Source organism: Pseudophryne corroboree, chromosome 9 (assembly GCF_028390025.1).
Source record: "Pseudophryne corroboree isolate aPseCor3 chromosome 9, aPseCor3.hap2, whole genome shotgun sequence".
In the NCBI taxonomy this organism is placed as follows: Eukaryota; Metazoa; Chordata; class Amphibia; order Anura; family Myobatrachidae; genus Pseudophryne; species Pseudophryne corroboree.
In genome coordinates, this window is record NC_086452.1 from 57,811,530 (window position 1) to 57,883,618 (window position 72,089).

The window sequence follows — 72,089 nt, forward strand, 5'->3', positions numbered from 1 at the left end:
CCACCAATCATTATGAGACACTTCTGCATGGGTAGGGGCAGGGCAGTAGAGAGCCTGGCTGGGCCCAGGTACTTTTTAGGGGGCATGGCCTAATCACAGGAGGCGTGACCATGCACAGAAATGTTTTATTTTTATGCGCATCCCTGGCCACACTGCAGGAGAACAGCTACAGCTGCTGCTGCCAGGTAAGGGGGAGGGGGAACCTGGGCCCCTCCATCAGACCTGTGCCCGCGTAATTAGTACCCTCCCCCCACTCTCAGAACATGGGGGTGGGGCTTTGCAGGTTTCAGGGGGTGGAGCTATGCCCTGTGTCCCAGCAACTTGTAAAAAAAAAACAAAAAAAACATTTGGTTATACTGTGCCATCAGTGGAGGGAAACCATCTGGTTCTCCCCCATCGATGGCAAAAGCATTCGGCATCGACCATAAGCCATCAATAATTATGAATCATTGATGGTCGATGGTCATTTCTACCGTAAGTACTACTAGTCTCCATGGCTGTCTGCCAGCTGCACCCGCGCCCCCTCTTTGCCTGGGCTCGGGACTGCAGTCCCGGCAGTACCCCCCTGATGGCAGCCCTGAGTGTCACGATCCTGATTGTAGTTCTCATATTTGGTGACTTACCTCTGCCATCTGTCCTGGATTCTGCGTCTTTTCTGCTCACTGGGATAAACAGCTTGCCAGTACCACGAGTTTCCTGAGTGCTGAGTTCTCTGCCTGGAAGGTGAAAGTTAACGAGCTGTTGATTAACCTTCTATGTGAATATGAATTCAGCAGATCTCTCTATGCTGTCCCTACTCAGCAATCATTGTAGTCATTATACTATATGCCTCTCTGACTCCAGTGGTCACCAGGTACATTCTCCACTGTGCTCAGCAATCTGGAGTTTAGGCTTAAAAGTCAGCATCCTCTGTTCATTTGTAGAAGTTCAGGCTTCAGTGTTTTTTTGGCCTGCTAGGCCTCATTCAACATCAGAGCCTAATCTGGAGTACTCACGTGACAGGGTCTGATCACCTAACCTGGAGCTATCCAATCCTGTGCCAGCCTGAGACTCTCTGAATCACCTGACTCTGCTCACCAATAACAAGGAAGTATAAGTCAGGAGACATGTGTTACAGAAACGGGCAGTTCCTTGTGTCACACAGCTCTGTGTGAGCTTCGTAGCTGAGCTCCCTAAAAGGTAACACTTTTACTTTTGTTCCTGTAAAACTCTGCTCTTTCGCTATCCAGTCTGGATTACAGTTGTGTTACCAGTTATATCCAGTATCAGTCTCGTCTTAAAGACACAGCTGCAGTATTCTTCAGTCTTGTCTTAAAGCCACAGCTGCAGTATTCCAGTCTTGTCTTAAAGCCACAGCTGCAGTATTCAGTCTCATCTTAAAGCCACAGCCGCAGTATTCATCAGTATCGTCTTAAAGACACAGTCGCAGTATTCATCAGTATCGTCTTAAAGACACAGTCGCAGTATTCTTCAGCCTCGTCCTAAAGACACAGCTGCAGTATTCCAGTCTTGTCTTAAGGCCACAGCTGCAGTATTCTTCAGTCTCATCTTAAAGCCACAGCCGCAGTATTCATCAGTATCGTCTTAAAGACACAGTTGCAGTATTCTTCAGCCTAATCCTAAAGACACAGCCGCAGTATTCTTCAGTCTCGTCTTAAAGACACAGCTGCAGTATTCTTCAGTCTCGTCTCAAAGACACAGCCGCAGTATTCTTTAGCCTCATCTTAAAGTCACAGCTACAGTCTTCAGTTCTTCTTCAGCCTTGTCTCAAAGTCACAACTACAGTCATTGTTCTACTTACGGTTGATTTTCCAGTTATATCCAGTACCAGCCCGGATTACAGGTGCGTTCCAGTATACCGGTACACAGCCCAGTTCACAGTGCGGCTCTCAGTCTCACCGGTAACCAGCCCGGTTCTCAGTCTCACCGGTAACCAGTCCGGTTCAACGTCTTCAGCTCTCCTTCCAGTTCTGCGCAACTCCAGAGAACCTACAGTATTTCATAGTAACCTTGAGTACACAAACACCTACTCCTGTGACAGTATATCCAGTTCATTCTCACTAATACATTCACCATCCTGCTATCAACACCAAGTCCCTGGTGATCCAGTGGTCAGGATAGGGCTCCCTCTGCCGAGGCTCAGGTTCGACCTCAGGTCAGGGATTGCTCTTTACTACTTCATCTCACTGATTCCTACAGACCAGCCAAATATACACATAGTCCTCCAGTTACCCGCACGGCCTTCACATACACGCTGGGTTCACTAAAAATACAGTCATGACAGTAGGTATTGGCCACATGGACCCGTCCGAGAGTTTGTCTGATGCGAGACCTACTAAGCGATATTGAAGGACGCTTGGAGGGTTTGGAGTTGACTCTGCATCAATTGGCACAGTGTCTGCAGCGGAACTCCTCCAGAGATTCTCGGACTCTCTGTACTAAGACTCCTGACCAACTGTGGATTATCTACCAGATGTTAATACAGAAGAACTTTTGACTAGTATTCTGTGATGCCTGAACTCCTTAGGGATACCACCAACATTGTTGATCCTGTTTTGCCCCATCCAGTTACTAAAGTCTCTTCCTCTGTGCAAGGAAAAGTTGTTCATCAGAGCTATCCACAGCCCAAGCTCTCTGAAGCTGAACGTCAGCGGCGTAGGGAGCTACACATCTGTCTTTACTGTGGCAATTCTGGTCATTTTGTTAAGGATTGTATTCTTTTCAAGCCAGGAAATGGTGACAAATCTCAGTATCAGCGCTCATGTCTACAAGTCATCTTTAGTAGCTGATCCTGCTACTGCTGACGGGGGTATCAAGAAGGCTTCTCAAAAAGAGATTCAAATTTATGACTGGGGTCCAGTGATTAAAAGACCCTATCCCAAGTTGGGTGTCCAGAAAAGAATGTTCAAGCCATTTAAAGTCACAGAGGCGTCTGTCTCTGCAGCCCAAGGAGGGGCATCTGAACTTTCAGCGTTAAAAAGGGAGTTAGACTCATCAGCCTCTGAGGAGGCATTTGCTTTGCTGACTCCAGGAGGGGTCTCCATTGTTCAAGCTCTAGTAGGGGCATATGAGTCATCTTCTCAAAAAGGGTTTCTGATCTGTCAACCCCAGGAGGGGTGCTGGAAATAACAACCCTGAGAGAGGCGTCTGATTCGTCAATCCCAGGGGGAGGGGGTCACCAGAATTTCAGCCCCAAGGGAAGTATCCAGAGCCAAGTTCCCAGATGGAAATCTTTGTGCTACAGATGCAGTTATGAACTTCTGTTCTGCCATCTTCTGAGAGCGTCACCATGTTGGCATCCAGCATGGTTCAGGTCCAGGATGGGTCATCTGAACACTTGGATTCTACTCACTCCTGTTCCAGCCAGAATCTGTCTCCTCCGGTTCCAGAGGGTTCAAGTTCGTCCGTACTCAATCTGGTCTCATCCATATGTCCAGTTCAGTCCGTCCCGGTTCCAGCCGGTCCAGCAGCAATACTCCAGGTCCAGCCTGGTTAGTCCGACCCAGTTCCAGCCGGTCCAGCAATACTCTAGGTCCAGCCTGGTCAGTCCGTCCCCTTTCCAGCCGGTCCAGCAATACTCCAGGTCCTGCCTGGTCAGTCTCTTTCGGTCCCAGCCGAATCCAAAACCTCAGGACCTAATCCGGTTCCGTCCATAGGTCTAAAACCTTCTCCAGTTCCAGCCACTTCAAGTTCATCCGGAGATGATCCAGTCCCATCAATTTTTTCAATGGATCCACTAGTTTCAGCCACTCCAAGTAAAATGATTAATTCAGTAACTGTTGAGCATTCTAGTGCTACAGAGCTGGACACCAATTTGTGTACAGCTTTCTCAGTTCTGTCCCTAAGCTTTTCTGAGCAACCTATTGTTCCATCTGCTGATTTGGATAAAGGACTTCAGGCAAATGTTGCTGAGAGGGATACTGATGTTGCTTCCTCAAGCCAGTCACCAGAGTTGCTTGCGTCAGTCGCATACGCGAGTGTCGCAGCTTTAGGGAGAATTACTGGCGTCTCCAACCAGAAGGACATTTCAAGTGATTTCTCAGTTGAGGATATTTTTTTATCAGTCTGATGTCCCTCAAACTAACTCCAATCCAGCTTCTGAGAGTGCATCATCAGTTTCAGCCTCTAAGCTTTCATTTGATGCTTTAGCACCTATTTACTTTGATGGAGATTTATTGCAATATGCCGCTCTAGTTGATCGATTTCTCTCTCTGATGGAGTGAGATCCTTCGGGTGCAGTAACTCCTTCCGTTACCCGATATCTCTTCCTGGCATTCAGAGGAAGAGCTTTGGAGTGGGCTAACATGCTTTTTGAGAGTAATGATCCTGCGCTCCATGATTTACAGACTTTTAGTAATGCAGTGGTTAAAGAATTTAGTCCTAAACCTTTGGAATCTGACTCAGTTAAAAAATCATGCTCCAAAAAGAATTCAAGTTCTTCTTCATTCAAACTACAACAGTCTGATACAAAAGGAAGTTTGTGCTGTCCTTCCAAGGATATTTCCAATTATCTCCTCCCGTAAGAATCTGGTCGTTAAAACTGGTCATCTAGCAGTCACTCCTAGCCTGATACTAAGTTCTCCACCAAAGAATTAAAACTTCAGTGCACTTCTCTGTCATCTCCAAACTGTGTATCTATGGGAGATTCGTATCTTCCATTAGACTTGGACTCAGACTCTGAAATTGTTCCAGTTTATGATGCTACTCCTTTCCTGGGAAGTCCTATGTATTTTACCGGAAATTCCACTCTTCCTAGTTAAATTCAGATGTTCCCGTAAGAAGAAAAGGCATTGACGAAGGTCCTAAGTTCTTCTGTATGAATTTTTTGAGTTCCTCTAAGATTCAAGATGGGTGTCCGGAGTCCACCCTTGAAGAGGGGGGTACTGTCACGATCCTGAATGTAGTTCTCATATTTGGTGACTTGCCTCTGCCATCTGTCCTGGATTCCGTGTCTTTTCTGCTCACTGGGATAAACAGCTTGCCAGTACCATGAGTTTCCTGGGTGCTGAGTTCTCTGCCTGGAAGGTGAGAGTTAACGAGCTGTTGATTAACCTTCTATGTGAATATGAATTCAGCAGATCTCTCTATGCTGTCCCTACACAGTAATCATTGTTGTCATTATACTATATGCCTCTCTGACTCCAGTGGTCACCAGATACATTCTCCAATGTGCTCAGCAATCTGGAGTTTAGGCCTAAAAGTCAGCATCCTCTGTTCATTTGTAGAAGTTCAGGCTTCAGTGTTTTTTTGGCCTGCTAGGCCTCATTCCACATCAGAGCCTAATCTGGAGTACTCACGTGACAGGGTCTGATCACCTGACCTGGAGCTATCCAATCCTGTGCCAGCCTGAAACTCTCTGAATCATCGGACCCTGCTGACTAATCACCAAGGACAAGGAAGTATAAGTCAGGAGACTTGTGTTACAGAAACGGCCAGTTCCTTGTGTCACACAGCTCTGTGTGAGCTTCATAGCTGAGCTCCCTAAAAGGTAACACTTTTACTTTGGTTCCTGTAAAACTCTGCTCTTTCGCTACCCAGTCTGGATTACAGTTGTGTAACCAGTTATATCCAGTATCAGTCTTGTCTTAAAGACACAGGTGCAGTATTTTTCAGTCTTGTCTTAAAGCCACAGCTGCAGTATTCCAGTCGTCTTAAACCCTCAGCTGCAGTATTCTTCAGTCTCATCTTAAAGCCACAGCCGCAGCATTCATCAGTATTGTCTTAAAGACACAGTCGCAGTATTCTTCAGCCTCGTCCGAAAGACACAGCCGCAGTATTCTTCAGTCTCGTTTTAAAGACACAGCCGCAGTATTCTTCAGCCTCGTCTTAAAGTCACAGCTACAGTCTTCAGCCTCGTCTTAAAGTCACAGCTACAGTCTTCAGTTCTTCAGCCTTGTCTTAAAGTCACAGATACAGTCATTGTTCTACTTACGGTTGCGTTTCCAGTTATATCCGGTACCAGCCCGGATTACAGTTGCGTTCCAGTATACCGGTACACAGCCCAGTTCACAGTGCGGTTCTCAGTCTCACCGGTAACCAGCCCGGTTCTCAGTCTCACCGGTAACCAGTCCGGTTCAACGTCTTCAGCTCTCCTTCCAGTTCTGCGCAACTCCAGAGAACCTACAGTATTTCATAGTAACCTTGAGTACACAAACACCTACTCCTGTGACAGTATATCCAGTTCATTCTCACTAATACATTCACCATCCTGCTATCAACACCAAGTCCCTGGTGATCCAGTGGTCAGGATACGGCTGCCTCTGCTGAGGCCCGGGTTCGACCCCCCGGTCAGGAATTGCTCTTTACTACTTCATCTCACGGATTCCCACAGACCAGCCAAATATACACATAGTCCTCCAGTTACCCGCACGGACTTCACATACACGCTGGGTTCACAAAAACCACAGTCATGGCACTGAGGACACAACATGCTTCTCAGACTATGCTGGTGAAGGGAGATATGCGAGCCTTTTAAAATGATCTCTTGTCTTATATTAATTTGAAGTAAAATACTTTATAATCTTCATCTACTACATGTCTGACTCCTAATAAAGCGCAACTTCACACAATGCTACCATGTTATATTATATATAGTACAAATCATTCTGCTATGTCATATTCAACACACATGATACTGCTATGTTACATACTGGCTACACCAGTGATTCCCAAACTGGGTGCAGTGGCAACCTGGGTTGCCTCGGGGCACTTGCAGGGGTGGCCTGGGTTGGTGGTCCAGTACCAATTCAAATGATATATTGTCAATTTAATAAGCAAAACCAGTGCCGGTGGCTTCCAATCATAGAATATCAGGACAAACAGACGCAAATCCTGTCCCTCACCAGGTGAGTACCCAGTGGCAGATATGGGGGGGCAGGTAAGAACCCATTGACAGGGAGGGTACTTCTGTGTCGGGGGGGGGGGGGGGGGGAGTTGCATGGGGGTAGGGTTCACGGTTTTCACGAATCTTCCTCCTGGCTATTGCTGTGACAGCGCTGGGATCACCTTATGGACGTCTCTATGGTAATGCTATGCATATTACACACTATACATTACATACTACACTTCTATTATATACAGTACATATTACATTGCTGTGTTATATATAGTACACCCTATAATGCTGTATATAGTGCATATTACACTCATGTTATATACAGTACATACTACACTTCTGTTATATATAGTACATATTATATTGCTGTGTTATATATAGTACACACTATAATGCTGTATATAGTGCATATTACACTCATGTTATATACAGTACATACTACACTTTTGTTATATACAGTACATACTTTTGTAATATACAGTACATATTACATTGCTATGTTATGTACAGTACATACTGTACTGCCAAGATGTATAAGTGCATATTACACTCATGTTATATACAGTACATATTACATTGCTATGTTATGTACAGTACATACTGTAGTGCTATGATGTATAAAGTGCATATTACACTCATGTTATATACAGTACATACTACACTTCTGTTATATACAGTACATATTACATTGCTGTGTTATATATAGTACACACTATAATGCTATGATGTATAAAGTGCATATTACACTCATGTTATATACAGTACATACTACACTTATGTTATACAAAAGTACATATTACATTGCTATGTTATGTACAGTACATACTGTACTGCCAAGATGTATAAGTGCATATTACACTCATGTTATATACAGTACATATTACATTGCTGTGTTATATATAGTACACACTATAATGCTATGATTTATAGTGCATATTACACTCATGTTATATACAGTACATAGTACACTTGTTATATACAGTACATATAACATTGCTGTGTTATATATTGTGCACACTATAATGCTATGATATATAGTGCATATTACACTCATGTTATATACAGTACATAGTACACTTTTGTTATATACAGTACATATAACATTGCTGTGTTATATATCTTACACACTATAATGCTATGATGTATACAGTGCATATTACACTCATGTTATATACAGTACATAGTATACTTTTGTTATATACAGTACATATTACATTGCTATGTTATATATAGTACACACTATAATGCTGTATATAGTGCATATTACACTCATGTTATATACAGTACATACTACACTTCTGTTATATATAGTACATATTACATTTCTGTGTTATATATAGTACACACTATAATGCTGTATATAGTGCATATTACACTCATGTTATATACAGTACACACTACACTTTTGTTATATACAGTACATACTTTAGTAATATACAGTACATATTACATTGCTATGTTATGTACAGTACATACTGTACTGACAAGATGTATAAGTGCATATTACACTCATGTTATATACAGTACATATTACATTGCTATGTTATGTACAGTACATACTGTAGTGCTATGATGTATAAAGTGCATATTACACTCATGTTATATACAGTACATATTACATTACTGTGTTATATATAGTACACACTATAATGCTATGATATATATAGTACACACTATAATGCTATGATGTATAAAGTGCATATTACACTCATGTTATATACAGTACATACTACACTTCTGTTATAAAAAAGTACATATTACATTGCTATGTTATGTACAGTACATACTGTACTGCCAAGATGTATAAGTGCATATTACACTCATGTTATATACAGTACATATTACATTGCTGTGTTATATAAAGTACACACTATAATGCTATGATTTATAGTGCATATTACACTCATGTTATATACAGTACATAGTACACTTTTGTTATATACAGTACATATAACATTGCTGTGTTATTTATTGTACACACTATAATGCTTTGATATATAGTGCATATTACACTCATGTTATATACAGTACATAGTACACTTTTGTTATTATACAGTACATATAACATTGCTGTGTTATATATATTACACACTATAATGCTATGATGTATACAGTGCATATTACACTCATGTTATATACAGTACATAGTATACTTTTGTTATATACAGTACATATTACATTGCTATGTTATGTACAGTACATATTGTAGTGCTATGATGTATAAAGTGCATATTACACTCCTGTGTTTTATACAATGCATACTAAAGTGCCTTGATTCCTAATGGAAAAACAGCGCTATATAAATAAAATTATTATTACACTTCCATGTTACAGTATATACAGTATTAATTACATTGCTATGTGTTATACAGTACACACTATAATACTATGATATATAACTTGCTATGCTATATACAGTACACACCATTGGGCTTAGTATCTGCCACCTGTATTACGTATACCACCTACACGGATGTCATGACCTTGAGCAAATGATCGTCACCTTATCACATAAATCCATGAGGTGTGAGGAATATGAGTCCGTTATGGAGGTCTACAAATACAAATCAATGCCAATCTCATTTCAGCTGTGACCTTTCTGTTCTGTATACACCGGGAAATGCCAGACTAGTTTAATTTGCTCTATGAAAGCCGGCAATCACCATTAATGCTGGTCATGTAGTCGGCTCCGTTGCGGCTCTGCTGTGTAGTACAGATGGGTATCCTGTAATAGCCTCCGCCGTACCAGTACACCCCCCTCAGCCTCTACACATTGCAGCAAATGTGAGCGTGAGCGGCAATAGTGACACGGATGGAAGCAGCGTTACCATTAGGTGATGTAATGTACACAGGTGGGCCTTGTTCTGCTGGGAGGGGCATGCACCTGTGTTCCAAGATGGCGGCATCAGTGCTCCTGAATGGTTTGCACAGGTGGCTCGGAGGTGGCAGGCGGGATGTTTCATACTGTGGAACAGGATTATCTCAGTAAAACCAGGGGGTACAGAAGGAAGCAACAAAACTACATTCCTAGAGTACACCCATAAATTTGATGTGCTTCATTTGTACATCTTTGCGCACCTGAGATTGAATATGTGTAACGGTGTGGGCCCACACAACAGGCGGAACCCTGTGTGGCACCTGTGTGGAGTCGGAGTGTAATTCCGCCTGCACCCTGCTCCTCCTGCTGTAGAAGGCCCCACATGTGTGGTGCAGAGAGAGTGACCCGGCTGGGTGTAGGGAGGTCTGATACAGAACACGGGCGGCATCACCATGGTATTCAAACATCTAATGGTACCCCTGGGAAGACGTTAAGAAATGTATAGACTCCAGAGAAGAATCCACGTACACAGACCCTGTGTGAGAAAGAAAAAACTCTCACAGCTACTCACACCCATCGGCTGCACCTGTGATCACTGAATGACATCATTGCAATTATTGTCCAACGCATAATACCACCCTGATGAGGGTGAGTATATACACTTACATTACAATTCCTACCCTTTCTACCACAGTGTACACTATATTTTTTTGTTTTATTTCTCTATGCATATATATGCAATCTCATTTCCATCTGACGATTAAGAAGCGCCGGAAACACCTCCTTGTCTCCCACCTTTTCCTGAGACTACAGAACAGGTTGGTATCACTCACATCACATACATATATAACATACACGAGTGGGTAGTCCATTCCTGTACACATTTTGGGCCTCATTCAAAGTTGATTGCAAAACAATATATTCCTCTAATGGGCAAAACCATGTGCAGTGCAGGGGGGGGGGGGGGGGGGCAGATATAACATGTGCAGAGAGAGTTAGATTTGGGTGGGGATGTGTTCAAACTGAAATCTAAATTGCAGTGTAAAAATAAAGCAGCCAGTATTTACCCTGCACAGAAACAATATAACCCACCCAAAATCTAACTCTCTTTGCACGTTATATCTGCCCCACCTGCACTGCACATAATTTTGTCCATTAGAGGAAAATTTTGTTTTGTAATCAACCTTGAATTAGGCCCTTTGTCTGTCTCCTAAATCAGATGCGGCTAGTTAGGTGACTGAGGACTTGCAACGATGTGTAGCCAACATGATTTCCGCCCTGCAAATTATACAAAGACTTTTTAAAGACATCAAACAATCTTTTATCTAGCTGACAGGTTAACAAAACAAAAATAAGAATTTAAACCTACCAGTAAATCTTTTTCTCCTAGTCCGTAGAGGATGCTGGGGACTCCGTAAGGACCATGGGGTAGAGACGGGCTCCGCAGGAGACATGGGCACTCTAAAGACTTTAGATGGGTGTGCACTGGCTCCTCCCTCTATGCCCCTCCTCCAGACCCCAGTTAAAGAACTGTGCCCAGAGGAGACGGACAGTACAAGGAAAGGATTTTTGTTAATCTAAGGGCAAGATACATACCAGCCCACACCATCCACACCGTACAACATGGAATATACAAACCAGTTAACAGTATGAAACAAAAACGGCATCAGCCAGAGACTGATCAAAACTGTAAACATAACCCTTATGTAAGCAATAACTATATACAAGCCTTGCAGAATATAGTCCGCACTGGGACGGGCGCCCAGCATCCTCTACGGACTAAGAGAAAAAGATTTACCGGTAGGTTTAAAATCTTATTTTCTCTTACGTCCTAGAGGATGCTGGGGACTCCGTAAGGACCATGGGGATTATACCAAAGCTCCAGACCGAGCGGGAGAGATCGGATGACTCTGCAGCACCGATTGAGCAAACATGAGGTCCTCATCAGCCAAGGTATCAAACTTGTAGAATTTAGCAAAAGTGTTTGAACCCGACCAAGTAGTAATGCCGAGACCCCTCGGGCAGCCGCCCAAGAAGAGCCCACCTTCCTAGTGAAATGGGCCTTTACCGAATTTGGGAACGGCAATCCAGCCGTAGAATGAGCCTGCTGAATCGTTGTACAGATCCAGCGGGCAATAGTCTGCTTAGAAGCAGGAGCGCCAACCTTGTTGGCTGCATACAGGACAAACAGTGCCTCTGTTTTCCTAACCCGAGCCGTCCTGGCTACATAAACTTTTAAGGCCCTGACTACTTTAACTCAACTGTTTGAAGAGGTTCAAACCAGTGTGACTTAAGGAACTGTAACACCACATTAAGGTCCCATGGCGCCACTGGGGGCACAAAAGGAGGCTAGATGTGCAGCACTCCCTTTACAAAAGTCTGGACTTCTGGGAGAGAAGCCAATTCCTTCTGAAAGAATATTGACAGGGCCGAAATCTGCACCTTAATGGAGCTTAACTTTAGTCCCATATCCACTCCTGTCTGCAGAAAGTGGAGAAAACGGCCCAGGTGGAAATCTTCCGTAGGAGCATTCTTGGCTTCACACCAAGATACATATTTCCTCCAGATACGGTGATAATGTTTCGCCGTCACCTCCTTCCTAGCTTTCATCAGAGTAGGGATGGCCTCCCCCGGAATACCTTTCCTAGCTAGGATTTGGCGTTCAACCGCCACGCCGTCAAACGTAACCACGATAAGTCTTGGAACACGCAGGGCCCCTGCTGCAACAGGTCCTCCCTGGGAGGAAGAGGCCACGGATCTTCTGTGAGCATTTCCTGAAGATCTGAATACCAGGCCCTTCGAGGCCAATCCGGAACAATGAGTATTGTCTGGACTCTTTTTCGTCTTATGATTCTCAGTATTTTTGAGATGAGTGGAAGAGGAGGGAAGACATAGACCGACGGAAACACCCATGGTGTCACCAGGGCGTCTACCGCTACAGCCTGAGGGTCCCTTGACCTGGAACAATACCTCCGAAGTTTCTTGTTGAGGCGTGATGCCATCATGTCTATTTGAGTAAGCCCCCAACGACTTATTATCTCTGCAAAAACTTCTTGATGAAGACCCCACTCTCCTGGATGGAGATCGTGTCTGCTGAGGAAGTCTGCTTCCCAGTTGTCCACTCCCGGAATGAAGACTGCTGACAGCGCGCTTACGTGATTTTCCGCCCAGCGAAGAATCCTGGTGGCTTCCGCCATTGCCACTCTGCTCCTTGTCCCGCCTTGGCGGTTTACATGAGACACTGCTGTGATGTTGTCTGATTGAACCAGAACAGGTAGGTCACGAAGAAGAGTCTCCGCTTGTCGTAGGCCGTTGTATATGGCCCTTAATTCCAGCACGTTGATGTGTAGACAAGCCTCCTGGCTCGACCACAGTCCCTGAAAATTTCTTCCTTGTGTGACTGCTCCCCATCCTCGGAGGCTCGCGTCCGTAGTTACCAGAACCCAGTCTTGAATGCCGAACCTGCGACCCTCTAGAACAGGGGTGTCAAACTCAAATTCATCGGGGGCCGCATCAGCAGTTTGGTCCCCATCAAAGGGCCGGTTGTATCTGTAGGTCTATCCAAAATTTACCGCTCCACCTGCCTTATATGTGCCCAGCCATCTGCCCCCTTTTAAAGTGCCCAGCCATATGCCCCCTTTTATAGTGCCCAGCCATGTGCCCCCTTTTATAGTGCACAGGTCCCCATTTTACACATTGCGGCAGGCACAGGTCCCCATTTTACACATTGCGGCAGGCACAGGTCCCCATTTTACACATAGCGGCAGGTACAGGTCCCCATTTTACACATTGTGGCAGGCACAGGTCCCCATTTTACACATAGCGGCAGGTACAGGTCCCCATTTTACACATTGTGGCAGGCACAGGTCCCCATTTTACACATTGTGGCAGGCACAGGTCCCCATTTTACACATAGCGGCAGGTACAGGTCCCCATTTTACACATTGTGGCAGGCACAGGTCCCCATTTTACACATTGTGGCAGGCACAGGTCCCCATTTTACACATAGCGGCAGGTACAGGTCCCCATTTTACACATTGTGGCAGGCACAGGTCCCCATTTTACACATTGTGGCAGGCACAGGTCCCCATTTTACACATTGTGGCAGGCACAGGTCCCCATTTTACACATTGTGGCAGGCACAGGTCCCCATTTTACACATTGTGGCAGGCACAGGTCCCCATTTTACACATTGTGGCAGGCACAGGTCCCCATTTTACACATTGTGGCAGGCACAGGTCCCCATTTTACACATTGCGGCAGGTGGTGGAAGGAGGGAGAGAGAGAGAAAGAGAGGAAGGGAGAGGGGCTGACTTACATTTGAAGCGGTTCTCGCCGCTCTTCAGCCGCCTCTCCCTCCTCGTCTGCGCGGCTCCCTTCTCCCTCCTCCGACGGGGTTTCGTTGAATGACGCGTTTGTGCCGTGACGTCACGACGCAATCGCGTCATTCCGCGAAACCCCGCCCCCCCCCGAGCTGGGCACTCGGGAGAAGGGGGTTTCATGGCGGCGGCACCGCGGGCCATCAGACGAGGTCTGGCGGGCCGGATTTGGCCCGCGGGCCTTGTCTTTGACACCCCTGCTCTAGAAGGTGAGCACTCTGCAGCCACCACAGGAGAGACACCCTGGCCCTGGGGGACAGGCTTATTTTCTGATGTATTTGTAGATGGGACCCCGACTACTTGTCCAGAAGGTCCCACTGAAATGTCCTCGCATGGAACCTGCCGAAGGGGATGGCCTCGTAGGCCGCCACCATCTTTCCCAGTACTCGAGTGCATTGATGACTGACACTCTTTTTGGCTTTAACAGGTCTCTGACCATGCTCTGGAGTTCCTGGGCTTTTTCCGTTGGGAGAAAAACCCTCTTCTTTTCCGTGTCCAGAATCATGCCTAAAAATGATAGCCGAGTCGTTGGAATCAACTGCAACTTTGGCAGATTTAGGATCCAGCCGTGTTGCTGCAGCACTCTCAGGGAGAGTGACACGCTTTTCAGCAACTGATCTCTCGATCTCGCTTTTATCAGGAGATCGTCCAAGTATGAGATAATTGTGACTCCTTGCCTGCGTAGGAGCACCATCATTTCCGCCATTACTTTGGTGAAAATCCTCGGGCCGTGGACAGCCCAAACGGCAACGTCTGAAACTGGTAATGACAGTCCTGTACAGCGAATCTCAGGTACGCCTGATGAGGAGGATAAATGGGGACATGAAGGTATGCACCCTTTATGTCTAGTGACACCATAAAATCCCCCCTTCCAGGCTGGGGATCACTGCCCGGAGAGATTCCATCTTGAATTTGAACTTTTTTAGATACAGGTTTAGGGATTTTAGATTCAGAATGGGTCTGACCGAGCCATCCGGTTTCGGGACCACAAATAGGGTTGAATAGTACCCTTTCCCCTGTTGCATTAGGGGAACCTTGATAATCACTTGCTGTTGACACAGCTTTTGTATTGCAGCTAAAACTATTTCCCTCTCTGGGGGAGAAGCTGGCAAAGCCGACTTGAAAAATTGGCGAGGAGGCACTTCTTCGAATTCCAGTTTGTAGCCTTGGGATACAATTTCTATCGCCCAAGGATCCAAATCTGACAGAACCCAGACCTGGCTGAAGAGTCGAAGACGTGCCCCCACCGGCGCGGACTCCCGCAGTGGAGCCCCAGCGTCAGGCGGTGGATTTTGTAGAAGCCGGGGAGGACTTCTGTTCCTGGGAACTAGCCGTAGCAGGCATTCTTTTCCCTCTACCCTTACCTCTGGCGAGGAAGGAAGAGCCCCGACAACTTCTGGACTTATGCGACCGAAAGGACTGCATCTGATATTGAGGTGTTTTCTTTTGCTGTGGGGAAACATAAGGCAAAAAAGAAGATTTACCCGCGGTAGCTGTAGAAACCAGGTCCGCGAGGCCCTCCCCAAATAAAACCTCACCCTTGTAAGGCAAAGTTTCCATATGTCTCTTTGAATCGGCATCACCCGTCCATTGGCGGGTCCACAGGGCTCGCCTAGCAGAAATTGCCATGGCATTGGCTCTTGAACCCAACAGCCCAACGTCTCTCGCAGCGTCTCTCATATATAACGCTGCGTCTTTAATATGACCCAAGGTCAATAAAATGCTATCCTTATCTAGGGTGTCAATATCAGATGACAAGTTATCTGCCCATGCTGCTATTGCGCTACATACCCATGCCGACGCTACTGCCGGTCTGAGCAAGGCACCCGTATGTGTATAAATTGATTTTAAGGTAGTCTCCTGTCTGCGATCAGCAGGATCCTTGAGGGCTGCCGTGTCTGGAGACGGTAGCGCCACCTTTTTGGACAAGTGCGTCAAAGCCTTGTCCACCCTGGGCGAGGATTCCCACCGTAACCTGTCCTGTGCGGGGAAAGGATACGCCATAAGAATTCTCTTGGGAATCTGCAGTTTCTTGTCTGGAGTTTCCCAAGCTTTTTCAAATAAAGCGTTCAGCTCATGAGATGGGGGAAAGGTTACCTCAGGTTTCTTCTCGTTAAACATGCATACCCTCGTGTCAGGCACCGAGGGGTCCTCTGTGATATGCAAAACATCTTTTATTGCAATAATCATATAATGAATACTTTTGGCCACCCTTGGGTGTAACCTCGCATCATCGTAGTCGACACTGGAGTCAGAATCCGTGTCGGTATCAGTGTCTGCTACCTGGGACAGGGGACGTTAATGAGAGCCCGAAGGGCCTTGTGACACAGTCAAAGCCATGGTTTGACTCCCTGCTTTTTCTCTGGACTCTGCTTTGTCCAATCTTTTATGTAATAAAGACACATTTGCATTTAAAACATTCCACATATCCAACCAATCAGGTGTCCAATCAGGTGTCGGCTGCGCCGACGGAGACACCACAATCATCTGCTCTACCTTCTCCTTAGACGAGCCATCTGCTTCAGACATGTCGACACACATATACTGACACCCCCCCACACACTGGGATATAAAATTATGGGGACAGCCCCCCAATAAGGCCCTTTGGAGAGACAGAGAGAGAGTATGCCAGCACACACCCAGCGCCACTGGACACTGGAATAAAATCCCAGACTGTACAGCGCTCTTTTATAGAATAAATAATATACTCACTGCGCCAATTAAATGTCCCCCCCCCCCCACTCTTTTTTGCCCTCTGTACTTGCTCAGCAGGGGAGAGTCCGGGGAGCAGCTTCTCTGCAGCTTGCTGTGGAGAAAAATGGCGCTGGTTAGTGCTGGAGGATCAAGCTCCGCCCCCTCAACGGCGGGCTTCGGTCCCGCTCAAATTCTTTATACTGGAGGGGGTTTTTCAATATACTGCCTCCGCAGTATCTAATATATTAGCCAGTGTCCCTTGAGGTTAATATTGCTGCCCAGGGTGCCCCCCCCCCCTGCGCCCTGCACCCTTACAGTGCCTTCTGTGTGTGTATGTGTGGGAGCAATGGCGCGCAGCATTACCGCCGCGCGGTACCTCAGTGAAGATCTGAAGTCTTCTGCCGCCTGTGAAGTCTTCTTTCTTCTTATACTCACCCAGCTTCTATCTTCCGGCTCTGTGAGAAGGACGGCGGCGCGGCTCCGGGACGAACAGCGAGGACGACACCTGTGTTCCGACCCTCTGGAGCTAATGGTGTCCAGTAGCCTAAGAAGCAGAGCCTATCAGTAAAGTAGGTCTGCGTCTCTCCCCTCAGTCCCACGAAGCAGGGAGCCTGTTGCCAGCAGTGCTCCCTGAAAATAAAAAAACTTAACAAAAAGTATTTTTAGAGAAACTCAGTAGAGCTCCCCTGCAGTGCATCCAGTCTCCTCTGGGCACAGGATCTAACTGGGTTCTGGAGGAGGGGCATAGAGGGAGGAGCCAGTGCACACCCATCTAAAGTCTTTAGAGTGCCCATGTCTCCTGCGGAGCCCGTCTATACCCCATGGTCCTTACGGAGTCCCCAGCATCCTCTAGGACGTAAGAGAAAATGCATTATACGTGTACAGAGATGGGCTATGCTTTTGTAAACTAGAGTAATGTGGGTGAGCCTGCCACCTCCTTCACTTGCATAGTATGTCACTAGTCTGTGTACCTGTCATTGGGGGTCATTCCGAGTTGATCGCTCGCTGTCGTTTTTCGCAGCGCATCGCTCAGGTCACTACTGCGCATGCGTATGCACCGCAATGCGCAGGTGCGTCATACGGGTACAAAGCAGATAGTTGCTGGGCGATAGATTTAACGAAGAATCCATTCGCACAGCCGATCGCAAGGAGATTGACAGGAAGAGGACGTTTGTGGGTGGCAACTGACCGTTTTCTGGGAGTGTTTGGAAAAACACAGGCGTGTCCAAGCGTTTGCAGGACGGGTGTCTGACGTCAATTCCGGGACCAAAAAGACTGAAGTGATCGCAGCGGCTGAGTAAGTCCAGAGCTACTCTGAAACTGCAAAAAACTTTTTCGTCCTGCTCGGCTGCACACGCGTTCGCACACTTGCAAAGCGAAAACACACTCCCCCGTGGGCGGCGACTATGCGTTTGCACGGCTGCTAAAAGTAGCTAGCGAGCGATCAACTTGGAATGACCCCCATTGTTATGTGACATTGATTCAGGGAGAATAAATAAAGATTATAATATACGACAGGACATGTCCTTTCACTGCATATCAGCCGGCCAGGATACTGTAGATGTTCGTCAGTGTAACATTTCCCTTTAATGAGCAGACCAGTATTAATACAAAATAGAGATTTATTACAGACAAGACACAAGACATTTTTCAGGTAGAAACCCACATTTGTATGGTAAAAATCCAGCTGAAATCGCCCAGAGAGGTTTGAACAATCATACAGTAGAGAAAGTGAATCACATTTCCTCAACAATAGGAAAATTACCTTAATGATACATTCAGGATGTCTGAATCCATAGTGCATTACCGCACTCAGGTCTATTATTTGTCATCACCATCTTGCCAAATCAGGTCATCTCCGCTTCTGACATCCATCCGATGGTAATAAATACCCCCCAGCTCCCACCAACCTTACTTCAACTCATTGTTTGTCGATTCCATGGCAACAAACTTCATTTCGTTATTGACGGTTCCAGACGTGATGCTCCCGTCCCTGATTTTATTCCGGAACATAAAAGGAAAAGCTTTCTTAAAGGACTTCCTGAAGCTGGCGCCCATGAACCCGTACACAATGGGGTTGATGGATGAATTGGCGTAGGACATGCAATTGGCCCAGGTCTTGATCTTGTACGTGGCGTAGTTGGCTTGGAATCCTGGGTAGAACCCCTGGAAGAGGCTGAAGAGCTGAATGGGCCCCCAGCAAATGGTAAATAGGAGGACAATCACAATCACCATTTTGGAGATTTTGCTTCTCATAGCGATGGTCCTCTCAGACAGTAGCTGGACCTGGTATAGAGCGGAATAATATTATTCAATCAATAAGTTCACGCTCATATTAGACCTGATTCAGAAATGTAGTCACATGCTTTCCCAGCTGCATAGCTATACGTAGCGGCTGTGCCAAAATATGCAAATGCTGCAGCCGCTGAGACTTACACGTCTGCGCAATCTGGTGATAATCAACTGCGAGAAAATCAGGTTTACGTCCATCTCTAAATCAGGCCCAATATTATACTTATCTATCGGTTATCAATTCCTTCTCCTACATGTATTTTATGCTTTAAATTCTTCTGTCACACATGTAAAAATAAAAACCAAGGGACGAATCATTTAATTAATTATACAAAACTTAAAACAGTCCATCATATTCAGAGTCTGAGAAATGGGTAATTCTGGCCAGTAAGTCCATATTTTTACAGCAACAATGAATTACCCGATCGGTTTTGCCTTTTAAACTATTGCCACTTTAGTACATTGGCTAACTTACTGGGATTGCGCCCAAACCTGCATCTGTAGGCTATTATATAATAAGGCCCTATCGATAAATCTACATAATAGGATGGATAGGGGAAGCCAGGAGTGGGAACAGTAAGAATAGTGATAAATAGACCTCAAAATTACGGATGGTGAATTATGTCTGTATTTGCGCTTTATGGGGTATATGCAATTCCGGGCGAATTGCGGCATTTTTTCGCCCGTTTTTAAATTCGACACAATTCGACCGTCGAATTCCGGCCGGCGGGTGCCGGAATTCGACATATTCAATAAAAAATGGATTCGACAGTCCCGCTGTCGAAAAACGGACCAATTGACGGATAAGTGCGTCCTGGATTCGACTTTTCCGACGGCACAAAAATCGTTAAAAAACCCGAAAACAAATTGCGTTGGGTCCCCCCTCCTAAGCATAACCAGCCTCGGGCTCTTTGAGCCGGTCCTGGTTGTAAAAATACGGGGGGAAAATTGACAGGGAATCCCCCGTATTTTTAGAACCAGCACCGGGCTCTGCATCCGGTCCTGGTGCAAAAAATACGGGGGACAGAAGACGTAGGGGTCCCCCGTATTTTTTACACCAGCACCGGGCTCCACTAGCTGGAAAGATAATGCCACAGCCGGGGGACACTTTTATATCGGTCCCTGCGGCCGTGGCATTAAATACCCAACTAGTCACCCCTGGCCGGGGTACCCTGGAGGAGTGGGGACCCCTTAAATCAAGGGGTCCCCCCCTCCAGCCACCCAAGGGCCAGGGGTGAAGCCCGAGGCTGTACCCCCCAATCCAAGGTCTGCAGATGGGGGGCTGATAACCATGTGTAAAAATAAAAGAATATTGTTTTTTGCAGCAGAACTTCAAGTCCCAGCAAGCCTCCCCCGCAAGCTGGTACTTGGAGAACCACAAGTACCAGCATGCGGGGGTAAAACGGGCTCGCTGGTACCTGTAGTTCTACTGCAAAAAAAATACCCAAATAAAAACAGGACACAGACACCGTGAAAGTAAAACTTTATTACATACATGCCGACACACACATACTTACCTATGTGGACACGCCGACTCTGGCCACGTCTCTGTCTGTCGACAGAATCCGGGGTACCTGAAAATAAAATTATACTCACCTAAATCCAGTGTCCTGTTATTATTTGTAATCCACGTACTTGGCAAAAAAACAAACCGCATTTACCCGATCCACACGGACTGAAAGGGGTCCCATGTTTACACATGGGACCCCTTTCCCTGAATGCTGACACCCCCTGTGACTCCTGTCACAGAGGGTCCCTTCAGGCAATCAGGGAGCGCCACGTTGTGGCACTCTCCTGATTGCCTATGCGCGTCTGAGCTGGCAGACAGCGCATCGCACAGCCCCTCCATTATATTCAATGGTGGGAACTTTGCGGTCAGCGGTGAGGTTACTCGCGGTCAGCCGCTGACCGCGGGTGACCTCACCGCTGACCGCAAAGTTCCCACCATTGAAGATAATGGAGCGGCTGTGCAATGCGCTGTCTGGCAGCTCAAACGCGCATAGCCAATCAGGAGAGTGCCACGACGTGGCGCTCCCTGATTGCCTGAAGGGACCCTCAGTGACAGGAGTCACAGGGGGTGTCAGCATTCGGGGAAAGGGGTCCCATGTGTAAACATGGGACCCCTTTCAGTCCGTGTGGATCGGGTAAATGCGGTTTGTTTTTTTGGCAAGTACGTGGATTACAAATAATAACAGGACAATGGATTTAGGGGAGTATAAATTTATTTTCAGGTACCCCAGATTCTGTCGACAGACGGAGACGTGGCCAGAGTCGGCGTGTCCACATAGGTAAGTATGTGTGTGTCGGCATGTATGTAATCAAGTTTTACTTTCAAGATGTGCGTGTCCTGTTTTTATTTGGGTATTTTTTTTGCAGAAGAACTACAGGTACCAGCGGGCCCGTTTTACCCCCGCATGCTGGTACTTGTGGTTCTCCAAGTACCAGCTTGCGGGGGAGGTTTGCTGGGACTTGTAGTTCTTCTGCAAAAAACAATATTCTTTGATTTTCCACAAGGCTTTCAGCCCCCCGTCAGCAGCCCATGGATGGGGGGGACAGCCTCGGGCTTCACCCCTGGCCCTTGGGTGGCTGGAGGGGCGGACCCCTTGATTTAAGGGGTCCCCACTCCTCCAGGGTACCCCGGCCAGGGGTGACTAGTTAGTGATTTTTTTTTAAATTCAATAATTTTTTATTGGTTTTTCACTTTGCAATTAAACAATACAACAAAACTACCAAACATACAATATTCCAGATAAGGGAATACGCAGATTCCCATCAAAAAAAATTCAATCACAGCATGTGAGATGTGCAGGCTCCACTCACGCATATACATTTATAAATCAGGAGAAGTGACAGATATGGAGACAAATTATTCAAATATAATAATCATGTATATCTCAAGAACTAACCAACCAACTATATTTGTACAACACATAACCTCAAACCCGGGCAAATGGGTGGCTGGCCGCGGCCCCATGGGCGATACACGAGAGGGAAAAACAACGCTATCAGTACAGACCCACCTACATACTTCAACACAATCCCCATGGTACATGGCCCATCCCTCCATCCCATCCTCATATTGGTCACACTATAGCAAGTAATCAGTCACTATGGTTCGTTGAATTAGGAGAGCTGAGCCATCTGCCCCATAGGTCGTGATACTTTTTCCTTGCTTTTCTGGCCATGTATACATATTTTTCGTGAGCAGCCGTTTCATTGACAAGCGAAACCCATGACTGTACTGTGGGAGCATCCTTAGCCAACCATAGTCTAGCGACACACACCTTGGCTAAAGCACACAGATTAATCAGATATCGTCTGCTAGGAGCATCCAGGGCCTCTTCCTCCAAAGCCGACAACACACATACCACCGGAGTACACACATCCAATGGAATACCAGTCGACACCATAATGTTAATAATACCAGACCAAAACACTGCCATCCTGGGGCAAAGCCAAATAATGTGCCAAAAATCAGCATCCAGACTGCCACATTTAGGACATCTGGTAGTATGAGTACCGCCCATGCGGGCCAATCTCACTGGTGTCATGTACACTCTGTGTATAATAAACAATTGGATTTGCTGATATCTAGTGGTGGTGGTAGATAACCGTGGGGAGCAAAGAGCATTCTCCCATACCTCGTCAGAAATTGTTTCCAGGTCCGATTCCCATTTATTTCTAAGAGAGGATAATGGGTCAGAGTAGTGAGAGCGGAGCATACTTGTATAAATACTGGATACCAAATGCCCGTTACCCAGATTCTGTAAAAGTGACTTGACTGGGGTGGCTAGAATCTTCGGAGGGGTATTAGAAAACTGTACATTAATCGCAACTAGTTAGTGATTTAATGCCAGGGCCGCAGGGACCGATATAAAAGTGTCCCCCCAGCTGTGGCATTATCTCTCTGACTAGTGGAGCCCGGTGCTGGTGTTCAAAATACGGGGGACCCCTACGTCTTTTGCCCCCTGTATTTTTTGCACCAGGACCGGACGCAGAGCCCGGTGCTGATTCTAAAAATACGGGGGATCCCCTGTCAATTTCCCCCCCGTATTTTTACAACCAGGACCGGCTCAAAGAGCCCGAGGCTGGTTATGCTTAGGAGGGGGGACCCCACGCATTTTTTTCCAGGATTTTAACACATTCCCACCCCTTCCCACTGAAAACCATGCGGTCTCTATTTTAGTCAGTTTTAAAAAAAAATATTATTTTAAAAAATATATAAATAATAGTTGTAAATCCTAATAGACAAACCAAGTACCTAATCCCTTCTAATATAAATAGATATGCTATTAGCAATAAAAAAAAACATGTTTTAAATTTTTTTTATTAGATTCCGCCAGCAAAGTGAGGCGGAATGAAATTGACGAATTTACTGTCGAAAACCACTGTTGTCGATTCGACATTTTTCAATTGAATATACTTTTGTCGAAAAGCCGCATTTTTACCATTGCAGAAATGTCGAATTTGTCAACTGTCGAATTTCCAAAGGTCGAATCTGAAAAGTCCGTTTTTTTGTCGAAAAGTACTGTATTGCATTGTCGAATTTTTTTTTTTGTCGAAAATGGCCCGTTTTTCGACATTTGCGGCAATTCGACCGCAATTGCAGATACCCCTATGAGTTTTGCTATATGGACTTCAGAAATAGATTGTACGTACCATGTTGACATAATAATTTATGACTGCGGTAATAACATGACAAAGGAACATAGCATTGGACACCGCAAATAGTGCAAGTTGTCTTTAGGGAAAGAGGGTAGAACTCAGGACTGCTATATATGATGTGATGGCTCTAGTGTACATTATACTGTGTGATGACTCTGGTCTGTAGAAATAATCGAGTCATTCCGTATGTAATCCCGCGCTGCAAGAGGAATGGACACGATTATGTGGGCATGAGCGGAACCTTCTAACAAAGATATGGACATTGACATCAGCAGAAGAATCGGAATACATACGATATATGGGATGCCGGCGCTCATATGACCCACACCGGCATCCCGAAGCAGAGAATCCCGACAGGGGTTGGGTAAGAATGTTCACCCTTACCCTCCTAACTCTACCCCTCCCTTCCCACAGCCTAACCCTAACCTTCCCCCGCACCTGCAGCCTAACCCTCCCTTCCCACAGCCTAACCCTCGCCGGAGGTTCCTAAACCTAACCCCCTCTCCCTGCAGCCTAAACCTAATGGTCCCTTCCCTACAGCCTAACCCTTCCCAGGGGGTGCCTAAACCTAATCCCCCCTTCCCGCAGCTTAACCCTAACCCTCCCTACCCTGCAACCTAACCATAACCCTCTCCCCGCAGCTTAAACCTAAACCCCCCCCCCCCCCCCGGGCAGAGGTCGTTCGGAATTCCGGAGTTCAGGGACAACGATGCCGGTATTTTGATCCATGTCAGAATGTCAGCATTCCAAGCAGTGTCAGGATTTCGGTATTCCAACTGCCGGGATGCCGAACACCGGTATCCTGAACGGATCCCAAAGAATAACAGCTTTGATTGTACATCAAACAGTTAAGGTGCCGTTAACAAGCTGCAATTTTGTCCTTTGTAGACCCAACTGAACACAGGTTACAGCTTGTATGTGCCTAATTGACTGCTGCATCTGCCCTGGATTTATGATGTCAATCACAAACGACTGTAAGTCTGGTCACTTCATAACTAGACCCAGCCATTTAATCATCCAATCATCATAATGTCCCATCAGACCCGGCCATTCAGGCTGAGCATGGAATGTTAGTGTCTACACGTGTATGACTAAGGGGTCTATACATGAAGTAGTGAAAACAGTGGAGAAGTGAGGCTGTGGAGAAGTTGCTCATGGCAACCAATCAACTGCTCTGTACACTTGTATAGTATGTATATTATAAATGTTACTTCAATGCTGATTGGTTGCCATGGGCAACTTCTCCACTGGCTCACTTCTCCACACTTTTCACTGCTTAATGAATAGACCCCTAAATATGAAGCCTCCCAGTTACTTGCTCTGCTCGGGATACAGTGTGGCATAAGAAAACAGTGCATAGAACATATATAGGGGGTTATTCAATTGTTTGAAAAGTCAGTTGGGAGTCTGTTTCTTCCTATCTAACAGACAGGGGGAAAAAAACACCCAACCGACTTTTCAAACAATTGAATTCCATCCATAGAAATTAGTACATCTTTTTTGGGATCATAAACCTTGATGGATTTATCATTTTACCTGGTAGTTGTTGTCCATTGGCTCCACTACTGGTTGTCCTACCCTCTTCAGCATTAATGAATAGCACAAGCAAATGGTCAGCAGCGGCAGTAGGTAGACCGCCAGAAACTGATACAGAATACAGGCTTTCTTTAGCGCGTCTGAAGGAAACTGCTCTATGCAGTATGTCCGTGGGCCATACCAGTAACCCTTCTGTATCTTCTGATACGGGATGATCGGCGTGGATAGCAGGAGAGAGCCTGTTGATAAAAAGAAGAGACCACCATGGATTCTGATATATGAAAACCAGTTTGGGCAAGGACGGGCTGATACAGGAGGCAGGGTGACATCTTCCCGGGGTCAGTATCAACTGCCTCGTACTGCTTCACTTGTTGGTGCGGGTGTAGTATGTTATGCCGGCGATCGGGATCCCGGCGCCCAGCATACCGGCGCCGGGATCCCGATCGCCAGCATGCCAGCAGCTGGGCAAGCGCAAATGGGCCCCTTGCAGGATCGTTGCGCTCACCACGCTACAGGCACGGTGGCGCAGTGGGGTCATGGACCCCAAGAGGGAGAATAGTTGTCGGTATGCAGTGTGTCGGGATTCCTGCGTCGGTATACTGAGCGCCGGGATCCCAACAGCCGGCATACTGAATACCACCCGTTGGTGCACATCTCCTGCCAGGCAGTAAAGATGTTCCATGACCATTGTGCCTTGTTTGAAATGGGCAAGGAACATCTTCTGCGTCCTTCCCAACCAGGTATGGTGTCTGGGTAGTATAATACCCAGACACTGGAGGTGTATATAGTAAAGTCACCATAGGCCTGGGGTTTGTATAGTAAAGATCTGCGATGTGGACTGTATAACAATGACACATTAGATGTGGAGTGCATTATACAGCCACCTGAGATTTTAGGGGTCTGCCTTGTAGCATCAGCAGAGATTTAGGGGGGCTGTGTTGTAAAGTTACAGGAGATTTTAGTGGCGTGCATAATAGTAGAATAACCAGAAATCTGTGTGGCCCCCGGAATTGAGCTATTATAGAATAGTGGTCACTAAGGATACATTGCATTGTGTGGCTACAAGTTTTTGGGCTAGTCTTTCCTTGAACCCCTATATTCCATCAATACCTTCAAAACCTGTCACTTCTGTACTGTACCCCAGACAAAGGCCCTCATTCCGAGTTGATCTCTAGCTGGCGTTGTTCGCTGCGTAGCGATCATTTAAAAAACTGGCAAAACTGCGCATGCATATCACCGCAATGCGCACGTTCGGCGTACGGGTACAAAGAGCATCGTGGTTTTGCACAGGTTCTAGCGACGCTTTCAGTCGCACTGGCGAACGCAGGGAGATTGACAGGAAATGGGAGTTTCTGGGTGGCAACTGGCCGTTTTCTGGGAGTGTTTGGAAAAACGCAGGCGTGGCTGGGCGGGTGTCTGACGTCATTACCGTGTCACTCATCGCAGCAATCATCACACAGAATAAATAACTACAGGGCTGGTCTTGTTCTGCACAAAATAAGAATTTACTCACCGGTAATTCTATTTCTCGTAGTCCGTAGTGGATGCTGGGGACTCCGTAAGGACCATGGGGAATAGACGGCTCCGCAGGAGACTGGGCACACTAAAAGAAAGATTTGGTACTACCTGGTGTGCACTGGCTCCTCCCTCTATGCCCCTCCTCCAGACCTCAGTTAGGATACTGTGCCCGGAAGAGCTGACACAATAAGGAAGGATTTTGAATCCCGGGTAAGACTCAAACCAGCCACACCAATCACACCGTATAACTCGTGATACTATACCCAGTTAACAGTATGAATAACAACTGAGCCTCTCAACAGATGGCTCAACAATAACCCTTTAGTTAGGCAATAACTATATACAAGTATTGCAGACAATCCGCACTTGGGATGGGCGCCCAGCATCCACTACGGACTACGAGAAATAGAATTACCGATGAGTAAATTCTTATTTTCTCTGACGTCCTAGTGGATGCTGGGGACTCCGTAAGGACCATGGGGATTATACCAGAGCTCCCAAACGGGCGGGAGAGTGCGGATGACTCTGCAGCACCGAATGAGAGAACTCAAGGTCCTCCTCAGCCAGGGTATCAAATTTGTAGAATTTAGCAAACGTGTTTGCCCCTGACCAAGTAGCAGCTCGGCAAAGTTGTAAAGCCGAGACCCCTCGGGCAGCCGCCCAAGATGAGCCCACCTTCCTCGTGGAATGGGCTTTAACTGATTTAGGATGCGGCAAACCAGCCGCAGAATGCGCCAGCTGAATTGTGCTACAAATCCAGCGAGCAACAGTCTGCTTAGAAGCAGGAGCACCTATTTTGTTGGGTGCATACAGGATAAAAAGCGAGTCAGTTTTCCTGACTCCAGCCGTCCTGGAAACATAAATTTTCAAGGCCCTGACTACGTCCAGTAACTTGGAATCCTCCAAGTCCTTAGTAGCCGCAGGCACTACAATAGGTTGGTTCAAGTGAAAAGCTGATACCACCTTAGGGAGAAACTGGGGACGAGTCCTCAATTCTGCCCTATCCATATGGAAAATCAGATAAGGGCTTTTACACGACAAAGCCGCCAATTCTGACACACGCCTGGCCGAAGCCAAGGCCAATAACATGACCACTTTCCACGTGAGATATTTGAGATCCACGGTTTTAAGTGGTTCAAACCAATGTGATTTTAGGAAACTCAACACCACATTGAGATCCCAAGGTGCCACAGGAGGCACAAAAGGGGGCTGAATATGAAGCACTCCCTTTACAAAAGTCTGAACTTCAGGCAGTGAAGCCAGTTCTTTCTGGAAGAAAATCGACAGAGCCGAAATCTGGACCTTAATGGAACCCAATTTTAGGCCCATAGTCACTCCTGACTGTAGGAAGTGCAGAAAACGACCCAGCTGAAATTCCTCTGTGGGGGCCTTCCTGGCCTCACACCACGCAACATATTTTCGCCAAATGCGGTGATAATGGTTTGCGGTTACTTCTTTCCTGGCTTTTATCAGCGTAGGAATGACTTCCTCCGGAATGCCCTTTTCCTTTAGGATCCGGAATTCAACCGCCATGCCATCAAACGCAGCCGCGGTAAGTCTTGGAACAGACAGGGCCCCTGCTGTAGCAGATCCTGTCTAAGCGGTAGAGGCCATGGGTCCTCTGATAACATTTCTTGAAGTTCCGGGTACCAAGCTCTTCTTGGCCAATCCGAAACCACGAGTATCGTTCTTACTCCTCGCCTTCTTATTATTCTCAGTACCTTTGGTATGAGGGGCAGAGGAGGGAACACATAGACCGACTGGTACACCCACGGTGTCACTAGCGCGTCCACAGCTATCGCCTGAGGGTCCCTTGACCTGGCGCAATATCTCTTTAGCTTTTTGTTGAGGCGGGACGCCATCATGTCCACCTGTGGCCTTTCCCAACGGTTTACCAACAGTAGGAAGACTTCTGGATGAAGTCCCCACTCTCCCGGGTGTAGGTCGTGTCTGCTGAGGAAGTCTGCTTCCCAGTTGTCCACTCCCGGAATGAACACTGCCGACAGTGCTATTATGTGATTTTCCGCCCATCGGAGAATCCTTGCGGCTTCTGCCATCGCCATCCTGCTTCTTGTGCCGCCCTGTCGGTTTACATGGGCGACTGCCGTGATGTTGTCTGACTGGATCAGTACCGGCTGGTTTTGAAGCAGGGGTTTTGCCTGACTTAGGGCACTGTAAATGGCCCTTAGTTCCAGAATATTTATGTGCAGGGAAGTCTCCTGACTTGACCATAGTCCTTGGAAGTTTCTTCCCTGTGTGACTGCTCCCCAGCCTCGAAGGCTGGCATCCGTGGTCACCAGGACCCAGTCCTGTATGCCGAATCTGCGGCCCTCTAGAGGATGAGCACTCTGCAGCCACCACAGTAGAGACACCCTGGTCCCTGGAGACAGGGTTATCAGACGATGCATCTGAAGATGCGATCCCGACCACTTGTCCAAGAGGTCCCACTGGAAGGTCCTTGCATGGAACCTGCCGAATGGAATTGCTTCGTATGAAGCCACCATTTTTCCCAGGACTCGTGTGCAGTGATGCACTGATACCCGTTTTGATTTTAGGAGGTCTCTGACTAGAGATGACAGCTCCTTGGCTTTTTCCTGCGGGAGAAACACTTTTTTCTGTTCTGTGTCCAGAATCATCCCCAGGAACAGTAAGCGTGTGGAAGGAACCAGTTGTGACTTTGGGATGTTTAGAATCCAGCCATGCTGTTGTAGCACTTCCCGAGATAGTGCTACTCCGACCAGTAACTGCTCCCTGGACCTCGCCTTTATTAGGAGATCGTCCAAGTACGGGATAATTAAAACTCCCTTTTTTCTAAGGAGTATCATCATTTCTGCCATTACCTTGGTAAACACCCTCGGTGCCGTGGACAGTCCAAACGGTAGTGTCTGGAATTGGTAATGACAATCCTGTACCACAAATCTGAGGTACTCCTGGTGAGGAAGGTAAATTGGGACATGCAGGTAAGCATCCTTGATGTCCAGGGATACCATGTAATCCCCCTCGTCCAGGCTTGCAATAACCGCCCTGAGCGATTCCATCTTGAACTTTGATTTTTTTATGTATGTGTTCAAGGATTTCAAATTTAAAATGGGTCTCACCGAACCGTCCGGTTTCGGTACCACAAACAGTGTGGAATAGTAACCCTGTCCTTGTTGAAGTAGGGGTACTTTTACTATCACCTGCTGGGAATACAGCTTGTGAATTGCCTCTAGTACAGCCTCCCTGCTCGAGGGAATTGTCGGTAAGGCCGATTTGAGGAAACGGCGGGGAGGAGTCGCCTCGAATTCCAGCTTGTACCCCTGAGATACTACTTGAAGGATCCAGGGATCCACCCGTGAGCGAACCCACTGATCGCTGAAATTTTTGAGGCGGCCCCCCACCGTACCTGGCTCCGCCTGTGGAGCCCCACCGTCATGCGGCGGATTTGGAAGAAGCGGGGGAGGACTTTTGTTCCTGGGAACCTGCTGCGTGGTGCAGTTTCTTCCCCCTTCCTCTGCCTCTAGACAGAAAGGACCCGCCTTTTCCCCGCCTGTTTTTCTGGGTTCGAAAGGACTGCACCTGATAGTACGGCGCTTTCTTAGGCTGTGAGGGGACATGGGTAAAAATGCTGACTTCCCAGCCGTTGCTGTGGAAACAAGGTCTGAGAGACCGTCCCCGAATAACTCCTCACCCTTATAAGGCAAAACTTCCATGTGCCTTTTAGAATCTGCATCCCCTGTCCACTGCCGAGTCCAATAGCCTCTCCTAGCAGAAATGGACAATGCACTTATTCTAGATGCCAGCCGGCAGATCTCCCTCTGTGCATCTCTCATGTACAAGACTGAGTCTTTTATATGCTCTATGGTAAGCAATATAGTGTCCCTGTCCAGGGTGTCAATATTTTCTGACAGGGAATCTGACCAAGCAGCAGCAGCACTGCACATCCACGCTGAAGCAATAGCTGGTCTCAGTATAACACCAGTGTGTGTATATATAGACTTTAGGATAGCCTCCTGCTTTCTATCAGCAGGTTCCTTTAGGGCGGCCGTATCCGGAGACGGTAGTGCCACCTTTTTAGACAAACGTGTGAGCGCTTTATCCACTCTAGGGGGAGTTTCCCAACGTGACCTATCCTCTGGCGAGAAAGGGAACGCCATTAGTAATTTTTTTGAAATCACCAGTTTCTTATCAGGGAAAGCCCACGCTTCTTCACACACTTCATTTAATTCTTCAGATGGGGGAAAAACTATTGGTAGTTTTTTCTCCCCAAACATAATACCCTTTTTTGAGGTACCTGGGTTTATATCAGAAAGGTGTAAAACCTCTTTCATTGCCTCAATCATGCCACGAATGGCCCTAGTGGACATTAAATTTGACTCATCGTTGTCGACACTGGTTATCCGTGTCGACATCTGTGTCTGCCATCTGAGGTAGTGGGCGTTTTAGAGCCCCTGATGGCCATTGAATTGCCTGGGCAGGCACGGGCTGAGAAGCCGGCTGTCCCGTATTTGGCCTGTCGTCAAATTTTTTATGTAAGGAGTCGACACTTGCACGTAATTCCTTCCATAAGTCCATCCACTCAGGTGTCTGCCCCGCAGGGGGTGACATCACATTTATAGGCATCTGCTCCGCCTCCACATAAGTCTCCTCATCAAACATGTCGACACAGCCGTACCGACACACCGCACACACACACACACACACACACACACACACACACACACACACACACACACACACACACACACACACACGGAATGCTCTTAAAGGAGACAGGACCCCACAAAAGCCCTTTGGGGAGACAGAGATAGAGTATGCCAGCACACACCAGAGCGCTATATAATGCAGGGACTAACTGAATTATGTCCCCTATAGCTGTTATAATATTCACTGCGCCTCAAATCTGTGCCCCCCCTCTCTTTTTTACCCTTTTCTGTAGTGTAGACTGCAGGGGAGAGTCAGGGAGCTTCCTTCCAGCGGAACTGTGAGGGAATAATGGCGCCAGTGTGCTGAGGGAGATGGCTCCGCCCCTTTTTCGGCAGACTTTTCTCCCGCTTTTTTCTGTATTCTGGCAGGGGTAATTACCACATATATAGCCTCTGGGGCTATATATTGTGGTTATTTTGCCAGCCAAGGTGATATTATTGCTGCTCAGGGCGCCCCCCCCCAGCGCCCTGCACCCTCAGTGACAGGAGTGTGAAGTGTGTATGAGGAGCAATGGCGCACAGCTGCAGTGCTGTGCGCTACCTTGGTGAAGACTGAAGTCTTCTGCCGCCGATTTTCCGGACCATCTTCTTGCTTCTGGCTCTGTAAGGGGGACGGCGGCGCGGCTCCGGGAACAAACACCAAGGACGGGTCCTGCGGTCGATCCCTCTGGAGCTAATGGTGTCCAGTAGCCTAAGAAGCCCAAGCTAGCTGCAAGCAGGTAGGTTCGCTTCTTCTCCCCTTAGTCCCTCGTTGCAGTGAGCCTGTTGCCAGCAGGTCTCACTGTAAAATAAAAAACCTAATATATACTTTCTTTCTAGGAGCTCAGGAGAGCCCCTAGTGTGCATCCAGCTCGGCCGGGCACAGAAATCTAACTGAGGTCTGGAGGAGGGGCATAGAGGGAGGAGCCAGTGCACACCAGGTAGTACCAAATCTTTCTTTTAGTGTGCCCAGTCTCCTGCGGAGCCGTCTATTCCCCATGGTCCTTACGGAGTCCCCAGCATCCACTAGGACGTCAGAGAAAATGTGTTTGCAGCCGCTCAGCTGCACAGGCATTCGCACTCCTGCTATGCTAAAATACACTCCCCCGTGGGCGGCGCCTATGCGTTTGCACGGCTGCTAAAAGTAGCTAGCGAGCGATCAACTCGGAATGAGGGCCAAAGACCTTTCACTCTCTTACTGTATATTCCTCAGCTACTATACTGTACAAACATGTCTTCCTCATCAGCCTTCTGTTTTCTTTTCTCCATTACAGTACAACATCTCATGTACATCCCCAGTGTTGTCCCTATATCTGTTTTTCACAGGCTTTCCTATGCCATCAAGGATCAAATTTGAGCAATTTACATTCTTAACTAATCTCCAAACACTGCAGTAATTGCCTACTCTGGTCTCCTCCCCCACTCTGTCTAACACGTCCGGAACGTGCCAGTGTACAGTAACTCTCCACTTCAGATTATCTTTATATGGCCCAACCTCATTAAGCGCTTGTGTTCCCTTCTCCTCACGTGTTGCTGGACTGGTTCTTATGCTGACACACCTATTCCACCGCCAGCCTGTGAGAGCTCCTCTCATACCTTCTACACAGGCTTTGCCCATTTTACAGGGCTTTTATCATCTGCAGTTACTGTCCTATGTAATGTCTGTAACATAAGAGCCATGACTAATCTTATGGTAATCCGAGGCATATACACCAGGGGTATTCAACACGCAGATCTCCAGCTGCTATGGAATTATAGCACAGTTTTCCTAGTAGGGTATGCTAAAACTGTGACAGAGCATGCTGGGATGTGTAGTTCCACGGCAGCTAGAGGGCCGCATCTTGTGAAGCACTAAATGCATATATTTGCCCTTATGCAAAACTATACTCATCTCTGCAGTTTGACTGGCTTTATTGGTATGCTTGGTTTGATACCTGTCACCGCTATCAGGTAGCACTAGTCCTATAGCACTAGTCCTATACCCATAACCCCCAACAATCCCACTTTTCTGGGCACTGTCCCGTCTTTCCACTCGGGGGCCGCAGAGTCCCACAGGAGGGTGGGAGGGGTTGGGAGAGCACCCTCTCAATAGAGAGTGCAGGTGCACAGCATCTTAACAGTGTGAGGGAGAGCCTGGGACTTGGGGAGTACTGGGCACTCCCCCAGAGTGACGGGAACAAGGGTGTGTCACAAGGCCACATCCCCTTGCAGTGAGGACACGCCCCTTTTGGATGCATACCTTTGGTCCGTCTTCCCTAGTGTGAGATGTTTGAAGGTGTGCTACACCTGCTCAGATCTACCTGAGAACAGGTGTGATACGCTCGGCTCAGGAGCACACGCAAAACTGACTTTATTCAACTCTGCATTAGTCCCTGTATGAGACCTCAGTTCTGAACATTAATGAAGATGTAAATTATGGCTCTGACAGTAAGGTCTGTGGAATGACAGGAAAGTTCTTACCTATCCAGATGCAGACGCTGACGATCATGGCTACTCTCGGCGTGCGTTGTCGCAGCGACCGCAGTGGATATAATGTGGCGTAGCATCGGTCTGCGCTCATGGCTGTCAATGTTATACAGGTGGCCTGCACCGTTACCTGGGATCACAGGGTGATGAAGAGATTGCGTCCTTATATAATTCATCTCTGGTGTTTCCAACCTTACTAACATGCCATGTTTTCAGGAGGTCCTCAAAGTTAGTACATAAATAAAAAATAATTGAATTGGTCTACGAACCAACTGGTAATTCACCTGGTTCTCTGGAAGGGGAAGAAAATGCCTACAATATTAGCAAAAGGAGCAAATCTAAGGGTACGGTCTATGTATTCTCTAAAAGGAGGAAATGAGCCAAACTCCGAAATGAGTTGGTAAATTTCACATTTTAGCAGCCCCCATAGAAATCTTTGAGAGCTACTTTTACAAATGAAAATGGAGGGACAGCGTCATGTAACTCAGATATCTGTCATGGACTCCTCTTCTTATATCCAGTAGATACCCGGCAGGTCCCGCAGCTGTTTTCAGGGGATTTTCTGCAAAAAGTTTGGTAACTATGGGTCTAATTCAGACCTGATCGCAGCAGCAACAATTTTCTCTAATGGGCAAAACCATATGCACTGCTGGGGGGAGGGGGGGGGGGTAAAGGGGCAGATATAACATGTGCAGGGAGAGAGAGATCTGGGTGGGGTGTGTTCAAACTGAAATCTACATTGCAATGTAAAAATAAGGCACATAGTATTTACCCTGCACAGAAACAAAATAACCCACCCAAATCTAACTCTCTCTGCACGTTATATCTGTTCCCCCTGCAGTGCACATGGGGCCTAAATCAGACCTGATCGCAGCAGCAAATTTGTTAGCAGATGGGCAAAACCATGTGCACTGCAGGTGGGCGGGGGGCAGATATAACATGTGCAGAGAGAGAGTTAGATTTGGGTGGGGTGTGTTCAAACAGAAATCTAAACTGTAGTGTAAAAATGAAACAACCAGTATTTACCCTGCACAGAAACAATATAACCCAGCCAAATCTAACTCTCTCTGCACGTTATATCTGTTCCCCCTGCAGTGCACATGGGGCCTAAATCATACCTGATCGCAGCAGCAAATTTGTTAGCAGATGGGCAAAACCATGTGCACTGCAGGTGGGCGGGGGGGGGGGCAGATATAACATGTGCAGAGAGAGAGTTAGATTTGGGTGGGGTGTGTTCAAACAGAAATCTAAACTGTAGTGTAAAAATGAAGCAACCAGTATTTACCCTGCACAGAAACAATATAACCCAGCCAAATCTAACTCTCTCTGCACATGTTATATCTGCCCCCCCCCCCCCCCCCCCCCCTGCAGTGCACATGGTTTTGCCCATTAGCTAACAAATTTGCTGCTGCGATCAGGTCTGAATTAGGCTTATGGTTTTACCCATTAGAGAAAGATTTTGCTGCTGCGATCAGGTCTGAATTAAGCCCTATGCCCCTTCATTTGCTCCTATGTTACTGAGCTTTCCATGAATGTACTGTACTGTATATAAACCGTTTGGTTTTTCTCACATACACTTGGGAAAGGGACACATACAGTAGGACAAAAGAGATCATGTAACAGAAGTGAAACAAAGTTTATTATCGAGATTTGAAACTTTATTTATTAATTTTGCACCTCCAATGCCGAGTGATAACATGAAATAGTTAATGTCATATTGCCTTGCACTACTCTACGCCTCTCAGTGTGAAATCTGTATTGTACAGTACTCTACGGGGGAAATTGAGTTTGGTCGATTTGATGGGTTTTTTTTGGAAAAAAGTCGATTTTGCGAATCGCATGGAATGCGACTGCACACTCCAAATCAAGACAAATCACCATTGATACAAACATCGTCAAGATAACATAGGTATTAGTGGAAATTGCACGTTTACTAAGAATTGTCTTTGAGAATGCGCACTAATTTGCACCAAAATCGCTCAAAACTTGCATCTTAATGCACAAAACCAAGGTACTTTTTTTTAGTGTCTTGACATGACTTCCCATGTGAAAGCCGCAAAATCGACACGAATCACACTTGCCACAAAGTGACAACATACACCATAGAAAGACAAAGACGCAAGTGAAAACGCTTGCTAGTAAATGTGCGATTTTTGGGGGTCATTCCGAGTTGATCGCTAGCTGCATTCGCAGCGCAGCGATCAGGCTAAAAAACGGCTGTTCGGCGCATGCGTATGTGGCGCAATGCGCACGTGCGTCGTACGTGCACAACGAATGATGCCGTTTTGCACAGGGTCTAGCGAAGCATTTCAGTCGCACTACTGGCCGCAGTGTGATTGACATGAAGTGGGCGTTTCTGGGTGACCATTTTCAGAAGGTGTTCAGAAAAACGCAGGCATGGCTGGGTGAACGCAGGGCATGTTTGTGATGTCAAAATAGGAACTGAACAGTCTGAAGTGATCGCAAGCGCTGATTAGGTTTGAGCTACTCTAAAACTGCACAAAAAAACGTTGTAGCCGCTCTGTGATCCTTTCGTTCGCACTTCTGCTAAGCTAAAATACACTCCCAGTGGGCGGCGGCATAGCGTTTCTACAGCTGCTAAAAACTGCTAGCGAGCGATCAACTCGGAATGACCCCCTTTGTTCCATCAATTTGGGGCGATTAAGGGCTATTTCTATTCTCGCCAAAAATCAATTCTTAGTAGATTTGACCCAACTCTGTCTTTCGATGGTGTATGTTGCCGCGTTGTGGCATGTGCGATCTGTGTTGATTTTGCTGCTTTCGCATGGGAAGTTACTTCAGAAGACACATTGTAATGCGCCATAATTCGCAATAGAATGCCACAGAAGGCGCATGCCAACACAAAGGTAATTGCACCTCAGTTTGCACCACAAGTCGCAATGAAGGGACAGCTTCCCCAAATACATTCCCACCTGCTGGTTCCTCTGTTCTGTTTCTTGCTACTGGGCCCTGTCAGTCAGCTGGAGCAGCCCACAGGAAATCACTGCCTGCTTCCACACTGCTCCATAACTTGCCTCTGCCATGGGTAATCGCAGAAAGTTACTGCTGTGGGTAGGTTGGTGGGCTTTTATTAGCGTTCTGATTGGTTACGTCTTATGGGCCCTACACACTAATAGATTTTACTAAACGATATGAACGTTCTCGTTCATTAATGAATGAGAACTCGTTCATATCGTTTAGTGTGTAGGCACCAACGATGAACAATGCACAGCCCCGCACTCGTTCAGCGTTGGTGCCCCGTCGCTTATGCATGCAGGCCAATATGGACGAGCTTGTCCATATTAGCATGCACTGTTATGGAGCCAGGTGATGGGGGGAGTGAAGAATCTTCACTCTCCCTGCCGCCGTGTCACCCGTCGGCCGTATCCGCCGTCGGGCAGCTCGGCGGCATATCGCCGAATGTGTAGGGGGCATTAATTATAATGGTTTTCACACATTGCTTTTTGGAAGTGGTGCATTGAGGTGGGATTTGTGTGCGGTTTTGGTGGGGCTTTTGATGGAACTTAGTGAAAAAATGGTTTTCACATGTCAACACACTCCCAATGACCAGTGCATTGATTTTGTGCGAGTTTTATGCGAATTCGTGCACATTTGCAAAAACGATTCTTAGTAAATGTGCGATTTCCACTGATACGTATGTTCTCTTGACGATGTTTGTACCTATGGTGATTTGTCAGTACGGTGATGGGTCAGTACGGATGGTGTAATGGTTAGCATTACAGCCTCACAGTACTAAGGTAATGGGTTCGATTCCCACCATGGCCCTAACTGTGTGGAGTTTGTATATTCTCCCCGTACTTGCGTGGGTTTCCTCCGGGTACTCCGGTTTTCTCCCACAATCCAAAAATATAATGGTAGGTTAATTGGCTCCCAACAAAATTAACCCTAGTGTGAATGTGTACATGTAGTAGGGAATATAGAGTGTAAGCTCCACTGGGGCAGGGACTGATGTGAATGGCCAATACTCTCTGTAAAGAGCTACGGAATATGTGTGCACTATATAAATAACTGGTAATAAATAATAAATTTGTCGCGATTTGGAGTGTGAAGTCGCATTTAACATGCCACTTCCATGCAATTAATTAAATTAATCTTTAGGAAAATTACGATTCGCTAAATCGTGTCTTTTTCGCAAATAAAACGGCAAACTGACCAAACTCGACCTTTAGTAAATTTCCCTGCTGGAGTAATTTTTTGCTTGATAAAGGAGAATTTTATCATTTTATAATAAATATCACAACTGCACTACGGATCAGGAATCTGCACATAACTTTTCCTGGTGTTATTCTGTCACAACAATAATTGTAAACACTGTCAAGATGGTTCATTAAGATCCTCGTTTGTACTATATACTGTACAATGTACCTATGAATTCATTATTGAACACTTTAATTTATAAAAAGATCATAAATAATCCTAAACTGTACCCATTGGTCACGGAACGTCCAATATTCTTATAATTTCACATACTCACTTTGTGGTTCCCAGTATCACGGCGGGGAAAATGACAAATGGGTGGGAAGATGGAGGGGAAGTGTATAAGGAGGAAAACATGGAGCTGATGACCTGAGAGACAAAGGAGTGAGAAGATAGGGCTGGAATAAATAGGAGTAGATGCTGGTGGATTGTCACCTGCACAAACGAATACACAATTCTTATATAGACTCTACGGGGTAAATTTACTAAGATGGAACTTCTTTTAGAACTAGTGATGTTGCCCATAGCATCCAATCAGATTTTATCTATTATCTTCTAGAAGCAGCTAGATAAATGTTAAGTAGAATCTGATTGGTTGCTATAAGCAACACCAGTTCTAAAAAAAACTCCCACCTTAGTAAATTTACCCTATGAGGTGTACACATGGTAAAATTCACTGACCACCGTAGTTACCAACAGGCAGCTGTAGTTTTGGATCAGGGATAGCTAGGTAGGTACAGTAGTTTCACACCAACATTTTGTGCACTGACTCCAGTTGGTCAAATTAGTATTTATGAACCAAATTGCATGTATTTATCTCTGTTCTGGGGGGTCTCTGCTCACAGAGCCGCCCAGGTGGCATGTAAGATTTGGCTGCATCTCCCACCCCCCAGCACGTACCTGCTGTAAGTAGGCCACAAACTTGCACATGAAGTCTCCGAACACCCAACTGGGCAGAGGGTAAAGCGTTGCAGTGAATGGCACGCAGCACACTAGGAACATGATGTCCGTGGAGGCCAGATTAGCTGGGGACAGAGAGAGACAGAGAGTTACCATACTTGCGATCATCAGGGGGTCCCGCTACTTCCTGTACTCACTGGCTCTCTGCGTTATACAGCGCCTCAGCAGGTGAGGTGTGCACCTAGGTGTGTGGGGAGGCAGAAGAACGGATGCATGAAAATCTAGAACGAGACCCAATCTCTGACATCACAATTTGCTTTTGTGGAATGCAAATAGACATCTATCCCTCTGATAAACCCGGGCACGGAACGCCACCAAACAGCAGGCTTAATAAATGACCGGTCCTGCTGAAATCAGATAGGTGTCAGAGCCCTCATAGTCTCCAGCTCATGATATATCACCACACCTTAGCAGGCATTTGCCGATGTCATCATAGACTGCCTAACTGGACAATGGCACAAGGCCCAGGATTTCCTTTATACCACAGCTAAGCACCACATCTTCTGGGCATCGTGTAGGCACCTGCTGTCTTCTTACCTGTACCCGGTGCTGTTGCAGTATACTTTATTATTAACTTTTATTTATAAGGCATCACCATGTATCCGAGCACTGTACAGTGATAAGAACACAATTACATAAATACTTAGGAAAGCATTAAGCACAGAGATAAAACCAAAGACATTGAAGGGGTTGCTATTATCATGCAGCATTAGGGACCGACAGTATCAGAGACGCCGTTCCGAGGCCTGGTGGCTTAATCATATCTTTGCAAATATATGTAACTAAGGTCTCTAATTTTGTATTATCACGTAGTGTTCAAGGGGGTAATTCATACTGCATCGCTGCAGCGGCAGCAATCGCAGTCTGAATAACTATGCGGAGTGCACTCGCGCAGTGGACGCATTGAGCATGTGCAGCCATTGAGATGCGAAAGCATCTCACTAGTGCGATCGCCTCTGTCTGATTGACAAGCAGAGGCGGTCGTGGGGCGGGAGGGGGTGTGCCAACGGCGTTAGAATGCCGTTGGTAGGGCACGGTCCGGACAACGGAGGCGTGTCCAGACCATTGGATGTGCGGCTGCATGACATCATACGCAGCCAATGCGACTCGGGATGTAGTGGTTAGCCCCCTGCCAGCGGGCAGGAGCTGCGCTGGCAGGGAGCTACTTATCAGGTACAAAAGCATCACTGCCGTGTGATGCTTTTGTATCTGTGCGGGGTAGAGGGGGGGGGGCAGGGCCTGGCGGACTAGCCCTTTGCTAAATTTAGCATATCTACTAACAACTCTGAATTACCCCCCCCAAATAACATTGCTAGCACTCTGTAGTGTGCTCAGGTGAATTTTTTTTAAATATATATATTTTTGTGATAGGGGGCCGGATGTAATGTCGTCCAAGTTGGCCAGAGGGGCGGATTGCCGGCCGAAAAGCGGATGTTTTTTTTTAAAGCTGCAATCATTTACAAGGCATGGTTTTGCCTTGTCAAAGATTGCCGCTTTAAAAAAACGTCCTGCAACCTCTGGCCAACATAGACGGCATTACATCATGCCTCGTAGAGTCTTGAGAGCTAGTTTGTAGAGGTGGATGCTAGTTTGTAGAGGTTGAGGTGAGGTAGGGGTCAGTGGAGGAGTGTAGACAGAAATGAGGAGGCAGTAGGGCGATTGTGGGTTTTATAAGGTGAGGCTGAGGCGTTTATACTGAATTCTGTGGCGTGGGAGCGGCTGCTTTAATGGAGAGAGACGAGTGAGAGGAACGCCGGCTTATACTTGAAATGTCCCTGCACATCATTGTCATTGATCTAGGAGGGGGAAGTTTCTGCAGGAGAGTAATTGTAAAGCCATGAGAAGGTGTCTGCAGTGTCTCATCCACTGTTCGTCAGCACCATGGACAGTATATGGGAAATGGATGAACAGCAAGTTGCATCCTCAGTGCAGACCAGTGTAATTCCTATCCTCATACACACATGGAGGGTAATTCCAAGTTGATCGCAGCAGGAATTTTTTTTAGCAGTTGGGCAAAACCATGTGCACTGCAGGGGAGGCAGATATAACATGTGCAGAGAGAGTTAGATTTGGGTGTGGTGTGTTCAATCTGCAATCTAGTTTGCAGTGTAAAAATAAAGCAGCCAGTATTTACCCTGCACAGAAATAAAATAACCCACCCAAATCTAACTCTCTCTGCAAATGTTATATCTGCCACACCTGCAGTGCACATGGTTTTGCCCAACTGCTAAAAAATTTCCTGCTGCGATCAACTTGGAATTACCCCCATGGCTCCTCCACACTAACCACAGAATGTTCTGTACTTCATGTACTAAACCTTGAATTGCTTTATAACAACTGGAGCATAATTAAACCATTATCTCTGCGCTGTTGCTGTACATTATTCTGACATTGTGGTTCTTCCACAAATTCATGACAGCATAATATAGAGATTCATAGAATATCCACTTAGGTAAGTGCATTTTGGACATGAAGATTGCGTGTAATCTCTTCCGAACTCCTTGCTGTCACATTACCAGAAAGCAGCAGGTGAGACTCTAATTGCACAACAACTCCTGAAATTACCGACATTTTCACCATCTTGTGAGGCTTTTGGTGCTATAAATGGAGTTTGTGCTTTACGGTAACAGAATTGTTCCGAGAAGCTGTTATACAAAACTGAAGACAGAAAGGCGCAGATCGTACAGCAGTGGTGTAGTGTTCTATTCCCACATCACAGCTGTAAGCTCATATATTTATTTATTATTTATTAACCGTTTCGTATATAGCGCAGCAAATTCCGTTGCGCTTTACAACTGGACACAAGGAGAAGACAACTGGGTAATAACAAACAGTCATAGAGGTAGGAGGACCCTGCTCGCAAGCTTACAATCTACACCCAGGTCCATTTGTACGGTATACGGTGAGCGCTGGTGCTCTCTTGGGCAGGTGCGGATTGGGACGCCGGGACACCATGACAGTTCCTGGTTGGCAAGCCGATTTGTCCCATTAGTAGCCGCGCATCCCCCCAATACCAGACCAGCGCTCCGTTCGCCAGCGTTAGCTGACAAGAGTCTGCTGGCCGTGGCTGTTTTATGAACAATCCTCGCCTGACTGTACTGGAGTGCAGAGGAGGTGTACAGTGCCACCTGCGGCTCTAATAACCTTGCAGACTCGGCGTTCACTCTGGGGAGCAGGGCCGCCTGTAAAACGTGCGTGGTGCAGATAAACAATGCCAGGCGCCTGCTCCCGAGTCAGTCCCGGCTCCTTCCCTGTACCGACCTCCGCTGCAGGCAGCCTTCCCCCGCTCCTGTCATTTCCACACTCCACAACACTGCGGAGCAAGAAGCAGACATACCAGGTGAGTGCTGCTGCAGCATATGGATTAATAGGGAGGGAGGGGGAGGCAGTGACAGGGCACCAACACCACTACTGTGAGGCACAGTGGCAGTGCTGTTTTATCATAATGTGCATGGGGTGTTACTACTGTGTGGGCAAAGAGGCATTATTATTACTGTGTGGTCAAAGAGGCATTATTACTACTGTCTGGGCAATTTGTGGTGCACTACTACTATTGTGTGGGTAATATGCAGTGGCAGATTGGCAATGTGTATAACGTGCTCTGCCTGGTGCAATATGTATAACGTGCTCTGCCTGGTGCAAAGTGTATACCGTGCTCTACCTGGCGCAAAGTGTAGAACGTGCTCTATCTGGCAGAATATGTATAACGTGCTCTATCTGGCGCAGAGTGTATAGGAGGTTCTACCTGGTGCAATGTGTATAAGCGGCACTACTGTGTGGTGTAATGTGAATTGGCACTATTATGTGGCCACGCCCCTTCCCCATGAAGCCACACTCCTAAAATTTTGCTGTGCACACTTTCTATACCTGCATATGATCAAGGCCTTCTGAGCAGCAATCCTGCCCACTTGACAGACTCCGCCCCCTCAACAGACACCCATCCCTATTAGGGCTGCTTCCATAAATTTCCCCGGCTGGTTTTCGGTCCCAAGCCGCCCCTGCTCTTGTCTTGGGGTTCGGTGTATTTGTTAGACATTCACAACGTTGACATTTATTATGTCGGCATGAGAACGCCAATATTCAGCATGTCGTCACTGATGTTATGTCAATATTTTGTTTTTCCTGCTACTCTGTGCCAAACAGTGATTCACTAACAGTGATCCAAACTGAAACTTCATGGTAATTGACATTTCTGATGTCGGCATCCCATCAATGTCGACATTTTGCAGGAATCAACATTATATATTTTGACATTTTAACCATGCTGTCAGGACGAACAGTGAAATCCTGACTGCATACCCCCCTTCCCCCCCCATATCCATAATAATTTACTGCTAGGAGTACAATAGTTATTAGGTCTGCAGGTTGACATTGACAAACTGTCGACATGGGAAAGGTCGACACATGAAAAGGTCAGCATGAGGGTTTTTTTAGCAAATTTTTTGTCATTTTCACTGTATTAGCACATGGAACCCCAATAAGTGTACCGTGTCCCCTCTCTTCGGGCAAGGTGACTTGTTCCGCTACTGCTGCGCTCGGCACAGGTTACTGTTCCCAATTGGAGTCCACGTGGATGGTAAAGTATGGGGGGAAAAATATGTCGACCATTTGCTATGTCGACCATTATCATGTCCACCTTATGGCAATGTCGACTATATGGTGTCGATCTCGACTATATGGTGTCGATCTATTGTCTGTCGACCTATCATCCAGATCCTATGTATTAGCACCACTTTTAGATAAATATTTATCATTTAATTATAAAAGTATACTTTTAACTTACACCAAAAGTTGGTCTTCACTGCCACCTAGTGGTCATATCAGAAGCAGCATATAATTTACAACATAAATGTAAAAAGTTACACAGTGCCATGTCATGCGAGCAGAGGTGTAGCTAGGCGCCATGGTGCCTGGAGTAAGGGTATGTTTTGGCGCCCCCCTACCCTGTACTGAATTGGGAGCCTAGCCAACATGTGGCGCCATGTTACATTTGAAAATAAACAATATTTAAAAATTCTAAATTGGTGACAGGGACAATCCTAGACCTTGGGGTAAATTTACTAAGATGGGAGTTCTGTTTAAGATGGGATGTTGCCCATAGCAACCAATCAGATTCCAGGTATTATCTTGTAGAAGGTGCTAGATAAATGAGAAGTAGAATCTGATTAGTTGCTATGAGCAACATCCCATCTTAAATAGAACTCCCATCTTAGTAAATTTACCCCCCTGTATAGCGCAGTGCGAAAGTTTCTTTTGGGTGCCCCCCATGTTTAAAATGGGGTGACTACTGTGCCGAAAGCTTGCAACATATATATTGGAGCATGGCAGTACAGAGGGTGTAATGGTTGGCATTACTGCCTCACAGCACTGAGGTCATGGGTTTCGATTTCCACCATGGCCCTAACTGTGTGGATTTGAATATAATGCAATGAATATAATGCAACAAACCCCCCCCCCCCCCTCCCCCCACACACACACACACACACAATTTGATAATCTCCTCAATGAAAATAAGGACTGCCATCCAGGGTCTGATAATTCCACTATGCTTCAATGAAAATAATGTCCCGGAATTGCCTCTGGGGCAGAGAGAGCTGCACCGCAGCAACCTGAAGGGCAGAGAGAGGTGCTGCAGCAGCCTGAGAGACAGAGTGAGGTGGTGCAGCTTCTAATGCAGAGAGAGGTGCTGCAGCATCAATGTAGAGAGAAGTGCTGCAGCAGCTGGGGCAGAGAGAGGTGCTGCAGCATCAATGTAGAGAGAAGTGCTGCAGCAGCTGGGGCAGAGAGAGGTGCCGCAGCATCAATGTAGAGAGAAGTGCTGCAGCAGCTGGGGCAGAGAGAGGTGCTGCAGCATCAATGTAGAGAGAAGTGCTGCAGCAGCTCGGGCAGAGAGAGGTGCTGCAGCATCAATGTAGAGAGAAGTGCTGCAGCAGTCGGGGCAGAGAGAAGTGCTGCAGCAGCTGGGGCAGAGAGAGGTGCTGCAGCATCAATGTAGAGAGAAGTGCTGCAGCAGCTGGGGCAGAGAGAGGTGCTGCAGCATCAATGTAGAGAGAAGTGCTGCAGCAGTCAGGGCAGAGAGAAGTGCTACAGCAGCCGGGGCAGAGAGGGATTCCTCAGAAGCCGGGGCAGAAAAAGCTGGTGCTGCATCTAAAGTAGAGACATGTGTTGCAGCTTCCAGGAAAGAGAGAGGTGCTGCAGCAGCGGGGGCAGAGAGTGGTGCTGCAGAACAGAAGTAACCCCGCTGCACAGCTACAAGCTGACAGTGAGACATATAAAGAGGGCAGCAGAGCTCCGGCATGTGTTGGCTGTCATAGGCCCTCATTCCAAGTTGTTCGCTCGCTAGCTGCTTTTAGCAGCATTGCACACGCTAGGCCGCCGCCCTCTGGGAGTGTATCTTAGCTTAGCAGAATAGCGAATGAAAGATTATCAGAACTGCTACTAAATATTTCCCTGCAGTTTCTGAGTAGCTCCAGACCTACTCCTAGATTGCGATCACCTCAGTCCGTTTAGTTCCTGGTTTGACGTCACAAACACGCCCTGCGTTCGGCCAGACACTCCCGCGTTTTTCCTTGACACGCCTGCGTTTTTTGGCACACTCCCGGAAAACGCTCAGTTACCACCCAGAAACTCCCCTTTCCTGTCAATCATTCACCGATCAGCAGAGCGACTGAAAAGCGCTGCACGAACACCAGCAAATCTACTAAGTTTTGTGTAAAATAACTAAGCGCATGCGCTCTGCGTACCATGCACATGCGCAGATAGCAACAAATCGCAGCATAGCGAAAATCGGCAACGAGCGAACAACTCGGAATGACCACCAATGTCTCCTGCTGTATCCTCTGGCCTGCCCTGTTCCCTACCTAGTCTCCGAGTCAGTGTGAGCCACCTCTGCTCCTCCTGCTCTGTGACTGCCAGTACAGTGGCCCGCAGGAAGGGGGTGTGGCGAGCAGCAGCACGCCCTCTAACATTTTCGGCGCCCCGGAGCTCGCGCTCAAGTGGAGCCACCCTCGCTACACCCCTGCATGCGAGAGACATCAATTTCCCCAGACACTACCTAACTTGGTACAGCAGGTAGGTTATCAAGGGTAAAAAAAAAAAAAAGCTTTAAATTATTTTATTTTTGCAAGCAGAACTGAAAACTATAATGAGGTTCAGTTTGTACTGTAGCATGTACTGGCTGCTCCAGTTGAATACAGCGCTCGCTCCGATTGTGTGCCTAGCTTGTTGCAGATCGGAGTAGCTGCAGATCCTACTATAATTGAGCTGCTCATATTCAGAGAGATGTGAAAATGAGTCAATCAGAAGTGGCTAGATAGTCTTCCTGAACGTCGTAATCACCATCATGTATCTCTGCACCTGCGCTCCAGCATATGGCAATGCATCCATTCCACCTCTGCAGGCAAAGCCTGTATATGTCCGCGTCTTGGTGCGCATGCACCACACGCTCCAATCTCGGCAGACAAAACTGCAAGTAACAGAGGGGAAAATATGAGGAGACGCCACAGCCCAATATGCAGCAAGCTGCGATGTACTGTGTGTACGGACACCTTTCTATCATAGCTAACAATGGGGCAGATGTATTAACCTGGAGAAGGCATAAGTAAGTGATAAACCAGTGATATGTGCAAAGGGATAAAGGCACCAGCCAATCAGCTCCAATATGTAAATTAACAGTTAGGATCTGATTGGCTGGTGCCTTTATCACCTTGCACATATCACTGGTTTATCACTTCCTTATGCCTTCTCCAGGTTAATACATCTGCCCCAATAACTTTATCAGCAGTTTCAGTTGGTCATCTGTGCGATCGGACCAGACGTGCTATCAATGAGCCCTGGGCGCCCATGACCCTGTTGCTGGTTCACCCGATATCCTTCCTTGGACCACTTTTGCATACCTCCCAACATGACCCTATCCAGAAGGGACAGAATGCTCTGCTCCTGGACTTCCCCCTGAAGTTATGAGTGCCGGCACCTGTGCTGTAACACCTTTCTTATCTATTCATCTGTTAACATCAGGTGCCGGCAATCACAAATGAAGAGAAAAGTCCTGAAGCAGAGCATTGTGTCCCTCTTGGAGAGGGTCATGTTGGGAGGTATGCTTTTGGTAGGTACTAACCACTGCATACCAGGACACCCAACAAGACTTGCCGGTTTGAAGGTATTCTAACCCAGTTGTCTAGCCATCACAACTTGTCCCCTGTCAAAGTTGCTCAAATCTTGATACTTGCCCATTTTTCCGGCTTCCAACACATCAACTTCAAGCTGTCCACTTGCTGCCTAATATACCCCAGACAGGTGCTATGAATAGGAGATAATCAATGTTATTCATGTCACCTGTCCGTGGTTATAATGTTATGGCTGATGGGTGCTGATCATGGGCAAAACCTCCTTTTGCAAGGCCACAAGATCTTCCTGGTCTCTTCTTTGCCTCCTAACTACCCTTCTTACCCTTACCTCTCACCATCTCCAGGAGCTGTACGATAAATGCGAGTATTTAATATAACAGTATATAGCATGTACTTATTTAACTGTCGTATACATTAAGGGGGACATTTACTAAGCAGTGATAAGAGCAGAGAAGTGAGCCAGTGGAGAGGTTGCCTGTGGCAACCAATCAGCACTTTAGTTACATCTATAATTTGCATACTGTAAAATTATACAGAGCTACTGATGGGTTGATGGGGCAACTTCTCCACTGGCTCACTTCTCCGCTCTTATCACTGCTTAGTAAATGTCCCCCTTAGAGCCCTTCCAGCACTATTTAAAAAATGTATGTGTTTCACAATACATATGCACCATATACAGTATACAATAAATAATGTATAATTCCGGTCAATATTGCTTTGTTCTATACATCATATGAATTGATTTCATGTTTCAGATGTTCCCCTGCAACAATGCAACAATTCCGTTCTCATGGGCCTATTGCACTATACGTCCTGAGGCTTTTCCACAAGAGCTGTCATTATTGTTGTGTCTTTTATTTGTGATACGTTTGTATGGTTGTGTCATAAACAGCTTTTGGGTAATTTAACTATATTATTATGAAGAAAACTGAGATGCACAGAAATATATGAAGCTGCACATATAGGCACATTGAGCAATATTTTGTTGGGCTATTAATACAATGTCATGCATGCAACATATGAGATTTCTGTATTATAGGTAATAAAAAATATGTACCTTTGTATGCAGTTTGGAGGTCTGTCGTCACCTGCCCCAGGGCCACCTAATATTGCCGACTGCTTTGTGTGATATAGTATACTAGCTACCAGCCCGTCAATACCTTGAATACCTCTTGCAAGTTACAGTAGATCCTAATCTTGTGTCCTAATGGCGTATATATTATGACATCATTGCACAACAAAAGCTAAAGAGGTGTAATTACTAAGCCTTGGATGGAGATAAAGTACCAGCCAATCAGCTTCTAACTGCCATGTCACAGGCTGTGTTTGAAAAAGGACAGGAGCTGATTAGTCAGGCATGATCACTGGAACCTTTCCTGCAAAAAGCATTCGGGGTGGTTCCGAGTTGTTCGCTCGCTAGCTGCTTTTAGCAGCATTGCACACGCTAAGCCGCCGCCCTCTGGGAGTGTATCTTAGCTTAGCAGAATAGTGAAAGAAAGATTAGCAGAATTGCGAATAGAAAATTCTTAGCAGTTTCTGAGTAGCTCTAGACCTACTCACAGATTGCGATCAGCTCAGGCCGTTTCGTTCCTGGTTTGACGTCACAAACACGCCCAGCGTTCGCCCAGCCACTCCCCCGTTTCTCCAGACACTCCCGCGTTTTTCCCTGACACGCCTGCGTTTTTCCGCACACCTCCAGAAAACGGTCAGTTTTCGCCCAGAAACACCCACTTCCTGTCAATCACACTACGATCACCAGAACGATGAAAAATCTTCGTTCGGACGTGAGTAAATCTACTAAGTTTTGTGCTAAAATACTAACCGCATGCGCACTGCGAACCATGCGCATGCGCATTTTTGCATTAATCGCTCCGTTGCAAAAATCGGCAACGAGCGAACAACTCGGAATGACCACCATAGTGCGCACACAGGAGTCCTAGGTTCATGGAAATTGTGGAGGATGAAATAAATACTCAGGCCCAGGCCAGCTGCTGAGGGTCCCCCTCTTGACAGTGCATAATGTTTTCCATTGTTAATTTGGGTAGGAGGGATGACCACACCTCCTGAATTTGGCCACACCCCCTCAGTGCCCGGGCCCCGTGGATATCTCAACGGCCCCACAACATCTGGATCACATGCTTTCTCACTCTGGAGGCTAGCAAATCTCCTATTCATGCCCTTATCCTCTCCCGCCTGGTCTACTGCAACATCCTACACTCTGGTCTCTCTTTCTTTCACCTCTCGACTCTTAAATCTATCATCAATATTGATTGCTCTGATTCAACATCTTCTTAAACTCCATCACCGGCTCATTTTTCCCATCAGAATCAAGATTAAGTTCCTCACCTTCACATTCAAAGCACTCAGTAGCCCCTACCTAAGCACAGTCCGTGCTCTGTCACATCCTCTCCACTGTTACTTCAAAATATACACACAGGATATAATGCATTTGTTTTATCAACAAAAACATAAAATTAACATGAGTAAAATGAACATTTTCATATTATTATTTTAAATAGAGCAGCTGCCTGCAAGGAGGAGACAGAGCACAGGAAGGAGCCAGAAGCAGCTGAGGTTTAGGATGCTGCACGGGAGGGAGAAGCAAAGTAGGAGGCGTGTGGACCAACTAGAGGAAGATGAAATGAAGGAGACAGAGGTGGTAATTGTGGACGGGTTTAGTGAATGTGGAGAAACAATAATAATAACAACACACGTGCAAACATTTTTTCATGGTGATCAGCCTGTGGTCTTATTAGGCACATGGCTCATCACAGGCATTGGCTCCCGACTCTGCTCTGTCTTTCAGATAAGAGGATAGAGCCAGGAAGTGGAAGGATTTCGTGGACAACGCTGTCTGAAGATAGCGTTATTATCACAGGGCTGCCTCTGGTATTTTTTTTTAAACATTTTTTTGTTTTGTTAAATTTGGCCAAATCACATTTTCCATTACAAGTATGGGAAATGCAATCTGATTATAAAAAAAAAAGTCACTTAAAGGGTTTAGAGTAGTATTTCCATGAAAATTGCTCCAAAAGCCCTTTAACCACTTAACTCGCATGGTCAGATCACATGCAACCGCGCTGCCCCACTGTGTCCCCCAGCTTTTGGTGGGGAGATCCGTTCTGCACGTGTACATAACATAATATAATATTTAAATATTTGAAAAAATATGTTTTCAATAATATTAAATAAAACAAAACCTATTTTATGAACGAAAAATTTTTGAATGGAAAAATTGTCAGTTAAGTGGTTAACACATTTCAGTAAAACTGAAATAATGCTAAAAGGGTGTGAAAACACCCTTTTTCAGATTATTTTAGTAAAAATAATTAACAAATATGCCCGTAAATCACTCCTGAACTGTTTAACAAACCACTTCCAACAATTTGTCATTGTGAAAGCCTCATGCTTTTTTATAATTAGAACCTTCACAAGCTAAATCAGAGCCCATTTGGAAATACAATGTTACCCTTAGAACGGGTGTGGATCATTAGATCGACAATGTTTAGGTCGACCACTATAGGTCGACAGTGTTTCTAGGTCGACGTTCTAGGTCGACAGGTCAAAATGTCGACAAGAGTTTTTCATGTATTTTTGGTGTTGTTTTCTCCGTACAGTGACCAGGAAGCCCAATTAGTGCACCGCGTCCCCTCGCATGGTTCACGCTTCGGGCAAGGTGCCTCGCTCCGCTACCGCTGCGCTCGGCACAGGTTACTATTCCCAATCGTAGTCCGCGTGGATTGTTAAGTATGAAAAAGTTCAAAAAAAGAAAAAAAAAATTGAAAAACTCATGTCGACCTTTTGACCTGTCGACCTAGAAATCCTGTCGACCTATAGTGGTTGACCTAAACATTGTCTACCTAGGCACTGTCGATCTTCAGGCCGCATCCCCCTTAGAACATATTTTGCAGGTAACCCAGCAGGTGCACAGGTGTATTAATCACTCACAGACACATTTTAAAAGGTCCACAGGTGGAGTTAATGATTTCACTTATGATTCTGTGAGTAGACCTGCAAAACATGCACCGTGTGGGGTGATGAGGGCCGAGTTTGCAGACCTATGCTGGCTTAGAAGCTTGTATGCTGTAGCCCCGCAGGACATACTTGTTGCATCCTTTCAGCAGAAAGTATTCAGTTTTGTTTGTGTCTATATGAATAAGCGTATTAAGATTGCCAAAAGGTCAACTATATATCATAGCAGAACAATATTGATCAAATTATAAATCATGTATTTGATTACACTGGCATCTTTAAACCATACTTGCCTACCTGACCCTCTCCATGAGGGAGAAAATGCTCTGTTCCTGGACTTTCCTGGTAATGTATGATTGCCATCACCTGTGGTGAAACACCTTTCTTATCAATTAACTAGCTCACCACAGGTGATGGCAATCATACATTACCAGGAAAGTCCAGGAACAGAGCATTTTCTCCCTCATGGAGAGGGTCAGGTAGGCAAGTATGCTTTAAACAGGTCTGGCAGATACACTGATCAGCCATACCATTAAAACCACCTGCCTAATATTGTGTGTAGGTCCCCCTCATGCCACCAGAACCGCTCTGACCCATCAAGGCATGGACCCCACAAGACCTCTGAAGGTGTCCTGTGGTATCTGGCACCAAGACGTTAGCAGCAGATCCTATATGTTCTGCATGTTGCGAGGTGAGGACTCCATTGCTTGGACTAGTTTTTCCAGCACTTCCCACAGACTCTCCATCGGTTTGAGATCTGGGGAATTTGGAGGCCAAGTCAACACCTTGTACTCTTTGTCAAGTTCCTCAAACTATTACTGATCAATGTTTGCAGTGCGGCAGGGCACGTTATTCTGCTGAACGAGGCCGCTGCCATCAGGGAATGCTACTGCCAGGAAGGGGTGTAATTGGTCTGCAACAATGTTTAGGCAGGTGGTACGTGCCACAGTAATATCCACATAATTGGTAGGACCCGAGGGTTCCCAGCAGAACATTGCCCAGAGCATCACACTGCCTCCGCCGGCTTCCCTTCTTCCTGTAGTGCATCCTGGTGCCATCTCTTCCCCAAGTAAATTTTTAACATGGGGGGGACATGGGGGAGTGCACCTGCTTCCTACCTTACTTGATCAGGAAGCATGTCCCCCCTCCCCAGCCAGATTCATCTCCCCAGTGATATTTGGGAAGATGATGCTGGCCAATAGAGAGAAAAGTCTTTGCTTTTTTATGTGCAACACCATCTTCCCAATGATAGCACTGGGAAGATGGTGCTGACCACATTAAAGGTATACTCTGGGTGGGGGACTGTGTTAGCGGACTCGGGATCCAATAAGGCCCCTCCAGTGGCCCGGGGCTGGGTAATTAGTACCTGCCTCCCCCCTTACCCCGGTGCCACTGTAAATGACGCACACACACCTAGCCATCCGATCCACATAATGTGTAGAAAACCATGATTGGTCAGACGAGGCCACCGTTTTCCATTACACTATGATCCAACTCTGAAAGATCCTACCTTGGGAACAGGAGCATCAGAGGTGGACAGGGTTCAGTACAGGCACTCTGACCGGTCTGCGGCCACGCCACCCCATACAGAGCAAGCTGTGATACAATATGTTTTATGATACCTTTGTATCATAGCCAGTGTCAGCAATTTGTAGTTCTTTTGTGGGATACGGCCAGACGGGCTAGTCTTCACTCCCCAAACACTTTAGGCACCCAATGTGCCGGATCACCTGTTGTCCTTCCTCGGCCAACTTTTGGTAGGTACTAACCACTCAGAGGCATTTCCAGAGAGGAGGAGGCCCATGTGCAGGTTCCGTCTGGGCCCCCTCCTCTCTAGGAGATTCTAGCACTGTCCCAGAGTCTACAGCGCATGCGCAGATCTCTATGGGAAGATGGTGCGGCGGCCATTTTACCAGTGATTTTTCTACTGCGCACGCACAAAATACTCGGAAAACGGTGCCGCACCATTTTACCAGTGATTTCTGCAGCTGCGGGACTCCGGAGGGTAAGTATTAAAAATAATGGGTGTGAGGTGTGGGCCCCCCTTGGACCACGGGGGCCCGTGTGCACCGCACACACTGCAACCATTATAAATACGCCAGTGTAAGCATTGCATAGTGTTAACACCCTATAATATCCTCCGTCAGCCCTCCATACAGGGCCGATGGAAGACATCACTAGCGTGGCCCTCGTCGTAGCTGGCGGCATTGGCAAGTTCCACCTGGCAGGGTGGAAGTATGAATGGATTATTACACTCATTTTCAGGACGAGACAGTAAAACAAAAGACACCACATGTAAACTCGCATGTTTGTTGAAATGTTACCAGTATCAGACACATGTAATAAGTATTGTTACGGTTTCATATAGAACAACATTCCCCTTTTTTTATGTGTACTGTATGTGTATCTGTGTTGTTCCTCTTATTTTAATGCATATCTAGTAAATAGTAGATTTTAGACCAGTGGTTCTCAAACTCGGTCCTCAGGACCCCACACAGTGCATGTTTTCCAGGTAACCCAGAAGGTGCACAGGTGTATTAATTACTCACTGACACATTTAAAAGGCCCACAGGTGGAGCTAATTATGTCATGTGTGATTCTGTGAAGAGACCTGCAAAACATGCACCGTGTGGGGTCCTGAGGACCGAGTTTGAGAACCTGTGTTTTAGACTGATCAATATTGATACCGTTCTGGACTCTTTTTCCTATTATAGTTAATGAGTGACCCCAGTATAGAGTCTTCTTTTTTCCTTACCCCAAAATACGTTTTTTTCTGACTCTGGGGAGAACCACCAATCCCTGTATTATTGATCTTGCTGACGTAAAATCCGCCATCAAATGAAAGGAATTAGGTTATTATTAGGTTAGGCAATTCTAAGCATTCCTACTCACCCTAGAGGGTTACTAGGGCTAGGAGTGATCATGTGCGGTAAAACCCACCCTGTTTTTTCTGCTTAATAGGTTGTTAAGGCCAATTTTTTTTATATATATATTTTTATTTATTGTAAAAAATATTTATTTTTTTGGAGGGGGAGGAGCGGGGGGAGGCGACGACGGCTTGGTAGTTTAATAAAAGGGCTTATCGGTATCCTTATTTTAATAAAACTTTTTTTTAAATGGGTCATTTTATCGGGTTCTGTTCCAGAACTACATGTTCCAGCAGGTGTGATGCTAGAACATGATACATGGTGATGCTTGTAGAACATGCTATTGCTGGGACAGTACCCAGTATTGCATAACAGTAGGTACTATAAACATTAGTCATGGTACCTGCTGCCCAAGTGGTGCCAGAATGAACCCCTGTGCTATTCCTTATAGACTGTGCAGGCTTGTACTAAACTGGATGATACATACATAGTGCAACAGGGTGTACTGTGCTGCGGGTCTGCCTGATACACTGTAACCACCCTAGACTGACATTGCCTTGTGCTAGTTGCCACTTTTGTAGGTAGAGATTACAATGATGGGAGGGTGGGTGCAGCGTGATCACAGAGTGGGACTTGGGAGCAGGGTGATCACATACAGTGTGGGGGCAGTGAGTGCAGCGTGATCACATACAGTGTGGGGGCAGTGTCATCACATACAGTGTGGGGGCAGTGGGTGCAGCATGATCACATACAGTGTGGGACAGTGAGTGCAGGGTAATCACAGGCAGTGGGTGACAGTGAGTGCAGGGTAATCACAGTCACTGGGGGACAGTGAGTGCAGGGTAATCACAGTCACTGGGGGACAGTGAGTGCAGGGTAATCACAGGCAGTGGGGGACAGTGAGTGCAGGGTAATCACAGGCAGTGGGGGACAGTGAGTGCAGGGTAATCACAGGCAGTGGGGGACAGTGAGTGCAGGGTAATCACAGGCAGTGGGGGTCAGTGAGTACAGGGTAATCACAGGCAGTGGGGGACAGTGAGTGCAGGGTAATCACAGGCAGTGGGGGACAGTGAGTACAGGGTAATCACAGGCAGTGGGGGACAGTGAGTACAGGGTAATCACAGGCAGTGGGGGACAGTGAGTGCAGGGTAATCACAGGCAGTGGGGGACAGTGACTGCAGAGTAATCACAGGCAGTGGGGGAGAGTTAGTGCAGGTTGATTACATGCAGTGGGGGTCAGTGAGTGCAGGGTGATCACATGTAGTGGGGTCAGTGAGAGCAGGGTGATCACATATAGTGGGGGTCAGTGAGTGCAGGGTGATCACATATAGTGGGGGTCAGTGAGAGCAGGGTGATCACATATAGTGGGGGTCAGTGAGTGCAGGGTGATCACATATAGTGGGGGTCAGTGAGTGCAGGGTGATCACATGTGGGGGGGACAGTGAGTGCAGGCTGATCTCATACAGTGGAGGACAGTGGGTACAGGGTGATCACATGCAGTAGGCCAGGGCATAGTAAGAGCAGGGTAATCACATACAGTTAGGTGACAGTAAGAGCAGGGTGATCACATGCAGTGGGGGTCAGTGAGTGCAGGGTGATCACATATAGTGGGGGTCAGTGAGTGCAGGGTGATCACATATAGTGGGGGTCAGTGAGAGCAGGGTGATCACATGCAGTGGGGGTCAGTGAGAGCAGGGTGATCACATATAGTGGGGGTCAGTGAGTGCAGGGTGATCACATATAGTGGGGGTCAGTGAGTGCAGGGTGATCACATATAGTGGGGGTCAGTGAGTGCAGGGTGATCACATATAGTGGGGTCAGTGAGAGCAGGGTGATCACATATAGTGGGGGTCAGTGAGTGCAGGGTGATCACATATAGTGGGGGTCAGTGAGTGCAGGGTGATCACATATAGTGGGGGTCATTGAGTGCAGGGTGATCACATATAGTGGGGTCAGTGAGAGCAGGGTGATCACATATAGTGGGGGTCAGTGAGTGCAGGGTGATCACATATAGTGGGGTCAGTGAGTGCAGGGTGATCACATATAGTGGGGATCAGTGAGTGCAGGGTGATCACATATAGTGGGGGTCATTGAGTGCAGGGTGATCACATACAGTGGGAGACAGTACAGTAGATAGATCACATACTGTACAGTTGGTGGATCAGAAGTATTGGAGGATCACATACAGTGGGCGACAGTAGAGTATGGAGATTACATACAGTGGTGTAAGGAAGATCACAAAAAGTGCGTGAGAACAGAAGTGTAGGGAGATCACATACAGTGGAAGCACAGTAATCACATACAGTGGGGGCCAGCAGAGTAAGAAGATCACATACAGTGTGGGGCAGACATGTAGGAAGATCACACACAGAGGAGTGGCGGGGGGGACGGGGGGGGGGGACAGTAGAGTACGGAGATTACATACAGTGGTGTAAGGAAGATCACAAGCAAATCACATGCAGTGCGTGAAGACAGAAGTGTGGGGAGATCACATGCAGTGGGGTGGGGGTAGGGGGTAGTGGGGGCACATACAGTGGGGGAAAAGAAGATCACCTGCGGGGGGGGGGGGGGGGCGGGGGGGTCGTCCAGAAGCATACAGAGATCACATACAGTGAAGGGTGATCATATGGGAGCAGGGTGTTCACATACATTTGGGGGCAGTGGGAGAATGGTGATAACATACATGGGGGGCAGTGGAAATAGGGTGATCAGGTACAGAGGGGTGATCAATGGGATGTGGGGGATACAGTGGACGCAGGGTAATCAGACACAGTAGGGGGGTGGGAAGCATGGTAATCTTTCCCCTTCTTAGTTCAGTTCTGTCTCTGTTCTGCAGTCCTCCTGCTTGTGGTGTCACATGTCACCTTATTTCTATAGCTGTACAGTACATTGGGCAGTGTTACTAATGTGATGCTCATTACCCTTTATTACATAATGACATAGGACACAGTGACATTCATGCTCCTGTTATCACAATCCCTGCACTGGCTAAACTAGGCTCACTTATAACACTCCGCTGAATCTACGAGCATATACATACTGTATACAGTATCCCTGACCTGTAGGTGTTCAGTGGTCACAATAATCGGAGTATACAGGTACATGTTATATGCAGGACACGCTCATCACAGTAACTCCATAACTTCCAGGGGGGGCTTGGGGGAGAGAGAGTGTATATACACAAATATATGTACACACACACACACACACACACACACACACACACACACACACACACACACACACACACACACCACTCATGTCCCTACATGTAGGTGACTTACCAATGTAAAAGTTGGTGGCCGTTCTCATCTGCCTGTGCTTGGAAATGACATATATCACCAGAGAGTTCCCGATCAGTCCCACCAGCATGATCAGTGCAAAGAACAGAGGCACCAGCCAGGCATCGGTCAGAAACGGCGGCGAACCGGCTTCGGTCCGGTTCGCCAGCGAATCGTTGCTTTGGCTCCAGTTCACCGGGACGCTGCCGTTCTCGTATTCCCATGAAAAGTTCAACATCTCATCCAGCTCCATCCACAGACACAGAAAACACCCGGGGTCGGGTCACCTTGGCCGCAGGGATTAACTCCTGCTCCCGGAGTAATTTGGCAAAGTATATGCTTTGTAAGTAGGAGATTTACAAAGAGTTCAGCGATAAGTGAAGAATTGCAGCCATAACAGCCTCAGCCTCCTGCAAATCACAGAGAAGCATTATTGCAACATTGTATCCAGGTCCCTGTGACAGCCTGATGCTGTCTCCTCTGTGCCCATCCTATATACTGTGTGTGTATATACCAGAGGGGGCTGCTCCTGCCACTGGCGACCCCCGGCCTTTATAGTGGAAATAGTCACACGTGGAGTGTGAGCAGACACCACGTTACCCTGGATACAGCCCCCCTTATCCTGATGTCTATGGGCACGTCATGAGTGGGGTGGGGGCTGGCTGCTGCCTACATTATCCCATTGTTTAATTCAAGACTGTACAAACAGACATTACTCCCATTTACATCGGGATCACACAGCAGACTGTACAGAAAGTGAGACGTGCTGCATTTTGCAATAGGGAAGGGTTTGGAGACAGTCAACGGCAATTAGGTCGACACACCAGTTGGTCAACACCTGTTAGTCGACACACCTTATGTCGACGCCAGAAATGGGTCGACGTGGAAAAAGGTCGACATGAGTTTTTCATGTTTTTTGTGCCGTTTGCTTCGTAATGTGACCGGGAACCCCAATTAGTGCACCGTGTCCCCTCGCATGGCTGGCGGGTGTCTCACTCCGCTACCGCTGCGCTCGGCACAGGTTACCGTTCTCAGTCGTAGTCCACGTGCATCGTAAAGTATGAAAAAGTCCAAAAAATTTGTGAAAAATGCATGTCGACCTTTTTTCCATGTCGACATTGTTCATGCCATGGTGACATGAATTACCTCACAGCGCCTCCTGTGCTTGACCTTTGGACCCCCCCTTGTGGTTATCCCAAAAGGAAGTTCTCAAAACTTGACAAGTAACAATTTTTGTTGGTATGCATTATAGAATTATATTATCAAGATTTAGAGGGGAGCTTCATCAAATCTTCTAAAGTGGAGGTGTTCTACACAGCAACCAAAGAGATTCTAGCTATCACTTTATTAAATGTACTAGAGAAATGATAGCAAGAATCTGATTCGTTGCTATAGGGGGTATGGTGGCCAATCCCGGGATCGGGATCGTCAGGATCCCGGGATTTTGGGTCAAAAACAGCCGGGATTCAATCCAGGGATTGAAAGCTCCAATCCCGGGGATTGAGGGATCAGCATTGAGCATCCACAGGATGCTCAGACGCTGCCCAGCTTCCTCCTTCGGGCTCCCCACACGCCGCTGGGAGCCGCCAGGAGAGAGCGGAGTATGTTCTCCACTCGCCCGCCCCCGGTATATGGTGAGTTATGTGTGCGGGGCAGGTAGGGCGGGGCAAGGGGGCGGCCACACAGTTAAAAGCAGGATTGGCCATTTTTCAATCCCGATACCCGGGATTGAAAAAAAGGCCCGGGATTGGCTTCCCTAATAGGGGGTATGGGTGGTTTGGTTGACAGTCATTAGGTCGACCACTATTGGTCGACATGCATTAGGTCGACATGGTCATTATGTCGACATGTACTAGGTCGACAGGTCAAAATGAGGGGGTTTTTTTTGCTTTTTTTGGGTGTCGTTTTCTTCGTAAAGTGACGGGGAACCCCAATTAGTGCACCTTGTCCTTCGCATGGCTCGCTACGCTCACCATGCTTTGGGCAAGCATGCGCTCAGCACAGGTTACCGTTCCCAATTGTAGTCCACGTGGATCGTAAAGTATGAGAAAGTCCAAAAACTGAAAACAAATGGAAAAAAACTCATGTCGACTTTTTGAACTGTCGACCTAGTACATGTCGACCCAATGACCGTGTCGACATAGTGACCCTGTCGACCTAATGCATGTTGACTAATAGTGGCCAACCTAATGACTGTCGACCTAAGTGGTGTCGACCTAATGACCGTACACACTGGGCAATTACACTGAAAGATATGAATAATTTTGTTTATAAATGAACGAGATATCATTCATATCTTTCAGTGTGGAGGCACCAACGATGAACAATGTGCGGCCCCGCACTCGTTCATCGTTGGTGCCGTCTCGTTTATGGCTGCAAACCAATATGGACAATATCGTCCATATTAGCATGCTGGGCTATGGGGCCAAATGACGGGGGGAGTGAAGAAATGTCACTCTCCCCGTCACCTACCCCCGCCACCGGGTCGGCCGTCGGGCATCTCGGTGGCCAATCAGCCAGTGTGTAGGGCCCTTAAAGGCCAATATTTTCCATAAAATAGTAGCATTTGTGTTATGAGGTTACTCCTCTGTAATATTTAGGCCAATATCTGGGCGGCAGGTTGCAAAGCTGGGGTATAAGGTAGTCTTTTCCCACAATGTCACACCCATTTTAGCGGGTCCGTGCCATTTGGGGGGGGGGGGGGGGGGGCGTGCCTGTGGTGCGTGCAAATTGTTCACTTCTCTAATGGCAATTGGGTGGGGAAGGGGGGGGGGGGGGGGGGGCAGATATATTTCTGGCTTGGGGGAGAGAAATTTCTAGTTACGCCACTGCTGCAGGTGTCACTGTTGTTACAAATGTTACTGAGGAATGTTTTCAGGCGGGGTGACCACGAATATTTAGTATCACACAAATGTGTGACAGATGGTCCATAGCAGCAGATATCTCTGATTCCTGCTGCTGCGATCCCTCCATTCCTGACTATGGGGGTAATTCAGATCTGATTGCTGGGCAGTGATTTTTGCTGCCCTGCGATCAGATAGTCGCTGCCTACAGGGGGAGTGTATTTTTCGCTGTGCAAGTGTGCGATCGCATGTGTAGCAGAGCTGTACAAACTGATCTTGTGCAGTCTCTGCGCAGCCCAGGACTTACTCAGCCGCTGCGATCACATCAGCCTGTCCGGGACCGGATTTGATGTCAAACACCCTCCCTGAAAACGCTTGGACACGCCTGCGTTTTTCTGGACACTCCCTATAAACGGTCAGTTACCACCCACAATTGGCCTCTTCCTGTCAATCTCCTTGCGAATGCCCGTGCAAATGGATCCTTCGCACAAACCCGTCACTGACTGGCGATCGCCGTTGCTGCGGTCCGTCGCGCTTTCACATAGCGGTGCATATGCATGCGCAGTACAGACCTGATCGCCCGCTGTGCGAAAACGCACATCAGCGATCAGCTCTGAATTACCCCCTGTAGCCACAGTCCCAATAGGTATCTATGGGGGATGTAATGCTGCCAGGTTTACCAAGCTATGGAATGTGAAACATTCCCGTGTTTGGTTAACGTCATCTGAAGATGGCGTTAGCTCACTGTAGCCTATGGGCTACACTTTGCATAATTAGGCAGCGGAGGGTTTCCCCGCATCTCAGGGACAGGCTCCTTTCGGAGTTCCTGTTCCTGTGGGTACCCCTTAATAAATGCCATTGGTATGAACGTGTACTGCATTGTGATTTTGGGCACTAATATTGTACCCAGATCACAATGCAAATTTGATTATTGACAAATGGGCCCCTAATACTGAGAAGCCCCAGGACACAACACTGACTCTCATCAAACTTGCTCACATTTTTGTAATTAGTTGAATTGCAGTTCTTATATATATTTAATTTTAGGCATTAAAAATGGGTTTGGAGCAGTCACGGACTGGGGCATGTAGGGCCCACTGGGGGAATGCAATGGTAGAGACCAGGGCTGGTGCAAGGTTTCTCGGCACCCTAGGCAAAACTTCTGCCTACTGCCCATTCCCCCTACCCACCCTTCAGATGAAAGGCATGCTGCTCTCACCCCCTCCCCCTTACTCTGATAAATGTCTGCTGTTCTATCCCGCCCCACCATCTGTGTGCATGGTGTTGCTCATCCCCCTAGACTGTGTGCATGCCTGCTCCTCATCTCCCCCCCCCCCCCCCCCCCTCACCACACTGCTGCTCTCGCCCTCTTTCCTTATCAATGCAGTGAATGCACTGTACAGCCACCATACCTGCATGCTGCAGTGCAGAGTTGGGACTGTGGGTGAAGTGATAAAGTGGAAGGTGATAAAGGACCAGCCATTCAGCTCCTGTCATTTTTCAAGCCAAGCCTGTGACATAGAAGTTAAAATCTGATTGGCTGGTCCTATATCACCTTCCAGTTTATCACTTCACCGAGATTAATAAATCTTCCCCTGAGTAATCTGTGAAAGAGCCTGGAATGAAGAGCAGTGCTGCATGTCATCCCCAGCCAGGACTCCAGGAGCAGTCAAAGTTACTGCCTGAGTCGGGTGGAAGTGGAGCTGGAGGCTGCAATACGGGAGCTTAGCAGTCGCGGCTACTGTAAGATAAGAGTTCTGGGGGATTGCAGCGGCTGTGAAAGGTAGGACCGTGCAACCTTTTTCAGGCAGCTGTAGTAGGCCGCCCCCTCAGGTCCCGGCGCCCCTAGGCAGCTGCCTAAAGCTGCCTAGTGGAAGCTCCGGCCCTGGTAGGGACCCATACTTAGGGTTTTGGCCAGCCACCATAGAGGCTTGGCTAACCATTAGAGAGTGCACGGTCTGTGCCCCTTGATCAAACATACAGTATAGTAAATACTGCTAGTGCATGCATGATAATGTATCAGATTGATAACAGTAATGCATACCTCCCAACTTTCACGAGGATGTAACCGGGACTTTGGCGCCTGACCGAAAAAAGGGGCATGGCTTTGCGGTGATTCTGCGATTGTGAGCCACGCCCCCATTTTCCGTAATTATGGGGGCATGACCAGCTCTCTGTGAGCTGCTCACCATGCCCCCAGACCCCCTGTCTACCGTGAATAGACGCTGTGCACAGCAGCTATTCACAGCTTCCCAACTGTCCTCTATGGTGTATTTTCTACAGTGCATTGCCATTATTCATCTGGTACATTATCATGCATGCACTAGCAGTATTTACTATACTTTACTATACTATTTATCCTAATGATCAGCCAAACCTTTGTAGCAGCTGGCCACGCCCCCTCTGAAGACTGGCCACACCCCCAAACATAGGCCCCCATAACGGCATTCCCTGGTGGGCCCTTCATGCCCCAGTCCGACACTGCATCAAAATAAAGGTCTTACCATGTAGATGTTCAATTTAAAGAGAAAAATGAGATTGGGGCAACGGTTCGGGCGTTGTGGAGCGGCAAACTGTCCATGTAAAGTCTATGGGAGAAGCGTGCGCAAGCAATCAAATAAAGTTTACGTTTGTTACAATGCTGCTTGATATGAGTTTATTCTTTGAAGAAATAAATAAAGATTTTGATTGGTTTTTAGTATTATTTATTATAAGATGATGATGATATAACTTGGGATTATGTTGCACATAATAGTGCACATGTTCTCCTAGTGTTTACAGATTCCATCCTCCTTATCTGTGACGATTATTTGTGATCATCACCGCCCTCATTGTGTATTTGGAAGGTGCCACAAAACTCCGCAGTTGCCGGGCACATGATACAAACACAGAATACATCTGAGACTGGTGACGGAGCCGCAGACGTTAGACAGAGGGCAGAGGGGGCTCCGCTCGGCAGAGTTTACAGTGATTTCAATGAATGTGAAATAATAATAAGGGTTTTTATGTAACTCGCTAATGAATCTCTAATGAATCAGGAGCGTACAGGAACAACAAGAAAATCGAATATTCTAGTCTGAAGCAGCTATTAGTGCTCATAAGACACATGGAAAGAAACCCACCCATAGGTCAGGTTTCGTCTCTGTGTTCCGTGACACGTGTCATATAATCAGCAGAGATCACACAACTAAGACGCTATATCTAAGATTTATACTGTGGAATAACAGAACAACAACCTCCCAGCGTGACACATGTATTGGTGACTGCAGTACACCAGTCTATACTGGCAGCCAACTTGGTATATCCAGAAGCAGAGTCGGCCTTAGGCATAGGCAAACTAGGCAAATGCCTAGGGCATTTGGTATGCTTAGGGGCACCAGCAGCTTCTACTGATTAAAATGATATGCGGCATGCCTATATTCTGTGTGTGACTGCGGCTGTATCTGCACACGAAATACTACATTGCAGTGTATTCTTGGAATTCACTGTAATGTAGCATTTCGTATGCAGATACAGCCGCACTCGGATACAGAATATAGGCATGCTGCATATCATTTTAATCAGCAGAAGCTGCTTGTGCATGCTAGCCACATAGTAATGCAACTAAGATGCATTTTCAGAAACAAAAGGCGCCAGACTTTAGCAGAGCTGCCAGATGACTCATGTCAGGTATCTCCTGCAGAACTAGTGGCGGTGCTAGGGGGCACCAGCCAAAATCTTGCCTAGGGCATCATATTGGTTAGGGCCGGCTCTGTCCAGAAGTATAGAGGGGTTAGTTCTATATTAATTATATGGCTAACTAACTGTTATTTTTCACTCACTGCATGTAACATGACAGAAGCTGATTGGCTGGTACTTTAACTCTCTCCACTTTATCACTCTCCAAGGCACAGTGCACACATAGAGGTAGGGACATGTATCAAACCTTTTAAAGAATGGAGAAGCAACGTTGCCCATAGCAACTAATCAGCTATTGGCCATCATATGATAAATGCTAGCTAGACTTTGATTAGTTGCTATGGGCAACTTCTGAATGTTGACATTTATTATTATTTTTATCTACCTGTTATTTATATAGCGCAGACATATTCCACAGCACTTTACAGATAATATTTTGGCCATTCATATCAGTTCCTGCCCCAGTGGAGCTTACAATCTATATTCCCTACCACATGTACAAGCATGCACATCAGTGGCGTGCGGTGAGGTCAGTGGCTGGTGAGGCACTGTGGCCGAATCCTACTGATCACTCCTACACGGGTGTTATTTAATAGAACTCTGTAATTTACTAAGAATTTGTATTCTCAATCACTGCCGACATTACCCAAACACTGCCGGGAAAGCATAGAATTCGTAAAAAAATGGAGCTTTCAAAGAGACTAGCTTATTGCTGGCGTGTTGTGATAGTCATGCACGGATCAGTGAGATCCGTGCATGGCTATCTTTGGAAAAGGGTGTGAATGGGTTAAAAAATGTTTTAAAAAAAATGCGTGAGATCCCCCCTCCTAAGTATAACCAGCCTCGGGCTCTTTGAGCCGGTCCTGGCTGTTTAAATACTGGGGGAAAAATTGAACAGGTGTTCCCCGTATTTAGACAACCAGCACCGGGCTCATAGTCCGGTCCTGGCTTCAAAAATACAGGGGACAAAAGATGTAGGGATCCCCCGTATTTTTAAAACCAGCACTGGGCTCCACTAGCCAGAGAGATAATGCCACAGCCGGGGGACACTTTTATATTGGTCCCTGTGGCCGTGACATTACCCCCCCAACTAGTCACCCCTGGCCAGGGTTTCCAGGATGAGTGGTGACCCCTTAAATCAAGGGGTCCCCCCCTCCAGGCACCCAAGGGTCAGGGGTGAAGCCCAAGGCTGTCCCCAGCACCCCTGGGCGGTGGGTGCCAGGCTGATAGTCATAAGTGTGCAAAAATAGAATATTGTTTTCTGTTGTGGAACTACAAGGCCCAGCAAGCCTCCCCCGCTTGCTGGTACTTGGATAACCACAAGTACCAGCATGCAGGGAAATAACGAGCTTGCTGGTACCTGTAGTTCCCCAACAAAAAAATACCCAAATAAAAACACAACACACACACCTTGAAAGTAAAAATTTATTAAAACACACTTACACACTCTCACATACTTACCTACATCCCACGCCGGTCACGTCCACTTGTCCAGTAGAATCCAATAGGGGTACCTGTAAAAATGAGAGACAGATTACTTACCTACATCCCACGCCGGTCACATCCACTTGTCCAGTAGAATCCAATAGGGGTACCTGTAAAAATGAGAGAGAGATTACTTACCTACATCCCACGCCGGTCACGTCCACTTGTCCAGTAGAATCCAATAGGGGAATCTGTAAAAATGAGAGAGAGATTACTTACCTACATCCCACGCCGGTCACGTCCACTTGTCAGTAGAATCCAATAGGGGTACCTGTAAAAATGAGAGAGAGATTACTTACCTACATCCCACGCCGGTCACGTCCACTTGTCAGTAGAATCCAATAGGGGTACCTGTAAAAATGAGAGAGAGATTACTTACCTACATCCCACGCCGGTCACGTCCACTTGTCAGTAGAATCGAATAGGGGTACCTGTAAAAATGAGAGAGAGATTACTTACCAACATCCCACGCCGGTCACGTCCACTTGTCCAGTAGAATCCAATAGGGGTACCTGTAAAAATGAGAGGCAGATTACTTACCTACATCCCACGCCGGTCACGTCCACTTGTCCAGTAGAATCCAATAGGGGTACCTGTAAAAATGAGAGAGAGATTACTTACCTACATCCCACGCCGGTCACGTCCACTTGTCCAGTAGAATCCAATAGGGGAATCTGTAAAAATGAGAGAGAGATTACTTACCTACATCCCACGCCGGTCACGTCCACTTGTCCAGTAGAATCCAATAGGGGAACCTGTAAAAATGAGAGAGAGATTACTTACCTACATCCCACGCCGGTCACGTCCACTTGTCAGTAGAATCCAATAGGGGTACCTGTAAAAATGAGAGAGAGATTACTTACCAACATCCCACGCCGGTCACGTCCACTTGTCCAGTAGAATCCAATAGGGGTACCTGTAAAAATGAGAGGCAGATTACTTACCTACATCCCACGCCGGTCACGTCCACTTGTCCAGTAGAATCCAATAGGGGAATCTGTAAAAATGAGAGAGAGATTACTTACCTACATCCCACGCCGGTCACATCCACTTGTCAATAGAATCCAATAGGGGAATCTGTAAAAATGAGAGAGAGATTACTTACCTACATCCCACGCCGGTCACATCCACTTGTCCAGTAGAATCCAATAGGGGTACCTGTAAAAATGAGAGAGAGATTACTTACCTACATCCCACGCCGGTCACGTCCACTTGTCCAGTAGAATCCAATAGGGGAATCTGTAAAAATGAGAGAGAGATTACTTACCTACATCCCACGCCGGTCACGTCCACTTGTCCAGTAGAATCCAATAGGGTACCTGTAAAAATGAGAGAGAGATTACTTACCTACATCCCACGCCGGTCACGTCCACTTGTCAATAGAATCCAATAGGGGAATCTGTAAAAATGAGAGAGAGATTACTTACCTACATCCCACGCCGGTCACGTCCACTTGTCAGTAGAATCCAATAGGGGTACCTGTAAAAATGAGAGAGAGATTACTTACCTACATCCCACGCCGGTCACGTCCACTTGTCCAGTAGAATCCAATAGGGGAATCTGTAAAAATGAGAGAGAGATTACTTACCTACATCCCACGCCGGTCACGTCCACTTGTCAGTAGAATCCAATAGGGGTACCTGTAAAAATGAGAGAGAGATTACTTACCTACAACCCACGCCGGTCACGTCCACTTGTCAGTAGAATCCAATAGGGGTACCTGTAAAAATGAGAGAGAGATTACTTACCAACATCCCACGCCGGTCACGTCCACTTGTCCAGTAGAATCCAATAGGGGTACCTGTAAAAATGAGAGGCAGATTACTTACCTACATCCCACGCCGGTCACGTCCACTTGTCCAGTAGAATCCAATAGGGGTACCTGTAAAAATGAGAGAGAGATTACTTACCTACATCCCACGCCGGTCACGTCCACTTGTCCAGTAGAATCCAATAGGGGAATCTGTAAAAATGAGAGAGAGATTACTTACCTACATCCCACGCCGGTCACGTCCACTTGTCCAGTAGAATCCAATAGGGGTACCTGTAAAAATGAGAGAGAGATTACTTACCTACATCCCACGCCGGTCACGTCCACTTGTCAATAGAATCCAATAGGGGAATCTGTAAAAATGAGAGAGAGATTACTTACCTACATCCCACGCCGGTCACGTCCACTTGTCCAGTAGAATCCAATAGGGGAATCTGTAAAAATGAGAGAGAGATTACTTACCTACATCCCACGCCGGTCACATCCACTTGTCAATAGAATCCAATAGGGGAATCTGTAAAAATGAGAGAGAGATTACTTACCTACATCCCACGCCGGTCACATCCACTTGTCCAGTAGAATCCAATAGGGGTACCTGTAAAAATGAGAGAGAGATTACTTACCTACATCCCACGCCGGTCACGTCCACTTGTCCAGTAGAATCCAATAGGGGAATCTGTAAAAATGAGAGAGAGATTACTTACCTACATCCCACGCCGGTCACGTCCACTTGTCCAGTAGAATCCAATAGGGTACCTGTAAAAATGAGAGAGAGATTACTTACCTACATCCCACGCCGGTCACGTCCACTTGTCAATAGAATCCAATAGGGGAATCTGTAAAAATGAGAGAGAGATTACTTACCTACATCCCACGCCGGTCACGTCCACTTGTCAGTAGAATCCAATAGGGGTACCTGTAAAAATGAGAGAGAGATTACTTACCTACATCCCACGCCGGTCACGTCCACTTGTCAATAGAATCCAATAGGGAATCTGTAAAAATGAGAGAGAGATTACTTACCTACATCCCACGCCGGTCACGTCCACTTGTCCAGTAGAATCCAATAGGGGTACCTGTAAAAATGAGAGAGAGATTACTTACCTACATCCCACGCCGGTCACGTCCACTTGTCCAGTAGAATCCAATAGGGGAATCTGTAAAAATGAGAGAGAGATTACTTACCTACATCCCACGCCGGTCACGTCCACTTGTCAGTAGAATCCAATAGGGGTACCTGTAAAAATGAGAGAGAGATTACTTACCTACATCCCACGCCGGTCACGTCCACTTGTCAGTAGAATCCAATAGGGGTACCTGTAAAAATGAGAGAGAGATTACTTACCTACATCCCACGCCGGTCACGTCCACTTGTCAGTAGAATCCAATAGGGGTACCTGTAAAAATGAGAGAGAGATTACTTACCTACATCCCACGCCGGTCACGTCCACTTGTCCAGTAGAATCCAATAGGGGTACCTGTAAAAATGAGAGACAGATTACTTACCTACATCCCACGCCGGTCACATCCACTTGTCCAGTAGAATCCAATAGGGGTACCTGTAAAAATGAGAGAGAGATTACTTACCTACATCCCACGCCGGTCACGTCCACTTGTCCAGTAGAATCCAATAGGGGAATCTGTAAAAATGAGAGAGAGATTACTTACCTACATCCCACGCCGGTCACGTCCACTTGTCCAGTAGAATCCAATAGGGGTACCTGTAAAAATGAGAGAGAGATTACTTACCTACATCCCACGCCGGTCACGTCCACTTGTCAATAGAATCCAATAGGGAATCTGTAAAAATGAGAGAGAGATTACTTACCTACATCCCACGCTGGTCACGTCCACTTGTCCAGTAGAATCCAATAGGGGAATCAGTAAAAATGAGAGAGAGATTACTTACCTACATCCCACGCCGGTCACATCCACTTGTCAATAGAATCCAATAGGGGAATCTGTAAAAATGAGAGAGAGATTACTTACCTACATCCCACGCCGGTCACATCCACTTGTCCAGTAGAATCTAGAGATGAGCGCCGTAAATTTTTCGGGTTTTGTGTTTTGGTTTTGGGTTCGGTTCCGCGGCCGTGTTTTGGGTTCGACCGCGTTTTGGCAAAACCTAACCGAATTTTTTTTGTCGGATTCGGGTGTGTTTTGGATTCGGGTGTTTTTTTCCAAAAAACCTAAAAAACAGCTTAAATCATAGAATTTGGGGGTCATTTTGATCCCAAAGTATTATTAACCTCAAAAATCATCATTTCCACTCATTTTCAGTCTATTCTGAATACCTCACACCTCACAATATTATTTTTAGTCCTAAAATTTGCACCGAGGTCGCTGGATGACTAAGCTAAGCGACCCTAGTGGCCGACACAAACACCTGGCCCATCTAGGAGTGGCACTGCAGTGTCACGCAGGATGTCCCTTCCAAAAAACCCTCCCCAAACAGCACATGACGCAAAGAAAAAAAGAGGCGCAATGAGGTAGCTGTGTGAGTAAGATAAGCGACCCTAGTGGCCGACACAAACACCGGGCCCATCTAGGAGTGTCACTGCAGTGTCACGCAGGATGTCCCTTCCAAAAAACCCTCCCCAAACAGCACATGACGCAAAGAAAAAAAGAGGCGCAATGAGGTAGCTGTGTGAGTAAGATAAGCGACCCTAGTGGCCGACACAAACACCGGGCCCATCTAGGAGTGTCACTGCAGTGTCACGCAGGATGTCCCTTCCAAAAAACCCTCCCCAAACAGCACATGACGCAAAGAAAAAAAGAGGCGCAATGAGGTAGCTGTGTGAGTAAGATAAGCGACCCTAGTGGCCGACACAAACACCGGGCCCATCTAGGAGTGTCACTGCAGTGTCACGCAGGATGTCCCTTCCAAAAAACCCTCCCCAAACAGCACATGACGCAAAGAAAAAAAGAGGCGCAATGAGGTAGCTGTGTGAGTTAGATAAGCGACCCTAGTGGCCGACACAAACACTGGGCCCATCTAGGAGTGGCACTGCAGTGTCACGCAGGATGTCCCTTCCAAAAAACCCTCCCCAAACAGCACATGACGCAAAGAAAAAAAGAGGCGCAATGAGGTAGCTGTGTGAGTAAGATAAGCGACCCTAGTGGCCGACACAAACACCGGGCCCATCTAGGAGTGGCACTGCAGTGTCACGCAGGAAGTCCCTTCCAAAAAACCCTCCCCAAACAGCACATGACGCAAAGAAAAAAAGAGGCGCAATGAGGTAGCTGTGTGAGTAAGATAAGCGACCCTAGTGGCCGACACAAACACCGGGCCCATCTAGGAGTGGCACTGCAGTGTCACGCAGGATGTCCCTTCCAAAAAACCCTCCCCAAACAGCACATGACGCAAAGAAAAAAAGAGGCGCTATGAGGTAGCTGTGTGAGTAAGATAAGCGACCCTAGTGGCCGACACAAACACCGGGCCCATCTAGGAGTGTCACTGCAGTGTCACGCAGGATGTCCCTTCCAAAAAACCCTCCCCAAACAGCACATGACGCAAAGAAAAAAAGAGGCGCAATGAGGTAGCTGTGTGAGTAAGATAAGCGACCCTAGTGGCCGACACAAACACCGGGCCCATCTAGGAGTGTCACTGCAGTGTCACGCAGGATGTCCCTTCCAAAAAACCCTCCCCAAACAGCACATGACGCAAAGAAAAATTAAAGAAAAAAGAGGTGCAAGATGGAATTGTCCTTGGGCCCTCCCACCCACCCTTATGTTGTATAAACAGGACATGCACACTTTAACCAACCCATCATTTCAGTGACAGGGTCTGCCACACGACTGTGACTGATATGACGGGTTGGTTTGGACCCCCACCAAAAAAGAAGCAATTAATCTCTCCTTGCACAAACTGGCTCTACAGAGGCAAGATGTCCACCTCATCATCATCCTCCGATATATCACCGTGTACATCCCCTTCCTCACAGATTATCAATTCGTCCCCACTGGAATCCACCATCTCAGCTCCCTGTGTACTTTGTGGAGGCAATTGCTGCTGGTCAATGTCTCCGCGGAGGAATTGATTATAATTCATTTTAATGAACATCATCTTCTCCACATTTTCTGGATGTAACCTCGTACGCCGATTGCTGACAAGGTGAGCGGCGGCACTAAACACTCTTTCGGAGTACACACTTGTGGGAGGGCAACTTAGGTAGAATAAAGCCAGTTTGTGCAAGGGCCTCCAAATTGCCTCTTTTTCCTGCCAGTATAAGTACGGACTGTGTGACGTGCCTACTTGGATGCGGTCACTCATATAATCCTCCACCATTCTTTCAATGTTGAGAGAATCATATGCAGTGACAGTAGACGACATGTCCGTAATCGTTGTCAGGTCCTTCAGTCCGGACCAGATGTCAGCATCAGCAGTCGCTCCAGACTGCCCTGCATCACCGCCAGCGGGTGGGCTCGGAATTCTGAGCCTTTTCCTCGCACCCCCAGTTGCGGGAGAATGTGAAGGAGGAGATGTTGACAGGTCGCGTTCCGCTTGACTTGACAATTTTCTCACCAGCAGGTCTTTCAACCCCAGCAGACTTGTGTCTGCCGGAAAGAGAGATCCAAGGTAGGCTTTAAATCTAGGATCGAGCACGGTGGCCAAAATGTAGTGCTCTGATTTCAACAGATTGACCACCCGTGAATCCTTGTTAAGCGAATTAAGGGCTCCATCCACAAGTCCCACATGCCTAGCGGAATCGCTCCGTGTTAGCTCCTCCTTCAATGTCTCCAGCTTCTTCTGCAAAAGCCTGATGAGGGGAATGACCTGACTCAGGCTGGCAGTGTCTGAACTGACTTCACGTGTGGCAAGTTCAAAGGGCATCAGAACCTTGCACAACGTTGAAATCATTCTCCACTGCGCTTGAGACAGGTGCATTCCACCTCCTATATCGTGCTCAATTGTATAGGCTTGAATGGCCTTTTGCTGCTCCTCCAACCTCTGAAGCATATAGAGGGTTGAATTCCACCTCGTTACCACTTCTTGCTTCAGATGATGGCAGGGCAGGTTC

At 46.9% G+C, this 72,089-nt stretch overlaps 1 protein-coding gene across 1 annotated transcript; it reads right to left on the bottom strand.

Moving 5' to 3' along the window:
- Nucleotides 1-18,330: 18,330 nt before the first annotated feature.
- LOC134956676 (G-protein coupled receptor 54-like) lies at nt 18,331-57,955 on the bottom strand. Its single transcript, XM_063938689.1, has 5 exons — nt 57,295-57,955; nt 38,986-39,110; nt 33,862-33,997; nt 25,220-25,458; nt 18,331-19,012 (listed from the first exon to the last, which is right to left on the bottom strand). The coding sequence occupies exons 1-5, from the start codon at nt 57,542-57,544 to the stop codon at nt 18,638-18,640; spliced, it is 1,125 nt and encodes a 374-aa protein (XP_063794759.1). The 5' UTR covers nt 57,545-57,955; the 3' UTR covers nt 18,331-18,637.
- Between the last annotated feature and the right edge of the window lie 14,134 nt (nt 57,956-72,089).

Excerpts from the sequence above, each read along its gene's own strand:
- LOC134956676 (XM_063938689.1), bottom strand. The coding sequence starts at position 57,544 with ATGGAGCTGGATGAGATGTTGAACTTTTCATGGGAATACGAGAACGGC. Across the intron at positions 33,998-38,985 it reads TTGTGGCCTACTTACAGCAG|GTAACGGTGCAGGCCACCTG; the intron begins GTACGTGCTGGG and ends CTGTGATCCCAG. Across the intron at positions 25,459-33,861 it reads CAGCGTCTGCATCTGGATAG|GCTCTCTCCTGCTATCCACG; the intron begins GTAAGAACTTTC and ends TTTTATCAACAG.